Consider the following 72,089-nt stretch of genomic DNA (forward strand, 5'->3'; position numbering starts at 1 on the left):
ATTTGAGGTCAAAATTGACAAAAAATGATCGGAAATGCCTCGTTTTGCGTGTTCACGCAAATCGAGGTTTTTTTAAACACGCAAAACGAGGCATTTCCGATCATTTTTTGTCAATTTTGACCTCAAATTGAACCCATAGGACCAAAGTGCCCCCCAAAACCCCTAAAGAGCATGTGTTTGACACGAAAATCGAAAAATTTAAAAAATTCCGTTAGGTTTTTGACGACAGGTGGTAAAAAACAACTTTTAATTTTTTATTTGGTGGTAAAATAAAAGTTTTAGAAGTTTTGGTGGTAAAAAACATTTTTTTGATTTTTTTTGGTGGTAAAAGTCAAAAAATCCTAAAAAGTATGTAGATTGGTATATGAATAAAGGTATGATTATTAAAAAAAAACATCATTAATCAAACAAATTGTTTTCTTAACCTTCTTCTATATTTATACTCTTTCCAAAACCAAACTTGCTTTAATAATATTCAGGGGTGTTCAAAAATATCTGATCCAAATTATCCGATCCGAAAATTCGATGATCCGATCCGAAATTTCGGATATCAGATCCGGTTTTTAAGGTTTCGGATATTTCGGATCGGATATCCGAAAAAAATTTCGGATTTTCAGATTGGATACGGATCGAAATTTGTCCGAGAATTTTAACTACCCGATCCGAAAACCCGGTGATCCGATCCGAAAACCCGACTATCCGACCCGAAAATCCGGATATCCGATCCAAAAATTCGGATATCCGAAAATTTTGGATCGGATTCAGATCGTAATTTCTTCGATCCGAAAATTTCGGATATCCGACATTGAACAACCCTAATAATATTTAACAATTAAAATTTTACAACCTTTTAAATTAATTATGTAGATACTTAATAAAATACATTTAAATGCGCATGTGTTACAACACTTTCGTAATTAGTAAGTTTTATTCAAGCAAGTTTCTCTTTTTTAAAATGAGTCTAAAAGTAGAAACTTTCTTATTTGGTAAATTTCTTGTTTAAGGCTTATCTATTATTATTATTATTATTATTATTATTATTATTATTATTATTATTATTATTATTATTATTATTATTATTATTATTATCTCTACTATATATTAAAAGGCGTTCCTAATTAAGGATATACACCACGTGTCACTCATCTGTTCCACCAAGAAGTTGTCATGTCATCAAAGAGAATTGGTACATGTCAATTTAAATATGTTTACGTCAAGAATTGAATTTGGGTCCATTAGAAAATAAATAAGAAGTCATACCATCTTTGCTATCTAATCATTTGCTTATTATTCTTCCTAAACAAGGTTTTTTTTTTTTTGTACAAATTATTTTCTTAAACTAATTCTTTAATAAAAGTATTTAAGATCATTATAATACATGAAAACTATAATACAAAGTAAAGAATATTTAATGTATAGATTGACTCGGGGCATTGCTCGGGCTAAACACTAGTTATCATTGTTATTAAGTGATTTTAAAAAAATAAATTTAATAACTTTTGACATGTGATTTAAAAAGAAAGCTTTTGTTTTAAGACAAATATAAATTAAAAAAATTAAAACTTATCTAGAAGATAATAAACAAATATTTTGAGATATAGAAACAAAAATGATATTGACGAGTGAAGCATAAATATTGATTTATATTATTAGATCACTATAATTTGTACTTATACCATATTATGATCAATGACTTAAATTCGTTTAAAATACAATAAACAAGTACATATTACGTATAAATAAAATGAAGACATAACCTATGAATCAACCAATTTTTGATCAAGATCATATGTTATAGATATTAGCCTGAAATTGATTCATCTTATAAGGCTCAAGACTTATCCACGCATTAACTCCTCCCCCTTCTCCATGTTGGCCACCATTTCTTTCGGAAAGTAACAACACAAATTCATCATTTCCACTAACAATTGGGCTTACATGTGTTGGCATCCCAAATCCAAAATCAAGGTCACCAAATGGAAGCTTCCACCAAGCTGATACATAAAAGTTCCCATTAATTGTTGCTGGTATACCTTTATAAATTTCTAACCAGTCGATCACTGATCTAACATATTCTTCATTAACCCTTTCTTTGCCTTCCTTTATTAATTTAACACCAAATGAAATGGGGTTTTTAACTATGTCAGCAACCCTTGAAGTGGCAAAGGCAGTGATGATGGCATTTCCAACAAAACCATCTGGTAGAGGTGGTGAGATTTTAGACCTTATGTCTACTGCAAAAAATACTGTTGAGAACTCATTAGGGTCTTTGAATATTACTTTTGTTCTTTCCTTCCAAATATGTGCCACAATAGCTTCAAAACTTGAGCAATTCACCATGGTCTTTGCTTTAAGGTGACTAATCATTTCATTATTAAATTTGAAAAGCTTTTGACTATACTTCTTTGCAAAGATCAACGGAGATGGTGATGATTCATAAGACGTAGTAAAGGCTGTTGCCATTGAAGAAATCTTCGGTAGTTTTATATATTCTTCATGAGGAAAGTTGATTATAAGAGGATCTCTAGCTTTTATATGTGTTCTATCATGGTGGATAAGTGGGACTTTCAAATTTCCATCTTTACATATTGAAGCAAGATTTAGAAACATATGACTAGCAGCTTTTCCATCAAGTATTGCGTGGTTTGTTAAAAATCCAACTGAAAATCCTCCACATTGAAATCTTGTAACCTAAAACAAAGGAGGAAAAAGTGATTATACAATGCCAAGATACACATCTATGTCAAATCATTATAAACTTACTAAAAATGAAAATGAATTTTTTTTGTATTGTACCTATAGATTGCATGACATTATTTAGATTATGTTACCCAATGTATATTAATGTATATTTACTTTTTAATCTTACTATATGTACAAACATTTTCTTTTACTTTCATATATATAAAATTCAAATTAATGCATTGGTATTGCATTTTTTTTTGTAATTATTAATGTCAATATATTTTTATAAGATTTAATACAAAGGAAAGTAAGTGTCTTAATTACATAATAATTAACAAAAGGTGATGTAAAAGATTACCTGAATGGTCAAGAGTGATAACTCACATAAGTTCTTATACAATCCTTGACGATGAAGAAAATGGCCGAAAGAAGGATTGGGAAGAGAAAGATTTCCAAGATCTGTTAAAGTAAGCCTCGATTTTGCACTAACAAAAGAAATTCCAGCATTATTACAAATAAGCTCTAATCTTTTGGTCTCACAATTAAAACTAAGCCTACCTGCCATATAATAATATGGGACAAGTAGTTCACAAGTTGCCTTCTTAATTCTCTCAGGAATGTCATTTGTTGACATTTTTTTGTCTTTTGGAACTTGAAAGAAGAACAAAGTTTCTACAGGAAAGCTTACAGCTTGATCAATATTTGACAAGAACATGGTTTCTTGAGGGAATGGATGTTTTGGAGAAATTAGTGTTATTACCTTATCTTTTATTATATCTTGATCAGTTACTACTATAGTGGACTCCATAGTGAATTTTTATAAGATGTACAATAAAGAATGATCTAGTTATATACATGTAATAAGTAAGATCATCACATACATATAGCTAAAAGAAAGTCTAACTTATAGGCATGGGGGTTGGTGGAAAAATGCATGAAATTAGCATTATCAGTTAAAATATTACAACATTCATGATTCATGGATCCTACATCATTGGCATGAATTCCTCATTTCTTTCCATTTTGGAAGGGGTGATAGACAATTTAAGAGCACTTGTCTCATGACAGCATAGAAAAATATAATGTAACAATATAAATTATTTAGCTCACCGTCATGTGTTGGAAAGGTGAATGATTCTTACAAGAAGACAAACTTAATTTATTATAGTATGATGGGGAAGCTATGCATAAATGAACGAATCAATAAATGATAATAGACTATATAAGCATTATCCTCATCTTGAATACAAGTATTTTACTTAACATTAGGCGCATTAGAAGGATCTTTTCACCTAATCATTTAATCCATGTCAAGTAAAATAAAATGGGGATATACACTCATACTCTAATGTATAATTTCTTGCAAGCATTAAACATATTCTTACGTTTAAGTGTTAACTTGATATTTAAAAGGCAAAATTACAATATTAACACCAACTTTATGATGTTTTGCAATTATTGCCAACTTATATCACTTGCTGAATTGACACCAACTTGCTACAAAAATTACAAAATTAACATAAATGACACCGAACAACTAGTTTTCATAACTTTCAACCCTCGTACAAGTATATAAATCCTTTTCCAAAAATTATTTGCTTTTAAAAGTTCTTATTGGAAAAATAAGATTATGTAGTTTACAAATGTAGAGTATTATTGAATGTTTAGTGTCTTTAATGTCAATTTTATTCTTTTTTGGGCAAGTTGGTGTCAATTTAACTAGTGAAACAAGTTTATGTCAATATTTGCAACATATTATTAAGTTGGTGTCGATGATTGTAATTTTGCCTTTAAAATAAAAAGTTGTTGTCTTAGGTGATGTCCACGATGTCCACATTTGTTTAACATATATTTGTTTTAACTTGTAGTGTTGCATAATTTAACAAAATAAGAAAAGAAAGTACTGAAAAGAACTATTGGTTCCTAACTGGTTTAAATTTCAGGTACCCGGAAATTTAATTTTAATTATTTTATTTGGTTCAAATTTATTAATTACTCCCTCCGTCCCAAAAAGAACGACCCATTTGGCCAGAACTTTGTCCTAAAAAGAATGACCCATTTGCATTAAAACACCCACCAATTTGCTACAATATTTGTGCAAAATTAGCTTCCCCATATAAAAATTTGATTTTTCATATTATTTTATTACTTTCTCTCTCTATTTTTTTTACAAACCCCATGTAAATTTATCTTTCCAATATACTTTTACTTCTTTTTACTTAACTTCCTAAATACCCGCGTAATCAACCCAAATGGGTCGTTCTTTTTGGGACGGAGGGAGTATATCGTAAATTATTTATATTCCTAAAAATAAAAATTTAAGAAATAATTTTCGGATTTCTAAGTAAAATAAAATCTGATTTTTATAATTCGATTGGTACAAAATACTAAGCACATAAATTAATTGGAAGCTTGGAATTTTCGGCCCTAATGAGCAACTATATAGATTTTGTTTGGATTTTCATAAAATAATTATTTTACCTTGAATTAGTTAAATTCCTAGGCTTTTTAATTTTCATAAAATAAAATCTTAATTACATTTGATCATATATATATTTTAAAATCACTTCTACTATACTTACTTTCCAAGCAAGCCTCTATTTCCCTTTACTCATTTTCATGATCATCTTGCAATCCCATATTTTTCATAACTTAATTTATACTTGCTCACCAAGTTCGCTATGCTCTTTCTATTATTTTACTACTATCTCTCTAGTAATTTCTTATCCTTATAATTTTCATATTTAATTATGCATTTATTTACCGTAATTTTTACACTCTTAGGTTCTGTTCACTTCACCTTATCAAAAAAAAAAAAAAAAAAACTATTTAGTAAATATTAATTTCAGTTCAGTAAAAATAATTTCATTTCATTAAAAATAAGTTCAGTTCAGTAAAACAAAAATTAGTTCTGTAAAAATAATTTCTGTTTAGCAAAAATAAGTTCAGTTCAGCAAAAATAAGTTCAGTTTAGTTTAATAAAGATAATTTCAGTTTAGCAAAAATAAGGTGAAGTGAGGGGCCTTACACATATAATTACCCTCCTTGTAAACACCCAAAACCCACACAAAATTATAGATATGACTTTCATGCCCCCATTATTGCTATGCATGACTTAAGGAGTTATAGCTTTGGGATTTCTCAAACAACAATTCCATCTTTTCATATTGTCTTCCTAACTTTATTCACCTTTTTCATACATAAATCCACCTAATTATATTCTCTCCTACTTTATTTTACACTTACTTACGGTTTTCCAAAATTTTCTTAAATTGCATAACTATATTAAATGACATTTCCTACAAAAAAAAAAAAAACTATACTAAATGATATAATGAGTAAAAAAAGGAGGTACTCTCAAATGCACAAATAATAAAATCAACACCAATTTTTATATGTGGCTGACCACATGATGTGATCGGGGTTATGTGTTTAGAGGTTACTTGGTCGCCCAGGGGTTACTTGATCATAAGTTACTCGATTGCTTAAGAGTTATTCGATCAGCCAAAGATTACCCAGTCGGTGGTTTGGTGTCTCTAGCCACACCAAAAATGCACCATAAAAAAATCAAATTAAAAGCTTCCACTAGGCAAAGGAAAAAAAAACTCCCAAATCGATTAATTACAATAAATAAAACAAAGAATAATAAAAATCATAGATCTGCAGCAGCAGCTTCTTCTTCTGTGAGTACAAGTTCGTCAAACATCACCAAACTCCCCAAAAAAATAAAAAATCCAACTGACATTCAAATGACAATGTATAGAAATCCAATTTCTGAATCCCATGATTTTCATTTTCTCTCTCCTCTGAACTGAAATGCAGCCAGGAATTGGAGCTTCTTCATCATCATCTTCGTTATCATCTTCATCGCCATTTTCGTTGAGTCCTTTACCTTTCATTTACAGTATTAATGGCGAATTAAGCAATACCTCCGTTGAAGGTTTCGACAGTTCTAGGGTTTTTTTCTTGGCTTCTTTGTGGTTGTTTCGAGGCGTTGGTGGTGGTGGTGGCAGTAGTGGTGGTTCAATGGATTTTTCCAAGGTTGGAGAGAAGATTCTGAGCTCGGTTCGCTCTGCTCGGTCTCTTGGTTTTCTACCGCCGGCATCCGATCGTCCCGAGGTTTGTTGTTTTCTTTCTGATTTTGATTTTTCTGGGTTTTCTGTGATAATGTGGTTAGGTTACTGTGATTAGAATTAATGGATGCCAATTTTTGATATGATTTTTGATAATGTTCTGAATTTGAGTTGATGAGATGGTGTAGAATTTTGAATTTTTTTCTGGGTTTTGTTTGGTTGTTAATTTTGTGATGTTTGATGCAAAATAATTGTTTTGGGCAATATAGCCAATATTCGCTTAATTTGGGCCTCAATTGAGGTTTTGCGATTCAAAGATGAGAGTTGAATAAGGGGATAAAGTGGCGAATTTGATGTGATCAAATTCATCTGATACAGTCTACTAGCTGATCAGAGCTGAGCAATCCATTTAGCTTAATTCGGCCTTGCTATACCTCGATTGAGTGTTAGTGATTTAGAGATGAACAAGGGGACAAGGTGGCAAATTTAATGTGATCAAACTCTTCTTATAAGCATTATTAGCTGATCAGAGTTGATTAATCGGATTAGTTGATTAATCTTTTTTTGAGATTGAGATGCATGTTCAAGTCTAATAATGAGTTAATTAGCTTGCTTGAGCATTTGTCAGAGGCAGATGGGGTTTTAGTGATTGGTTTTAGGCAATTGTTGCCTGAATTCCGTTGTACCACTAAGCAACACTAATATTAGAAATAGATCAAGCTTCAAAGTCCAATGCAATTACAACTACTCTTGTTTTTCTTCCCTGTTTGATGAGCTTGGATTTCGGACAATATTATTTTTATAGCACTTATTTGTACCCTAGATTACAATCAGAGATATGTTATGCTAATTTTCTTAAGAATATGGAACAATATAATGGTAAGGCTCCCTAGTATTCATAGGCCTTATGCTTTCTCTTGAACCTTAGCTGCACCTCGTAAGCCTTAAGGACCATTGCCATACTTAAACTTTTTCTGTAGCTAACTAGCTATACATTTTTAAAATTTAGAATTACACTTTCCTATGAACCTGCATGGTGTTACACATGCCATATGGTTATTTGTATTTGGAACTATTCATCTTGCTTAGCCTTCTCTCTTTTGGAGTTGACCTATATCAACCCAAGGCCTGTTAATTATATTTTCCTACATTCAGATAGTTTAGTCAACTTACTCCAAACATGTTGATAGGTTATGGGTTTTTGCATCATCTAGAGAAGAATGGAATAATTATCCTTTCAGATTGAGTAAAAGATAATGCTATAGAGATAAAAATATTGATGATAAACTTTAATTAAATTAGGTTTCTGTGTAAGAGAAGGTGGCATCAAAACACTAAACCTCAATGTTCCATTGACTCTTTTCTACTGTAGTTACATCTTCTGTTGAGGCATTGGACATGTCCAAGGTTTCTACAATGTCCTTTTACTCCTTTAGATACGTTTCTAAAGTTCTGGGAGTTGGAAGAAGTCAAATTATACCCTTGAGCAGGAAAAATGGCTTCTTGTAAAAGATAATGCCCTTTCCCCCCTCTAAAAAGAGAAAAGAGAGAAAAGTGACAAACATTTATAAACTGAGCTTTTCCTATTTTTCATTTCTACCTTCAGAAGCATGAGCAAGAACATAGACAAACTTGTATTCTAGTAGTGCAAGATCATATACTTATGCTACATAATTGTATGCATTATGTTATTGGCTCTAAAGAAGGCAATAGTCATCTACAAATTATATGGGTGGAAAGAGTGGAGGGGTTAGGGGAGGGCTATCATGATCATAAGACTACCTATCCCTTTGTACTTATGTGCCTTTTGATGATCCTAATGGTGTGGCTTATGACATGGTCAAAGAGGATTGTTTGATTAGTAGCAGGAGACAATATTTTTTTTTTTTTTTTTTTTTTTTTTTTTTTTTTTTTTTTTTTTTTTTTGGGAGTTGGGGGGGGGGGGGGTGGGTATTTTCTTTTAAGTTGGAATCCATTTGTAGACTAAAGTAAGAAGGCTTAAGTTATAGAGTTTTGGTGTTTCCAAAAAAAAAAGTTATAGAGATTTGGTGTGGCTTATGACATGGTCAGTGGCTGCAATTATTTTAACTAATTCTTCCATTGGTGTTGGACTTTATGCAGGTTCCTGCCAGGGCAGAAGCAGCAGCAGCTGTTGCTCGAGCTCTTGCAACTCTACCCCCTGATCAGAGGTTAAGTCTCCCATCAAGTTCGGCTGAACTGAGTTCCATGTACGGAAGCAGATCTCATGATCCAGTTGTTGAGGAATTAGAAGAAGAATTTTATGAAGAGGTTTGTTGCTGCCTCTCCATTTTTTTTAGTTTCCATTAATATATTGTTACCTCACGTTTCTTGTTGTGTATGTAATAGAATGCCTGAGTCATTTTAGAATTTTACTGTGCAGTTTTCATTAGTCTTTTGGCAACTTACACTTTGATATTGAGTTTAATTGGCAAAGTGTTTCACTCAAAGATAAACTTACTCAAAGAATTTTGCAAAGTGTAACTTGAGTTTAGCTGGCAAAGTGTAAGTTGCTAAAAGACTTTTGAGTGATCTTATGTGGGATCACTTTCTATGTTCTAAATTTTTACTTATATGTTCTAAATTTTAAATTTAGTGCTCTTAATTTTCCTCACATGTACTAAATCTTAAATGAGTTTAATTAGATGTTCTAAATTAGTACTCACATGTTTAAAATCTTACATTAGTCGTTTTAAATTTTGATTTATATGCTAAATTTTAATTCGTGTTGTTTCTGCAAAAGAATTCCGGGATATGACTTATGGGGGAGCCTGCTCGTCTAGTTAAAACAAAGAAAGTCAAGCAAAACAAAGAAAGTCAACTTGGGGGGTGTTCCCGAGAAAGCCCCTCCGACGGTCAAGTCAGTCAACTGTGTTTAGAGAGAGAAAGTATGTAGAGAGAGAGAGAGAGAGTGGAGAAAAATTAATTAACTCGCTAATCTTTGTAGATTAGTATTTATAGGAGAGAACTAACTAACTTGATTAAGGTTAGGATTAGGGTTTCTGGCCGTTTCGGGCCGCATTAGGCGCTGTTGGGCCATATTAGGGTTTCTCGGGATGCGTGCTATGCATGATCCTTGAATATTCCTATTTAGGGTTTAAATAAGGGCATTTTAGTAATTTTCGTATTTAATGAATGTGGGCCCGCAAGAGTTCCAAACACGTGTGACCGTGTGTTCTAAGATTTTTAATCATATGTTTTAAATTTTAAATCATATATTCTAAATTATTACTCATTTACTCATACATTCCAAATTTCTACTCACATGTTCTAAATTTTAAATTAGGTGTTCTTAATTTTTACTCACAAGTTCTAGATCTCAAATCAAATGTAATAAATTTAATCAGGGTTTTTAAATTTTACTCACACATTTTAAATCTTAATCAAATGTTCTAAATTTTTACTCATTTGTATTAAATATATTTTTACTCGTATGTTCTACGTTTTAACTCGCATGTTCTAAATGTTAGACTAATTCTATGTAACTATGGATTCTCACATATGGTCAGCGGATCTGTCGAGGTTCTATAGAAGAAAAATTGCAAAATCCGTTCTGAAATTCTATTGTTGTTATAGATATAGATTTAGATTTAGATTTAGGGTTAAATGAGAAGTTCTTTAAAGTGAGAAGGATTTTATGTGCATTATTTTTATACTGAATGTGCATAAATTTTGAACTAAATGTGCAAAAAAATTTAACTCAAAATCGATATGCATAAATTTTAAATAAGAAAAGCATAATTTACTTCTAAATGTGCAGAATATTTACTCCACATATTCATTCACCTAAGAGAGCCTACTTCCCTCTCTCCCTCATCCTTTGTATACAGTAAGATGATACATGTGTTTTATTGAAAGAAACCTCATATTAATTGTGCATAAATTTTAAACACTAATTATTTATAAATTTACATCAAATTGTGCATAATCTTTACTTAATTTACTCATCCACCTTTGAGACCCTTCCATTCTCTCCCTCACCCTCTGTTGTTGCAAGTATTAAGCTAAATGTGTATCCTTTTGAACTAGATACATGAGATATAGCAACGAGAGTACTCATTGTGAATTTATCCAGTTACATTTTATCTAGGAAAACAATACAACTACTTAATAAAAACATATTGGAATACTACTTGCTTTTTACTCTGTACTCTCCTTGCTGTGGCACCATTGACGACGTTAGTTGCTTAGTTCGAGAATTTTTTCCATATTAGAATAAGAACCATGAGTAAGAAATCTAGCAATTATAAAATTTAGGATTCTTGATTGATTCAAGTAATTATATACGAGTTAAATCTTTGTAAAGAAATTAGAAATGAGAGATTTGAGGAGTGAGAAATACAAAAGTTAATTATGGAGTTGTGTTCATGGAAAAAGGAAGCAACAAACATAGCTTTCCATGGATGAAGGTAGCAGCAAGTAATATCGGGTTTTTCAGTTTCTTTATGGTCAGATTTGAAAAAAAAATTAGGCTTGTTTCCAGCTTTTGTATGGTCCGTTGGATTAAATGATTTGAACGGTTAGAAATCCTTCTCATTTTAAGATCCTTCTCATTGGATCACAACCCTAGGTCCTTAAAATGAGAAGGATGAGAAGGATTTTATGTGCATAATTTTTGTACTGAATGTGCCTATTTTTTGAACTAAATATGAAGAATGCAAAAGTTAATAGGTAGCAATTAAAGAAAAATAAACAGAGGGAACATCAAATAAAGGTATATACCAAGAAGTCAATTTAATACTCGCATGATCAATTCTACGTCAATTCTCATCCCCTTGTTGTGGGGAATTTCATGTATCTTCACTCTATCTTACTCTGTATTCTACGTCTGTACTGGCTGTCTTCTGTTAGTTCTTCAAAGAAACTTTTTGTATCCGATGATGGCTTCCAATTACATTATGAAACTTATTTGCCTGAATATAATGTAATTTAGTCAATTTTATGTGATACAATTTTGGTCGTTTGTCGGCAGGATTTTGATCCAGTTATGTTTGTTCTGGAGCATATTCCTTCAGAAGAAGATGAATTGGAACATTACGAAACCAAGGTAAAACTTTGGTTGCTTATTATTCTTATTTGTAGCAATGCACATTGTTAAATACTAGGTTTTGTCTGGCATAGTTGCATCTGGCACACTGGGGTAACGAGTTTATTAGAAAGTGGTCTTTTGCTTCTGATTTTTACTTCTGCCATCATCAATTATATAATATATTTGGCATGCATGCGTTTGTTAAAATGAGATCTGAAATACAGAGTAACAATGACCCAGATAACATGTTTAGTTAAGACCAGCCAATTTGATTTTCCATTGGTAGTATACAAATGTAGAAGCTAATACTGTAAAATGGAAAATGATTAAATAATATGAAGTATACTGGAAAAGGCAACTTAGGTTACACAAAATGAACACATCCAAGAGGAAGGTGTTGATTTTACCTAAATCAATAGTGTCTCATTTCCAATGAAGCACCTCATTTTCAGCCCTTTTAAAATTTTTGAACTTTAGCTTGCTTAGTTTCCAACGCTTCCTATAGAGAAGTGTAAAACATGTGTAGATCTTGAATTCACAGAAGATGATCTTTCATCTGAGCTACCTGTAGTAAAGTTGATGAATTCAGTTTTGCTAAGCTTTTCTTCTCTACTTGATTAATGTCTGTTCCTTTCAGGCTACTGTTAGGCTAGCCCAACTGGAGAAAATATCTGCACATTTATCCCGCCATGTCATGGAGCATCATGAAGAAATGGGTATGCTGTTTGTTATTTTTATTATTATTTTTGTTAGCATTTTAAAAGAAGGTTAGCATAGCAAATGCGCATGTTAAGATAGATGTATGGGAACACCTTAAGGAATAGAATTCGGAATAAAGGTTTTTGGAAGAAGGTTAGAGTTGCAGATGTTGAGGATGAGTTAAGAGAGAACCAACACGCTAGTTTGGGCACGTGAGATATGGTAGAACTTAAGCAATAGATGAACTGTTAAGGAAAGTGGAGAGTTGGGATTATGGGATTTTAGATGAAGTCAGGGATGTTAAACATGATTTGGATGGAGGGTGTTAAGAATTATGTGAGAATCTGGTTTGTAGGAGCACATAGCTGCTGATAGAAGTGATTGAAGGCAGAGTATCTCTGTTGGTGATGACCACTAGTGATAAAATCATGATTTATGCAGCCAACTCCATCTTATTGATATTAAGGCTTTAGCATTGTTGTTTAGTTAGTAAATGAGTCATAACTTGTCAATTGTGTTAGGTGAAAGTTATGTATAACATCAGAGGCTGTTAGCTTAATAAATTTCTGCTATTTTGATTAATGATTTGGGTTGAAATTTATAGACTGATAATAGTCTTGAAATGTCTTTGTTTCCAGTAAGGGGTATGCAATTGGTCAGAGAATTGGAGAAGGACTTGAAGATCGCCACCGTGATCTGCATGGTATCCATTCGAATGCAGTGTTGAAAGCTCTTATAATGTCTACTAGCATGTTAATTGCTGGGAGGGTCTGTCCTCAATTCAACTTTAGCATGTGATTAAATGTGTTCTATATTGACTTTCTTGCAATGCAGAATGGGAGGAGGCACCTGACTTCTTCTATGCATGAGGTTTCAAGGGATCTCATTGTTACAGAAAGTTCAAGAAAGAAGCAAGTTCTCTTGGTATTGACCTTTTCCATGCTGTATATATATATTATTAAGTCGTCTCCATAGAGTCCTTATAATAGACCCTGCCGTTTGTGCTTTTGCATAAAACTAGGAGAACCATCAGAGAATAGAATGAATTATAAAATGAGAACTTAGTGTATTTGTTTATCGATTTTATTTATTTATTTATTAGTATGGAGTCTTGTGATTATGGAATTGACACCCTCTAGGTGTCTCTCTAATACTATTTTATCACTTGCTTTCTTTCTCTGGAATAGTCACAAATTATGTTTTACGATGTCTCTGAAAAAGTAGCCAAATCTCCTTAAATAGGTATACTTGTGAGCTGTGTTTGGTTTCCTAAATACCCTTATCGCAGATAAGTTACGAAGAGACGAGAGAGAGTGGGAATATTCCTATATTATAAAGGTTTATTTATTTATTTTTAAATTAGGGCTAGGGGGCAAGGTCACAATTAATTTTTACTGTGTCTTTAGATTAATGTTAAGAACTTTTATCTATACTATGCTTGGGTTTATCGCTGAAATTTTATCAATACTTTTTTTTTTTTTGAAAAAAGGAAGAGGCAAAGCCTTAGTTTTTTTAGCTTACAGTGTCTTTCGCATCTGAACTATTTTGCAGGATGTGCTTCCAGTATTAACAGAAATACTCCATGCTCTGGACATGCAGAAAGAGCTTGAAACACTTGTTGAGGAAGGGAATTTCTGTAAGGTTGGCTTTTGTATAAATTCACTGCCATTTTGTATCTAGATGGCTATTAATTCAGTCATCATCTACCTCATGATTATTGCTTCTGCATTAAGTGCAAGATTGTGTCCACTTATTTCTCACCAAATACTACCTGATCGCAGGCATTTCAAGTACTTTCTGAATATTTGCAGCTTCTAGATACTCTTACAGAGCTTTCAGCTATACAAGAAATGAGTCGCAGTGTTGAGGTAAATATTAATTTAGTGGTAGAATTTTTTACCTATGTGTTTAGTTGGATTTGGTGGTGGGAACAAATGTTTTTACATATAAATGAAGTAGAAACTGCGTAAAATACCATTATGCCGTTAAGTTTCTTCCTTAGCTTTTCTTGTGTTTCTCTGACACACCTCATCACCAATATCGGATACATGTGACTTGTTTGGTAAGGTGTAAAGTCAGTAGTAAGCTTGAGCTTCCTCTGCTTTTTATTTTTTCACTTGTGACATTTATACAATGTACATTATCCTCATACTCTATTATAGTATTAAAATTACATGTCGTAATTTATACTTGAAGATAATATAGTCATATGAGATCTAGTCACACGTCTCGGTGTGTTCTTTATGAAAGTTTAATTCTTATAATTTTTACAAATGCATAGTTAAAGATATAGGGTTGAATTTATGCATTGCCAAACATGAAATATAGAAATTGTGCAAGTATAAAAAGAGAAAGTATTGATTTGTCTAGGGACTTCACTAGATTTGCCATCTTTTACCCCCACTAGTTGCTTAGGTACTGATTGATAAAGTGATATGATTCTTTGTATCGAAAATTAAATTTTGTTACACTTCTTTGACTAAACTGAACTAGTCATATGTGGATAATTGAATAATTCAATGTGATTATTGTATTGTTGTATCTATATATATCCAGATTAAATGACACTTAGTTTCAATATAAATGCACCATATTCCTTTTTTTTTTAAAAAAAAATTATTGGAAATGTCATAATTATTGCACTGTTTCCTTATTTGGTAGGTATATTAGGACAAAAGACTGTATTGTCCTCAAATTATCCTTTTATGTCCCCACTCCCATCTCTCTCCCCATCCTCGGAAGGGTAGTGTTGTCTTATTAACATTTCCTTTCCTCTTTCTTAAATGGAGGAAGTATATGAGAGAATAAATGTGGTAGTTGTAAAAGGTGTTGAAACAGTTCTCTTGATGCTGTGAATAAACTTTGTTAATTCACTTTTGAAAACAACTTGGAGGGTAAATTGATTCTTTAAGTTAAGCATTTTCATTTTTTTGTTATTGATTTTATAAGAATTATGGTTTCTTCTTTTTTAATGATTACTTTGGTAAAGTTTAACTTTATGTATTTTAAAAGGTAAAAAAAAGTGACTGAATAATGCTTATATGTCATAGCATGGTGTTCTTGTTTTTGTAAATTGTAATTAATACTTCCTCCATTTTATAACACAAATGAAAAACTTCTTGTTTCCCGCTTGCCATTGCATGTTTTTAATCATTAATATCCTTAAAAATTATTAAAATTTGATTTTTGGAAAGTATAAGTTTTAAACAAATCTAACATGGCCTCACATGATTATGATTTTCCTTACAGAAAAATCACCAAAATAGAGATTGTGTACAGTGTGAATAGTGTAAATATTGAAGTGTTATATCTATAAAAACGGAGGATAAAGTTCTGAAAATAGTCTAATTGGGACTTAATGCATGAAAATGATGAACCAAACAGCATCAGTTTCTTTGTAAAACTATTTATCGATTTATTTTGTCAAATTAATATTTTCTTGTAATATAATCATGGATTTGTGATGTCGCGGCCTTACTTCAACATTGTCGATGTCCATGTTGTTTCCTTATATTTTGTCGATGAAGGTTTCGTGTTACACTAATAAACTCTTTAGATTTTGCTTTACGGTTTACATGTAGCTTTGATAAAGACTGATATGGTTTTCTTTGTTGTTTTTTTTTTTTTCCACGTATCAACAGGTTTGGTTAGGGAGCACTCTTCAGAAGCTGGATTCTTTATTGTTACAAGTTTGCCAGGATTTCAAAGAGGAGAAATATGTAACTGTACGTATATGTTTATATTCTTTTTATGGATCATTGAAGTAATATGTCAGTGAAGTAATATGTCATGTCATTTTTGTTTCCTGTGTCTAGTTATTAGCTGTTATCTGTATATGGCATGTAGCAGCTTGTGGTTTTTTTCATTAAGCAAGTAAACTACCTCACTAATTCAAGACTAACTCTAGGGGACCTGCTGATCAGTAATAAAAATCCATGGTACTGAAGGCCTATGAAGGAAGGCATCTCATCTCGGCCTTACGGCCCTAGTAAAGTAAAGCCAATGAGGGCTTTCACACGATAAATAATGTGCTATCATATGATTATAGATGTAAAAAGAATGGTTTTGTTTTATAGGCAAATTAAACCATTTTCGTTCCATGATTCCTTGCCTCTTGTTGCTTGATTTCACCTTATCGTTTACTACACCCTCTGTATTTTATTACTTGCTTCACTTTCCTTTTGCGGCCGTGTTTTATTACTTGCTCCATTTCCTTCTTTGGAAAATTTTAACATAATTTACAAATTTTCTCCCTACTAATGGTTTCTTGTGGCTTTGATAAAGAATGGTATGGTTTTACGCTTCATAGGTTTACCCAAAATTATTTTTTTGTAAACTATTACACTCCAAAACCATTGAGTCCTAATTGATGGGGCGCTTGGCTGCTTGAGACCTCTAAACTGAAGTAGCTGTATATTATAGCAAAGTACTTATAAGTGATTTAAATATTTAAATTTTGGCTGAAGATCTCAAATTACACTAAGGTTAACAGTTTTTCTTTTGGTGGATGGGGAAACATTGTGATCAATCAATCAATCAATCAATCAATCAAAGCTTCCATTAGTGGGATGGGGAAACATTGTGATAATGAAAAAAATAATCTGGTGGGATTCCTTTGGCCAGGTCATGAGGCTGACAAACTAATTTGCAAATTTTGTTTTCTTTTGAGGACTTTGCTTCCCTTCCTTTTGTTTCAATCAATTTTCTTTTTAATTTCTTCTACATTGTCTATTTTGTCACTGGTACTATACTCTTGATAATAATATATACTCTCTGACCTAACTGTATCTAGCTTTATCATATATTGTAGGTGGTTGACGCTTATGCATTGATTGGGGATGTTTCTGGTCTTGCTGAAAAGATACAGAGCTTTTTCATGCAGGAAGTACTTTCAGAGACTCATTCTGTACTAAAGACTACAGTTCAAGAGGTAATGACTCTTAGGGTTGAATATTGAAGGACTCTTAGGGTTGAATATTGAATGTGTTTCTCAACATTTCTGATGTGGTCGCTCTCATGTCTCAATGATTTAAAATTAATAACTTGAATAATTACTTCTGTGTTGGTTGGATTCTATCCTCTGGTTCTTTGTAAGACCCCTCGTTTAAAAAGTTTTGTAGCTATTGCTAATATAAACATATATACAATTAAGTTTTTCTTGTAATGAGTGTTCTAAATCATTACTTGTTTATTTATCAAGATAAGTACCATAAGATAGTGGGCCTCTAGTATAAGCTAGGCCTATCACAAAATGCCAAATAAGTCGAGTAGACAAGGACATATAAGGAGAGCTGGAGGGATAAGAGGGTGAGGTATCATCCTCATGCACCCAGTGGATTGTTTCCCTTAATCTTATATGTAGAAACATGAAAGTGCATTTAGTTGTAGGTTTCTGGTTTTCAATTTTTTCTATTCAGGTTTTTATTTTTCATGATTGAAGTGTATGCTTATTTAGATGACTAATTTTGGCAGGATCTGGATACAGAAAGTCTTCAATATAGGTAAGCAGTGTTTATCAAGTCACTTTCTGATTTTGTGTTTTCTGCTTAAAGTTCTGATGCGCTACCTACTTGCTTATTCAGTTCGAGACTTACCTACAGCGACCTATGTCTCCAGATACCAGAATCTAAGTTCCGACAGTGTCTGCTAAGAACACTAGCTGTACTTTTTAGGCTGATGTGTTCTTATCATGCTATTATGAGTTTCCAGACAGAGAACGAGGTAAAACTTCTGCAAATAGTGATGTCTATTTTTGTTGTGAGGAGTAATCTCATGAGCTTAATTTCTGTATCTTAGTTGCTTGTTAGAGTTATCACGAACTACTCTTTAGCTGCATGCATATACTATCTTGCCTCCCTACTTTCTAATCATTGCCTACCCTTTAAGAACTTGCATACATATGCATTTTGAATCAATATAACTTTTGTGATTGAACATACTTTTTAGCTTATGTACATAATTACTTGTACAATGATTGCTTACCTTAATCTTGTGACTAAAATGTATCCTTAAAGTTTTCCCCCCTTTAAAGATATGAGGGTTGTATTGATTGGGGAAAATGAAGACATCCATATCTTTCTCTCCTTTCTCTCTCTCTTTATAAAAAAAATACATAAAAAAATAGAGATTGTAGACAGATTTTCTACAATAGCAGTCTTTAATTTTTCATTTATATAGGAATACATTTCTATTTGTTCTGTTGGGAAAGAATAAGTAGTAGTATTCTGTCCAATTTTCATTCGATGTCACATGTCAATATGTGTTGCATTATTTATAAGCCCTTAAATCCACTATGAAATGTCAAATGTGTGAAGCATCTTTCTTATATATATATATATATATATATATATATAAATGTCAAATGTGTGAAGCATCTTTCTTATATATATATATATATATATATATAGGGTTGAGATCCAATGAGAAGTTTCTTAAAATGAGAAGAATGAGAAGGAAGAAATGTGCAAAAGTTTTTCATTAAATGTGCATATATTTTTCACTAAATGTGCAAAATTGATTTTCGAACTAATAAAAATTTTGAATTTTCTGGAAAAATAGAAAATATGCACATTATGTTCAAAATTTATGCACATTGAATTTCTGTCATTTTTTTTTTTGCACATTTAGTTCGAAAAATATGCATATTCGGTATAAAAATTATGCACATAAAATCCTTCCCATCCTTCTCATTTGACCCTAAATCTATATATATATAAATATACACACTAAATAATTGATTAGGGTGAAAACAAAGGCAAAAAATATGATACTTGCACTAGATACTCAACTGCTTTGCGCAATCAATATTTTCTAAGATATATTACGCCTGATAGTATGAACAACAGGGGTTTATTTATTATCAATTCATTTATGAAATGGGAACTTTAGTTTACTGTAGTTGGCTAGTTGCTATATGCTATGAACATAAAACAATACATCTGCTTTTCTTTCTTCTCTGGTCATTGGATTAGTAAAATGGGTTTTCAATTTATTGTACTTCTTCCATTTTAAAAATTGCACCATTTGCTTTAGGCACAAGATATAAGGAATGGAGTAAAAGGTGGGGATACCAAAAATGCCTATGTGACTACAAACAAAGCAGAGAGAGAGGAAAAAAAAAAAAAAGAGGAAATAGCTGACACAAAATAATTTTGTTCAATGTCTGCTCTTTGACATACACGATTATAATTTGCTGAGAATTTTGTTTCAGTTTCCTATTTCCAGGGTGCAAGATAACTCAAATGAGCAATTTGATAGCTCTCAGAAACCAGTAGAGGTTCAATCAATGAACTTAGGTTCAGGTACTTATGAGGATATAGTAGATAATGGATCTTCAGTTGCCGCTGCTGAGATGTTGGAACGTTCTTCTACTGGTGAATATGCAAGCAGAAGTTCTACTGATGCTTCTGGTACTAATGGCTCCCTTCCTGAAAATTCCAACAACCTGTCTACTTTGCCACTGGATGATGATGCTTTATCCAGTAGTGGATCTCCTTGGTATGAACTGCGAAGGGATGCTACAGCTCTTGTTTCTCAGTCTCTTCAGAGGGGATGTAAAAATTTTTGGCAGCTTATGACAAGTCGTGTATCAGTACTTCTCTCATCAGCTGCATTTTGTTCAACAAGCATTCACCAATTTCTCAAAAATTATGAGGATTTAAATGTATATGTTTTAGCTGGGGAATCATTCTGTGGTGCTGAAGCTTCTGAGTTCAGGAAAAAACTGAAGGCTGCATGTGAAAATTACTTTAGTAACTTTCATAAGCAGAATATCTATGTAAGTTTGCTCTCACATGAATATTTTCTCCTTAAGTCTAAATCACTAATAGTAGAGAAAGTAGACTAGCAGAGTATGCTAGCACTTTAAAAAACAAAGTGTTTCTCTAGGAAAACAGAGGACAGAGGGTGTATAATTCAAATGATTCTTATGCTTACTCCCTCCGTCCCAAAATTAAACTCCACATTACTATGTTTGGATGTCCCAAATGATGAAATACACATCCTCTTTCCCTCTAAGTTGTAGACAATGCTTTAAAGAGTTTAGACCACTTTTAGGACTTGGAACTTTACCCTAAGTTAATTTTTTGGTCTTGAACTTCCAGAGTTGATGTATAATGAGAGAGACAAGGAAATGCAGTATATTTAAATAGGACCAGGAATGGATAGAATATCTTTTGTAATTTTTTTTTTTTTTTGAGAAGACCTTTTGTAATTAATAATTAGTCAAGCATACCTTTTACATTGTCAAATGATGAAATGTGGAAACTTTGAAAATCGGGTTGCATCAAAGAGCAGTTATGTGTTATATTAAAGCTGTTAAAATGGGAATACTTCAGTGCTTTTGTGAAACTTTTGCAAGGGTATGTCTATGGTTCCTTGCTTCGTTTATGTTTTCTCATATCAACTGTATAGACACCTTGTCCTTGGATTGTACTTTTCTTTCACATATACATCGAAAAGTATATGTGAAAGAAAAGTACAATCTGTGGATGTACTTTTCTCTAACATATATTTTAATCCAAGAAATTAGGCTGTTCCCTGCATGTAAATCACATTGTTCAAATGTTTACGTAATTGCTTTCAGGGTAGAACTTTTTCTTTTAATGTCATCTTAATCATATATACTCTAACACTCTGTGTGATTGTGCTCTCTATGCTGCTTTGATTCATTTTGCCATATTTTCAGGCATTAAAGATGGTTTTGGAAAAGGAAAGTTGGCAGAAATTGCCTCGTGATGCTATTCAAGTAGTCAGTTTTGCTGGTCTTGTTGGTGATGGAGCACCTTTAATTTCTTCCTTAGATTTTGGCTCAATGAATGCTGGGCTACATCATTCTAACAAATTAGTGTCTTCTGGTGAATTTGGGTCTAGAAAGAGTGGATTTTCTCACTGGATTAAAACTGGAAACCCTTTCTTAATGAAAGTTTCATCTCCTACAAACTGTCATGCACCATCTCCATTTGTTGACGGAACATCAGGTTCTGTAGAACCTGATAATTCAGCTACCGGATCTGATTCTACTGAGAAGGCTACTCATGTTGAAATTAACTTAAATCATTCCAATGGTGGGGCTTCTATTCTAGATGATGAAAACGAAGATCTTCTTGCTGACTTTATTGATGAAGATAGTCAACTCCCCAGCCGAATATCTAAACCCCACCTTCCACGCAATCACTCTTCACAATGGAGAGATGATGAGGCTGCAGCACAAACAGGATCTTCACTTTGTCTCTTAAGGTAAATTTAAGTTTGTCTTGAGATTTTGAAACATGCAGAGTTGCAGACATAAAAGATGCACTTTGCTAAGCTTGACTTTTACAGGTTCATGGACAAATATGCTAGGCTAATGCAGAAGTTAGGAATTGTTAACGTTGAATTATTCAAGGCAAGTAAATCCATATCTTTAGATTTGCTTCATTGGTATACTATATAATTCTAGGCTTCGAAAATCTTCAGCTTTCCTTTTGTGTTTTGTTTTTCTTTATTAATTTTTCTTTATGTTTTTAAGTTTTAATTAATAATTTTTGTTTCACATGGTTACCTTTTGTAGGGATTATGTCAATTTTTTGAGATCTATTATTACTTTGTCTTTGACACATTTGGCCATCAAGATAGCTATGCAAACGGTAAAGGTGACGCTGAGACCCTTAATCGTAAGTTTCTGCTTTCTATATTGTTTCCTAAATTATAAAATGTCTAATGTCCATCTTTGAAGATTACCATTCCTCATCTTCACCAGTGCCTTTGTTTTATGACTTTTATCATGTGTCAAGTAACTCAGGTCATTCTTATTTGTATGGTTTGCAGATCGTCTGAAGACAGCTGTTAACAGAATAACTCAAGAATGTGAACAATGGTTAAAGCCTAATCTGCTTAGTTCTTCAATGTCGATGCCTGTGTCTCTGAATTCATCATCCAAAAACATGGATCTTACACCTACAGTTCCTCCGGGCACAAATTTCGGCCAATCTCTGGGACTCAAGGTGTTTGCTTAGTAGGGCCACTAATCTTTTATCATTGTTTATGTAAATTCCTGTGGCTGAAATAGAGAAGATGCATAACAAGTTTCTAATTCCTCACATACCTCCTCCACATCCTTAGGGGTAGGGGGCTATGAAGGTTGATAGCTGAAATAATAAGATGTTTTTAATACACTGAATTTGTATAGAACATAGATGAAATATAGCTTCTAGAATTTTTCCATTTTAAGTAAATCATCTCTAGCCTTAAGGTTAGATGTCCCTGGTCTCAATTGTACTGCGAACACTTTATCTTGTTATTTTCCCCCCTTTTTTTCCCCTTTTTTCGACACTATATAGCTTAATAAATGGCCTTCCTGCCAAAAAATGAATTTATTTCTGTCAAAAGACAATCTGCAGTTTGCATTTCTCTGTTAAAAGAGTAGTCCTTTTGATGTGCAGGAAACTTGTGCAGCTGTTGATACAGTATCTCTTGTTGCGTGCATATTGCGTAGATCAAAGGCTCATCTTCAGTCCATGCTTTTGCAAAATAATCCAACTGTAGTTGAAGATTTTTTTGTGTTTCTGGTATGGACTTTTTTGTCCCACAAGCTGCTTGAACTGAGATTGATCTTAATATTGTTGCTACATGATGGCTTTTTTTTTTTTTTATTTTTATTTTATAATGATCTGGATATCTTTTTATCGGCAATTTGAAAGCATGAACCTTACTGCGAAATCCTCACTTTTACATTTGCTGCCTAAAAATGATTATTAAATCTTCTCTAATATTTTCAATATATTGTCGGCATCTAATTTTCTTAGTCACTTCTGTATAATCAATTATGATATGATATTTTTAATCCAGGTTGATTCTGTTCCAGACCTCACAGAGCACATCTATAGATCAACTGCAAGATCGCTTCTTCACATCAATGGGTAAGACATTCAGTAAGATTAAAATTTTTAACTAGTAGATCTTTAAGTGTATTATATAGATAAGTTATTGTGTTTCAGTTGTGTTTTACTCAGTTGGCCTCGATAAATGTATTGCAAGTACTTGTTATCAGTAGTGTCTTTGATTACTTTATATTTTCGGGTGTGTTGGGGGATGAATTGCTAGGGATAATTACTTTGCTAATATTTTATAAGTGACATGGAAATAAAAGCATTGCATAAGTGACTGTTTATCCTTTAAATGTCTCCTTAAAAAGCACTGGGGAGCAAGTATTAGTTCTATAATTACCAGTGGAGGTATGTGTTGTCTAAAAGTCTAAAACTACTGCATGCTTGGACTCCACTTCGAGGCTTCAGTAGGATTTGGGTGCAAACAGCCTTATCCCTGCAGAGATTTGGTTTTTAAAATCTTTAAAGATACACAACTTTAGAATATGTATTGCTAATTACATTGGACTCTTCTAAATGAACTATTGCTGTTAGATCCAAGACTCATGAATTTTGTGAAAGATAAGTATCTGGACCTTAGTTTCAAAAAGCTAGCCTTAGGCATGCCTAGGCGCAACCGCGCAAGGCATGATTAGGCAGTAGAGTTGGCGTTTCAGGTCTGTGAGGTGCAAAGACCTACAAAAGGCACATGCCTATGTGCTTTTTTCTGGGCTGCTTCTTGTGCTCCTTAGGGCCTTATGTCGCCTTATATAGTACGGCATCAATAGCTAATATGTAAGATATTTTTTTAAAATAGAGGAGAGAGAAACCCCATATCCCCCAATTCCATTTGAAGAAAACCCATATTCTATTTTCAGACTTTTTTTTTATAGGAATTAATGTGTGTATTTTATATATTAATACAGTGCCCCTTGCCTACAAAAGCTGTGCGCCTTTGCCTTGCTCCTAGGCTTTGATGAATTATGCGCACAGCGCACTGGTGCCCCTTGCGCCCTTTCAAACTAAGATCTGGAATCATGAATGTAGTGTAATTTGATGGGATATTACTTCCACTAGGTCATACCTGTGCCATGCTTTGTTTTTGAGAATTAAATATTTCCTCCATTTTTATTTACTTGCATCACACTGCTTTGGCATTTACTTTAAGGGAGATATTAGACTAGGAAAACGGACAAATTAATTGACAATTTTACAACCGATAATTTGAAAGTGATAAGTTGCTACAGTATAAATTTTGTAGCTTAATTCGTCTGTTCACTTAGTCGAATCACTTCCTCTCATAGCGTGTCAAAAAGGTGTGTTGCAAGTACTAAAAAACGGAGGAAGTATTTCTATTGTAAATCATGATTAGACACATAGTTATTGTTAATAAGACCCATGCTCAATATTCCATTCCCTTTTTTTTTTTTTTTTTCGTTGGATAGCAAATCCAATGCAAGCTTAGGAGGGATTGTAGGTATATAGATTTCATCATTGTCCTTGATATTGTATGCATGTGCTGTAATGTTTTATTTATATATTTTCAATTTTATCATATTTAAAACAAATATAAATTGTCTAATGACTAAGTGAACCTATGTCTTGTGGAAGCTATAAGATTGAAGAAGAATATTGCTGGAGCCAAATGAAGATACTTCTTTTGCTTGTTTGTATTGATTGTGATTGAAAATGCAGAGATTTGGGTGAATGGGTGTGGGTAATTAAGTGTTTTTGATTGATCAAACCAATTGTGAAGTTAAGGATTTTCTAGCTATTGAGAGGTGCGATACTCTCGCAATTAAACACTCTAAAAGCAAATCAAAACTCTCATAAAATATTACATATCTTACCTCTGCCTGTACTGTTCTACCTATCTTCCATCCTAACTTAATAGCTACATTACTCTTCAAGCCACTACTGACTATAGTATATACTACTACTACCTTAAATGCCCTTCTCTCTTATATTGATGCTTAGCATTTTCTGTCAAAACATTAACTTTATGTCATTTTCATTTGTATTATTTCTGAACCAACATGCTGGAAGCCATGATGAGTTAAATACATGAAAACTAGATAAGTATATGGTGGCATTTGAAAGCAATTGGATCAGTAACTTAGCAATTTTTAAGTTATATTGCAAGAAAGCATCATAATGTGATAATATGTGGACTTCTCCTTGCTATATACTCCAGTATATACCTTTAGCTTTTTTTTTGTGATTTGATTTAATTTTGTAAATAAGTTATGCAAGCACATTATATTGTAAGTTTATTAATTACTAATGATTTTCAAGGTAGTTTTCATGAAATGGCTCAAAAGTTGACTGTAAAACATAATTTTTAGGGTAAAAAAGGTCTTTATGCGTACACATGTCATCTACCGTACACAACTGACTTGATCCCCTCCCCCCGGCATCCCCACCCCCATTTTTTTTTTTTTAGAATAAAAACATATAATCAGAGCATATAAATTTTTTTTCATTAGGCATTGTGGGGGGAACAGGGGGACAACATGATTCTGTCCCAATTCTCCTAAAACATGTGAACCAAGGAATTTTCCATTCAGGAGCCTCAGAGCCATCATTAATTGCCTGAATTTTCTTTGTTATGGCTGTAGTATGTCAATGTATTTTTGCTACTTTAGTGTTGTGTGCACATATATTCTTTCATCATTAGCTTTATTCACGGCAAATGTTTCTAGGTATGTTGAGCGTATCGCCAATGCTAAATGGGAAGTTAAAGAGCTTGGAATGGAGCACAATGGGTAAGTTTATTTATTTATTTAGTTTGATTAGAGTATGTCTCAGTTGATACTTGATTCAGCTTTAATGATATATATCTTTTGGTTCTTTTTATTTTGTTTTTTGTTATATTTTATCACACCCTAAGGCAAACCCCATCTCTAGGCTTTAGCTCCTTCAAAATAAAATGTGTGAGTTTTGGAGGATGCAATTTGGAAGTTAAGCTTCACTTTTTAACCGATTCAAACCTCAGTTGACTTAAATGTCCATAACATAAAGTCTTTCTCTGAAGCTCCATCTTTGCCCCGTTTTCCAAAATCATGGGATGCAGAATTCAACGTACTGATAGTAATATTTATCACGAGGCTGTATTACAGTGTACTAAAACCCTTTAACCTATGGAAATACATATAGTTGATGAACCTGATGCTCAAGCGTTTCAAAATCACTGCAAGCAGTCTGATGGTTTTTCTTACATGAACAGTTATGTTGATTTGCTTTTGGGAGAGTTCAAACACTATAGGACAAGGCTTGCTCATGCAGGAATTCACAAGGAGGTAATTACTTGCAAATAGTTTTATAGTCCATTGAATTTTATTTTGTATAGATAAGGCTGATGAGCATTCTCGTGGGATTAAGGCATTCTGTCATTGCTGGGTTGAATTTAGCATTTACCATTTTGTAATTTGTATTAGTCATACTACTGTCATGTTTTGAATTGTGCTCATTCAGGGATCCTGATCTTTCACGAACATAATCTGTAGCTTTATAGTACAACTTCACTTTATTATGTCAAAATGTGGTTTGGGGATTGAGAGAATGAGAGGAATTAAGTGATCTATGAGCTCACCTAGGAGGAAGAAATAAAAACTAGGAGGAAAATGAAGATGTAATTTCCTTAGGTGTGATTCTACTAGCATAGGAAGCTACTTTCAGCTTGGAATATTTATAACTTATTAAGTAAAAGAAATTATTAAGATGTTGTTTAAGTGCCATAGTGGCTGTAATTTGTTACTGTGAGTGGTTCCTTCAGGGCTATAAATACAATTGTCTAGTATGGCTACATTTGAACCATTTTTTTTTTCCCTACTAGCAGGTTCAAGAACTTCTTTTGGAGTATGGTGTTGAAATTGTAGCAGAAACACTTGTTGAGGGACTGTCACGTGTGAAAAGGTGTACTGATGAAGGCCGAGCTCTAATGTCATTGGATCTACAGGTTTTCTTCACAATTGCTGTGCAATTCAGACGCTGTTTGTTTACAATTTTTATCCTCCCTGCGTTTATTAATCCTATTCGACTTCTGTTTTATCAGGTTTTAATTAATGGACTTCAGCACTTTGTGTCTAAAGATGTAAAACCAAAAATGCACATAGTTGAGACATTCATTAAGGTAAGTATATGTTTGCATGTTGTTACAAATTTATAGGTGAAAATGAGTTTGGGTAGCCTTTATTTGTTATTGGTTTTATTTATTTATTTAATCATTATTTTTTATAGGCCTACTACCTTCCAGAAACTGAGTATGTTTACTGGGCTCGTGCACACCCGGTATGTAAAACTATGGCTCTTTTTCCCTAATTCTGCTTATTTCCGTGTGTCTGTTGCTCATCGTGAATAATGGCTAAATATAAGTGAATGTATGGTTATATTCATTTATCTTACATCAAGTTGTATTCTTCTGATTATTGTCTCCAGGAGTATACTAAAAGTCAAGTTGTAGGGTTAGTTAATCTTGTAGCAACTATGAAAAGCTGGAAGAGAAAAACGAGACTGGAAGTTATTGAGAAGATAGAGTCATCTGCTTGATTGAGTTAGACACAATGTTGAGGTTTTCTGTATTTAATTGTCTTGTTTTTTTGGAATGTAAATTGGATAGTATTTTATCTTTCAACTTTTCTGTAGATAGAAGGTTGTACATCATGTAATTTTCATTTTGTAATATATGGTGGTGGTTTGGAATCACCCCTCATGAGAGCACAAACAGGAACTATGTAATTTTGGATCACATTGAATATAACTAAGCATATAATAGAAAAAATTTCCACATTTTTCACGGATATTCAGTGATGTTTGTGTACATCGGTGTATCATCCATTTTGATAGTTACTTGATATTGTAACATCATGTGATGGCGCATTAGATAGTTTTAGATTCAGATTTAAAAAGGAAGCAAGACCTTGTAAATAGATTTAAATTCCAGTCAAATAAACTAGAAATTCATAGCAAAAGTTTCTGATGCCAATTTGAATGATGATGCAGTAATGTGAAATTACCCAAAAACGAAAGCAATCACCTTACACAGTTTCTACTAATTATGAATTTGAGATTGTCAGTGTGCTAGCCAGGCACAGGCACAGGCACTTGGTGGCTCATCCTTAACACTAGCCACGACATTTGAGTCATTACACGAGCCGGCCCTGCTCACACATATTTTCCTGAAGTGGGAACATATTTAAGTATCAGACACATCAAGGTTGATTGTTTCAGACACGGGGACACAATCTAAAAATTGGATACCCCACACGCCATGATGGAACATTTATCTTTGTTTTTGGAAGGTTGTTTTAATTGAGCTTCAATGTGCAAATACGTACACAAACGTTTTAGGTTGACTACATCGTTAACTTTTGATGAAATACGATCTGGTGCCAAATTGCCAATTTGTGAGCTCATATAGCAAATATTCTTTCACTCCTTTCGCTTGTAAATAATTTTCTACGATTTTATGGTTTAAGATAGTTGAAGTGTCTAGGCGAGCATTGATGCTTCAAGAATTCCATACCCATGTAAGGGTGTCGAATTGTCGATTGTCCGACATAAATACAAAAGACAACATTAAGAATCGAAGTAAAATAGCCTAAAATATTCATATATTGTTCAGTTGAAACAAATTGGTTGCTTCCTTCTTTTTCCCTTTCAATTCCTACATTACCTGTAAGAATGCAGTTTTTTTTGAACAATTAAAAAGTACAATCAATCAGCTTTTTTCACGAAAATAAAACCTCTTTCTCTATAAAATTTTCTTTCACTCATCTGTTGATTATTGTTGACTGATCAACCATCTGTACATTAAATTCCTAACATTTACCCTTTTTCACTTGCACACATTTAATGTTGTGCAGCTATTCATTATCTTCTTTCTATCTGATGCGTCTTCTATGTAGCAGGAGACTTTGTAATGTTACCCACCATTTTTAATGCAATACATGGCTGCTCCAATGGTACCTGATTAATGAATATCATAAAGTAAAACGGATTAATGAAATTGCGACAAAATTTGAAAATACTCGTACTCAACTGTTACTTTACCGAACACTCATACTTTAAATTTTTAACGTAACTTATAACAGTTAGTTGTACAGCTAACATCTACCACAACAACTAACCGTTACCCTCACATTCACAACTACTTTTGTCGAACAGGGCCAAATAAACCTGAGATGATAATACACTGGTTTTGTTCAGCTGTCAGCTGACTTTCTGTTTGGAGAAAACCTCTGCTAGTCAGCCAACAGTCTTTTTCCTGATTTCCACATCAGTTATTTCATGTAATAAATAATTGGGTCAGCTTGTTGTTATGTGTATAGAAATTTTTTTTATTTGAAGGCAAATGGGAACTACCTTACTACCCTACTCGTTTTTGTAAGGTGATTCGGATACGGGTATTTATTAATGTAAATCAAGATTCGCCAAAGTTTGGATGTTTTCGGAAACAGAATTTAGAAAAGCTTAAAAGCTAAAATTAGTATCCCACTATTCAATCAGTTTTGGTAATCTTGGCTGGAAATCACTTATTCCTTTTGATTTTAGTGATTTTTGGAAGTCCTTCCTATTTTTGGATTGGGGTAAGTGCGTAACTGATCACAATTGATCCAACCAATTGTAGACATGATCATGCTATTGATAATGACTAATGAGGGCTATCTATTTTACTAGTGGGATGCTAATATTGTCTTTGATTTTTTAAAAGGAAGACATTATTGGTAACAATTTTTTGGAATCAGGAAAATAGTACATTAAAATCAATTATATTTTAAAAAAAAATTCCATACAACACTATAAAATCAACAAAAACATAAGAAGATGACAAGGGTAAACCACTAGGAAAAAAGGGCTAAATGGATAAATTTTCATCAATATCTTTGTTAAGCAAATTATTAGTTTACTTAAAGCTCAGCTTATTTTCAATATTACGACCTATAAGTTGCATAATTATAAGACAATAAAACTCCATCCAACGTGTTTAACTGTTAGACAATTAGTCGCACTAGCTCATTACCGATTATGTTACTCATGAATTCATGATGGCTTCATGTAACATATCTAAAACAATTGATCAAATAGCTGGGAAGGGGTCCCATGACCATGAGATAAATAATGATGATGGTATGAGACTATTCATTAGCCATAATGATGATGTATGATGATAAGAATGATTTTCAAAAATAAAGTTGTAAAAGAGAAATGATTAATTAAGAAACTTACAAAGTGTCCAGCTCCAAGAATCCAATAGAAATGCAAATTCTTGTATGACCTGTAAAATCCTTTTGTTCCTGCTTCACTGTCACAGTATAGGGGTGTCCTACTCTCACTTAGGAAACTCTTTAGACCTTCCCACCTGAATTAATCACATTTTCATTAATTTTTTTTTAATATTTTTATTAAATATTAAATATTTTAATTATTTTTATTTACTTAATTAGGTGATTTATATAAAATAAATAAAAATCAATTGAGAAATTTATTTGCCAAAAATTAGTGAGTAATTGATGGCCTTACTTGAGCTTCTCCACCCATGCTTGAGTTCCTTTGGTTGCACATATGACATCAAGCTAAACATACAACATGAAAAAAACAATATAAGAAATAAATAAAAATAAATAAAAAAAAAATTTAATCATCATTCAATTATTTTGATGGTTTATGTAAGCAAAGAGTACGTGTTTTATCTTATTATAAATTAATAATAAATATAAAAGAGCATGGTTACAACTTACAATCATCCTAGTTCCCAAAATTATCAAGTAGAGATATGACATATGTCAAGGTAACTCTTCTTTGAAATTCTATTTTGGTTTACTTGTGAATTAAAGTTCATATTAAAATTGAATACGAGTTCAATCATAAAACCCTAGTCTGTAACTAATAAAGTTCATGACCACATTTCACACGATTCAAGTTATATATACTGTATTTTTTTTCAAGATCTTGGGGTAATTTTTAGAAGTATTCGAGATCTAATCAATGAAGGTCCCATGTACTGCCCTCAAGAATTTATTGATCGTGCATAAAATTACAAAAACATGTTGCTATCCAATAGAGAGGTTGTAGCTAGAATTACATGTAATCTGTAGTTGCAAATTAAGTAAGACAATTGAAACCTAATAAACTAAGACAATGTTATTGAAATTAATGCAATAGATATTTATCAAGTGGCACCGTATGGTTTATACGGCGTAAACGTAACGGCATGGCTAGGTAAGGTGGACACTATTTTAGAAGAATGGAATCAAGAATTCAGTTGACGTGGATGACATAATAAAGTATGGTGATATACTGATATTGAGCCAAAGTTGTTACTGAATTAATGGTCAACAAACGTAATCAACAAATTGAGGAAAAACAACATGATAATACAAAAACTTAGGGCCAATATGAAAGCATTTGTTTCAACAATCATTATATAAAGTTGAACCTTCAAATCCCCACCCGTTTGTACTTTGTATTGGACATATATAGCTCATATGCACTAAAAAAATATCATACGAATTGAACTCTCAATCTCAAAATTCGAAGTATTTTTACAGACTTTAAGATAAATGTCAATTAGGGCATGTTCTTTTCAGCTTAATTTCAGTTCAACTCAGTTCAGTTCAACTCAGTTCAGTTTAGTTCCTAATCTCTTTCTCTTTATAAACAATTAAGTTCAGCTCAGTTCAGTACAGCTCAGCAGAGCTCCGCTCAGTAAATGAGAACAAGACCTTAGTTTAGTTGGTTAAAGATTAAATTCTGTCTATATCACTAGCTAAGCCAATCAAACATAAAGATAAAGAGAACCCACCTTCATAGTACGGGGATCGAATTCCTAGCCTCAACGTTGAAAGTTTTTTTCCATTATGCCAACACTTAAATGGTTAATAAACCTAATGTTCATAGGTACTATACTTCATATTACTAGGTTTTTAATATATGTTTCATGATTATACTTTACATATTTTATCATTTGTACAGAGAAATTAACTCTTTGAGTTAAATCTCAAAATACGAAACATCTTAAAATAATTGGATTCATTAGTATACACTACTTACGATCAACTTGAAACAGAACTTGAAACATAGTTTGGGGTAGAAAAACTTACTTGTCCATTGTATATAGTGACATCGACTCCTTTAGAAAGCAACTCGTCAACCTGCATAACAAATACATTACATGAGTTTGCTACAAAAGACCTTGATTTCTAAAAAAGAGAGGAAAATTCTAACAATTGAATTTATCCGCCAATCAACAACAATTATTTATTTTGCTTATTTTTTTTAGTAAGTAATTTGTTTTCTGAGACCACACATTATTTTTGAAACCACGAGACCACACATTATTAAATATGCATCAATAATGACAATGAACTTCTAAGAAAAAAGTAGCTTCTTTGTACAATAATTCTAACAAAAATGAGGGTTTTTTTTTTTTTTTTTTTTTTTTTTTTTTTTTTTTTTTTTTTTTTTTCCTACACAATAGTAAGAATGAGACTTTTAAGATTAAAAATGTCTTTACATATATGTTTATATTCTCCTAATAATAATCAAATAATACGCCAAAAACTCGAGTACAAATTTGTTCATTGATCACTTGTGCATTTAACATTATTTGTTTATGTTAGAGAACCATAAACACAAGCCGACATTAGCTAATGACAACAATTTTATCTTCCCATCATAGACTTCTTTTTTGTTCTTTGTATTGCTAGTTTGCTACAATGTAATATATTATATTTCATCTAATTTATCTCTTAACGTATCACATTTCAATAATATGGCGGATTTTGCCAATCATATAGCTTTGAAAGCCACATGTAATCAATATAGAATCTTCTTTATTATATCATATATATGTAATAAGTACAAAATTAAAATAACTCGATTATGTTATTTAACGACAGATATTATTTTAAATGTATATCGTAAATATATCAATTATGGTTAGGAACTATAGGCCGATATTTCTAATGATTGTAGCATCTCTCTTAATTATTGATACATTCTTTTTTTATGAGGCTATTTTCCGTATCTTCCAAACTGCCAGACTGCCATGGTTTCTAATATAATAGTACACATTTATTTTTAGAACTAACTAATAGATCGAAGATGTGAATAACAACAAAGTACTTTGAATAAAAATGGACAAATTATTTACCTCAGCAATCCTAGGCTTCATGAAATCACTTTCAAGTGCATCAAAAACCAGACCACCTTGGCCTCCCCACCTAACAAATCATTTTATATCAAATATTAGTTATATACTTATATCATCATCATACAAATTATTCAAGATAAACTTTGTATTGTAACATAATGAGACACAAAGATTACAAAAGTGTATTATTAAAGGTGAAAGAAATCACGAAAGTGGATTAATTAAAGGTGAAAGAAACCCCAAAATTCATGTGAAATTGTGAATCACCCACTAAAATACGCGAATAAGAATTTTTAGAAATGTGAGTATGGATATGGGGTAGTGTTGCAATTTACAAACATTCTTTTTTTTTTTTTTCATCCTTCTTTTTAATAAAGAGAAAAAGGTAAGAAAAAGTTTATCTTACGCGACATTATCTGGAATAATTTTAAGCTTCTTTCTAATAGGACCATCCATTAAAGAACCAAGGCCACCTTCATTTCCAGCAGGAAAACTGCTTAAAGAAGAAAGATAGGTTGAGTATCTGCCAAACACTAGCTTTTTTGATAATCCCACATTTGTTGTCGTTGTTGTTGTAGTAGTAGTTGTTGTTGAAAGTGGGTCCAAACCAGAATCCAGTAAAAAGTTGTAAAAGTCCTGCAAACATTTGTACAAAATTACATAGGAAGACAACACACCCCTTTTTCTTACATACAATTTACCTAAGTAGTTATTGCCTCCCCCTTCCTAAGGGTTCGGGTTAACCTACTGGCTCGGTAGAACCTTCTCCTTAGTTAGGTTATATGTATCGGTGTTAGGTAGGTAAATTAGAATAACTATTACAGTATTATGTTAATAGACTTGAAACATAGATTAGCTTGTATTTTTAAATTACTAATAAATGGTGATAGAAAGCTCAATATTGGTGGACTATGGAATTTAAACGAATGATTAATCATATTGATTAGCTACCACTTACCACACTATTACTACGAGAGCTAATAGCACCTTCTAGTGTTGACCATGTATCCGTGGCATTCTCATACTGTCCCTTGCTTAATTGCTGCTTAATTTGCTCTGATAAACTGATACATTAGTACAAAATATCAATTAGAATGAAATCGTATTTTGTCTTTGTTAAGACTCTTCAATAACTTAAATGTGTTAATAATATTACCATAGATTAAGATAAATGCAAAAATTAGGTATGTCTTTCTCAACCTTAGTAAATTAATAACAATACTTTTATAAAGATAGACCCCTTTACCTATTAGCATGTTGAAATCCTTCATCATCAAGCCTTGAAACATCTTTAAGAAGAGGCCCCCACGATGACTACAAATAGACACACAATAATACTTAGAAATCAAAGGGCAAAATAAAGGACAAAGGAAATATGTCTAATAGAAAGTCAAATTTGAATTTTCTCTTTCATTTTCCACATAATAAAACCCAAAGGAAGTATCTTTGTCTGATAGAATGTTAAATTTGAATCTTCTCTTTAATTTTCCACATATTCCCTCTTGCACACGATCAAACATTCATATACTCTTTTATGAAAAAAAAGTTTATCATATTTTAAATCCGAGTTAAAATTAATAATCAATTATGACACATACATGCATATATAAGGTCTTGTTTAGTTCACCTTATTTTTACTTATTTCAGAAAAAATAAGTTAAGATCAAATCATATCAGAAAAAATAAGTTCAGATCAGATCATTGTTTTATGTGCAGTTTTTTATCGCTAAATATCTTTAATTTCGTAATTTAAAAAATTCTGAAAATCACATATTAATAAAATACACATTATTACAAATCTAACAAGACCCCACTTGATATGTTTTTTCCGTATAAATTATCGTATATTTAAAGTCAAAGTTTGGTCAAATTTGACATTCAGATCAGATCAGACCAAACCAGACTAGACCAAATAAGTTCAGATAAGCAAATATAAGGCAAACTAAACAGGGTCTAAGGACTTAATATATATAGACGCTAAATGTATATATGTTGAATGAAATTCGCTTTATACATTTTTTTTTTTGTTTTTTTTGTTTTTGTTTTTGACAAATTATACATTCTTTTCATAAGGGACATAATAAATCTATAGGAAATGGATTAGATTAAGGTAACTTACCGCAAAATCTTCAGGAGAAATCCAACTATCTCCAAGGGCAATACCTAACATATAATAGAAAAATAACATCAATATTCAACCACTAATACAATAACATATATAGAACAATAAATTTTCTCAAAAAAAAAAAAAAAAAAAAAAAAAAAAAAGAAGAACAAAAAATAAGCATTAAAAGGTTATGCACAATATTTCAAAAAAAAAAAAAAAAAAGGTTATGCACAATTTTAAGCTTCTTTGAACCTCTAATGGTTGTTGTTAAAACTGTAAAAATATAATCATTTAAAGATTATGCACAAATACCCTTTGTACGACGAATTTTTTTCTTCTCTTATTCACTTTATTTATTTATTTTTTTATTTTTTTTTTTAATTTTTTTTTTTGTTGGAAAACATTATCCACATTAATTTGAATAGCTTAACTATACTCTTTTAATTATGTTCCAAATAATCCTAGGATCGATTCTCATCACTCACTCTTGTAGCTCTCTTAACACCAAAAAAAATTATCTAAAATTATGTAACCACTCAAACTATTAGATAAACAGAATAAAAACCAAATAATGTGTAATACTTTATAAACTTTCTTTTTACAAGTCAAAAACTATGATTTGATTCATTGATTCCTCTTCTTCACTTTATTAACGGTCTGATCAACTTCACCTACCATAATTTTTCTCTTTTTTTTTTGGTTGGAGTTAAAGAATTATTTCCCTGATAAATAGTTAGACAAGTAAAAATTTAAGAAAAAATTACTTATCTTCACGATATGTTGCTGACCAGTTCACCTACTGTTAAACTGGAATTGGTGATTAATATCATAGCATGAATCATACGAAGTGTAATTGGTTAAAATTTGTTTTACTTGTCTAATAATCTAATACTTAACATGTACCGACTATGAAATACATATGAAAGATAAACCAGCAACAAATGTTATTTTGTGCATGTTATAATAATTCACGATGTACATATACCGTGCAATGTGCATAACCTTAAACGAAAAATTTTATTTTTGGGTATAACATCAATCATTAGGGAATAGACATATTATTGATTTTTTTATCAAATTAGAATGTTACAAGGAAAAAAAAATAATGTGCATTTTACAATTATTGTGTACAGTTTTTAACAGCTATATACATCACAAAAGGTTATTTAAATTGTAAAATCTATAATCAAGAAACAAAAAAAATAATAGTATTTAAAAATAAAAAATAAAAATAAATAAAAAGAAAAAGAAAAAAAAAGAGGTACCTCCAAGCTTGAGGTTCAATTGGGCAGAAATAATGGCTTTATGTGCAGCTAATCCAAGAGTAACCGCAAATTTACCACCATAAGATTCAGCAACAATATACAAAGGACTTTTTTGTAACTTGACATTCTTGTTAAATATCTCTTTTAACAAGCTTGTTAGATCTTCTCCTGCTTCTTCATCACTTTTCACCACTAATTTCTTGTCTTCTACATAACTAAATCCTGTTCCCACTGGATTATCCTGTTATGTACTCGTAACGTTACGTGTATAATTGATAAATTGTATGTTAAGGTCGATAAGGTTTAATTTACTTACGACAAAGAGAAGGTCTGCTTTCTTCAACCATGTCGAATTTCGAGTTTTTAAATTTGTGTCTAATGGTCCGACCTCTTCGAAATTGCCAATTCCTGTTCCTGAAGCTCCCTGCATTATTTCAAATTCTACCAATGAGTGTCAACTAGTATTTTTTGTTATATGTTAGGTTATCGAGATCTAACAGGTTCAGATGTACACAACCTTATTGTAAACTGGAAACGAGAATTACTTACCGGACCGCCTTGTAGCCATAGAATTATTGGCCAGGGCTTATTTGGATCATCAACTCTAAATGGACTTTTATACAACCACCAAAACATATGTGCTTCTGCAAAACAAATAAAATTAATTAACAACCAAATTAATTCCTCTCAAAACAACCAAATTAATCAAATATGATATTAATGTAGCAAATATTGAGAAGAAAAAAAAAAACTTACTTGGTCTAACTTCAACATAACCCCATTCTTCTAACCCATTACCACCATTTCTTTTTGGTTTTCTAGCAAAATTTCCATGAAAAAGAAGAAACAGAGTTGCAAAAAACAGAGCATTTTGGTATAAAACAGAGCTTTTTGCCATAATATTTAAATTATTCTCTAAAAAAAGGGTTTACAGTTGAATAAAAACTGGTGGATTATTGGGTATATATAGAATTGAGAACCCTAAAAGCTTTGATTGTCAGTGTGTACAGTCTAGCATAAAGATATAATTTGAAAAAGTGAAGAGGATTTGATTAAGATTGCACTAAATAATGGAGATTTGTGGTGTTAATAATTATAGTGGTAATAGTAATTAAAAGATTGAGGTAGTGTGGTACGATTGTTTTTCCATAAATGGGTTTTGTGGGGTTTGAGTGTTGGGAAGTTTGGGTGATATTAGCGTGTGAGAATGCAGTCTGTCAATATTTATATTTAAGTAACGTGTGGGAAAGGCCCGGGTCGGGTAGGCCGCCATCAAAAGGGTATTTTAGTAATTTCATGCATACTATATTTAAATTTGTATAATATGTCTTATTTAATTTTAAGCTTCAATATATCACTCACAAATTAAGATGACACTCTCGAATTTCTATTTTAGGGTAAAACACTCAATAATCATATTCATATGTGATTTTGGTGGAATTATTAATTAACAACGTATGAATATGTTGGATTAAAGAGAGAAAAACCATACTTTTTGATTGTTAATCAGTTCACTCCACAAGAAGGTTGTGGCTTACAACGTTTGCCCACGAGTGGGTTGTGGATTAGGTTTTTAATATCTTCTTTATAAGAAAATCAGCCTACTCCACAAGCGGGTTGTGGCCAACAACGATTGACCACAAGTGGGTTGTGAAGTGGTCTTTTTGATGTCTACATTCATTCATCTTTTGGCATTCTTCTTTCATATCTTGGATTCCCTTGTAACCTCCCATTAAAGTGGTTGTTTATGGTGATTTAATCAACTTCTTTATGATTCAATCATCCCTTTGATGTCTAGATTCATCCTCTTGAAGCTCCATCCTTGCCTATAAGATTAGCTTAGTTATTCTTCATTAAAAAATATACATCATACAAAAATTAGCTAAACACTTACTCTATATTGGGTATAAGTTACTTGGCTCCAACCTTCCACCCAAAAGTGCCTTTGTGTGGAAGTGGTGTGTTAACCTTAGGGAACGTGCCGGCGAATACAATTGTGCACCTCGGTTGCGCCGGAATTTCGTTTTCAAGTCAGTGATTTGCATCATGACACACCGTACTCTTCCATGGTCATAAGATCATCTTTTCGATCTTATTGTTTACTTATTATTATAGCCTATGAAAATACCCTTAATTTACAACAATTTGAAAACGAAATTTATATATTTTCATTGGCTACATATTGGGTATTAGTCGAAAGATTGGATGATGTCAAGAAAAACAATTCTTTGGAAAAAATGTTGTTCACGTTTTTATGGGAGCAGTCCCGAAAATGGACCCCGATCGAAGTTCATTCGTTGTCGGATTTGGCTCAAATTTTGGGAGCTTGTTCGGGACTTATGAGGCTTTATTTTCAACGGTTGGATCGTTGATAGGTCACATTTGAGAGTTATGGCTTCAAAGTTGAGCTGCAAGTTTTTGGAGAGGATATTTGGGCATATTACGGAGAATACTCATTTTCGACACTTAAATTAATTCAAGGGAGGTGTTTTCTAAACTAACTTTATTTTGATTATGCTTAGCATGTGATTTTAATTCTAATAATCATCTTGGCAAATATATGAGTTGTGATTTTTGGCATTATAATATTAGATAATTATTTTGTCTATAATGTAGTATTTGTTACATGATTATTAGTTTATAGGCTAATGTATAATCCATGTTATATATGTGTGATATTACATGGTATGATTGATTATTTCTATGTCTTTGTTCTATGCTTGCGGTTTGAACTTAGTATTTAGAAATATGATTTTATTTACCGATTTGTTGGTTTGTGAACATATAGATTATTTTGTTCATTGAGAAAGTATATATATATATTAGGGCTATTGTTTTAGATTAATTTTTATTAGCAATTTGGTAAGTACCTAATATTTACATGTCTATTTTAATAGATAGTTTATGGTTGTTTAAACTTGTTATATTGTAAGTTTTATAAGTTTTACATGAATTTTGTGATTATGTGGAGCATGATATCAAAGGTTATTATTTTGCAAATACGTTGATATGTATATAGCATGTTTGTGTAAACTTTATTCATGCGCATAATGCTTATTTTGCATACTTCTTTTCAAGAACTTGTGTTAATCATATTAATTTATTAATTAAGTATGAGAATTTTTGAATGAGAATTATGTGATTATTTTGTGAAGAGTCATATGTGTATTTTTCTCCTCCAAGAATATCATTATGATTGGTGACTCTTAATTGTACCATAGTTCTTGTTGGGAATGCATGACTACTACTATTAATTTTTAATTCTCTTGAATTTCTTTTGGTGGCTTTTTGATATTTTAGTGAGTTGACTAAGTTTTGTTAACCTTGTGATGAATTTTTAGAAGTATGATAATGTTTGAATTATTATTTAGTTCAATGGTTAGATTATTATACTTCTTTGTTTATCCACCTTAAGAGAGTTTTCAAGAGTTATTAATTCTTATTACGTGTTTTGTTCATATTTGTTCTTACTTGGTTCAATTTGGTTTTGTATTGACATTTGGTTAAAGGATCATTATCGATTTCTTTATGTGTGGAATGTGAATTCGTAAGAATTTTATTTCTTTTGATGCTATGTCTAGTAAATCTCCACATGATGTCTACATGATTCAAGTAAAGAACATGGATCCAAATGTGCTTCAAATAGCTTAAATCACTTAGTAGATGCACAATCAATACAAGTGGTGGTCATTGGGTTGTTCTTCATTGGTCGCTAAGGTAAATTATTAGAGGCACCATGGAGGTATGTTCACATATTCTTTCCTCCATAATCAACTTTGTTTCGGTTTTAGACTTAACTTTGGCATGTGGGGGTTATGATTCTATGAGTGTATAGAATTTTGTAGTAGGAATTTAGTTATTATATGCCCCATGTGAAAGGATTAGAGTTTACCATGTCTAATTTCAATACTTGAGTTGAAGACTTCTATCGTCCAATGTGGGGGAAAAGTATATGAGAATAAGTGTTGGACTCAAAGTCTTGGTTTATTTGATGTCTTGTTTTTGCTTTTTAAGCATTTGATGATAGTATGCTCCATGACTTTATTGGATTATTGGATTTATCTCCATGTACTATAACATTTGGCATCCTTTACTAAATAATTTGTTTTTAGCAATTTTATGCATTATGTCATGTTTAAGTGATTGGCTATGCATATTGGAATTATCATGTCTCTTGATTGCTACATTCCCATATATGAATTCATTTTATTGAGTGAACAAGTTGACCATAAGAGGAATAAGAGGCATTAATATTAGATTTTTCTACTATTAGATGCAAAGCATGAAAGTGACTAGCCATGCTAAAGATTATTATTTGTTTGCCTTGATTTGTTGTTTTGACATCTCTATGTTTGAAGAGTGTTTGTTTCCTTAATCTAGTGAATTGATGACATGAGTGATTATCTACCTTGGAAGGATTATTGAGGATAAGTTAGATCATTTCTAACATGCTTAGAGTTCTCCTATCTTTTTATGGAGTGTGTTTCCTAATATATATTTCTTCTAAAGTTTTTTAAATGTCAATTCACTAAGTGTTGTTGGGAGTGATCAAGGCTAATTTGTGAGTAAAGGTGACTTTATCTTTCTTGTCTTAATGGAACTATGTAGGTCTTACATAGATGACTTAATTATTTTGGATATTTTTCATTGATGATAAGTTTCCCTCTAGTGGTTGAAGTTTGTTAAGCCTTCTAAGTGATGACTTAAGTAAGTAGGTTGGGGAGTTCCATGTTGAAGATAAGAAATGTGAGTTGAAAGTTCAAGTGTGAGTATAAATTTCAAGTATGAGTTGACTTGGTTAGTACCTTGTGAGAATCTAATACTTGTGATTAAGTTTGTTTCTCACTACTTGCTTCAAGTTGATACATATTTTTGTGTTATTTCTACAAATGTGAGTAATGCGGTGGTATTGAAAATCACATGCGTAGTTGTAGTAAATAGCTTTCTTGAACTTCTTCTCTTTCCAATTTGTTGCGCATTTTTCCTCACGAATTTGGATATGACATATGTTTTATTATTTTGAGAATGATAATAATTATTATGAGTTTTTGGTTTTTTCAAAGTGTCATACATGTTTCGTAATTGGAAAGTTTTTGCAATGATATGATGTTTGTACTTCATGTCATCACTTGAGTAGAATATGTGTTGTATTAGCATGAATTATGTGTACTTTAAAAGGTTTTAAAGTATGTTTTGAGTGGAGTATGCTAATACATTTAGCAATGCGGTAGTGACATACCTTGCATTTCATTTTAACATAGCATACGTTTGTGAAATAGTTGTAGTGCAATATTTTACAAATTTAATAGTGAATTACTAACGTTGTTGTTTAAACTTGCTTCATCTTTTACTAAGTATCTTTTTAGGTACGAAGGTCGTAAAATACACTAGCCTCCGGAAAAAGTTTTTCAAAAACTTTCCGGAAGGCAAGTGTTGGTTATTGATGGTTGATGAAGAAAGTTCACTAATGCGGCTATGTTATTTTCAAGGATTGAACTTGATTAAGATTTTGAAATTTCAAAGCTTTGGGTTCGTTGTCTTATTACTTTATTCACCTAATGGTGAAAGCTAAGTGATATATTTTCTAACCATTTGTGCAAATTAAGTTGATGTTGGTAACATGCTAGTTTTCCTTATTGGAAAAGTATTCTAGCAAAATAACTTTGCACTATGGTAAGAAAATTTGGGACATGTAACACAATCCTAAATAATTTGTGGAAATGTCGAGGGGGATAGGCATTAAGCCCATGTGGAAAAGCATTACTTTCCTATCCCTATGGCATGCGTTGTAATGCTTGATTGAGGTTGAACTCTTTTGAGTTCTTAATGGAACAATAAACCATTTTTGGTTGGTTCTATTTGAGACGCACTTGATTGATCCACCGTTTGAGGTTGAGTCCTTTGACTCTTAATGAATCCAATTGTTTGAGTGGACGCACTAAAACTTTGGATCACCATTGTTTATGATTATTGTGAGGCTAAGCGTTAAGCTCTTAATGAATCCGTGGTCTTGTGGGTGTTAATGGCTACAATGTAGCATTTGTTGAGTTCTTACAAACTTATTTTAACCCTATTGACTAAGTAATTTTGAGAAGTACTTGTGATTCACCTATGTGGTTGTGAAGACTAGCCATCTTCTATGGAAAGCTTGGGCGGATTTCCTAGAGCTTCCACTAGACCTAAGGTGAATATGCTTGGCTATAAAAGAGCATATCTCTTCGCGGAGTTCAAGTAAATTTTGGAGAAAGGTATGTGATGTGGGGGTCTTGAATTAAATCTTGGAGTTTCAAGGTTAGTCCACTCCTTGATCAAGAGTCTAAGGGTTTCAAGGTTTGTCCACCCTTATACTTGTAATTCTTTGTCTCATCTCACTAAGCACTAGATTTCAAATTACTTATGTAATATCTAAGTGTTATGTATTGATCTCCTCTTATGCCCATATGTTGCTTCTCATTCTTTTGGCTTTGTTTTCCTCCCTTTAGTGGGGGATTGTTGGATTAAAGAGAGAAAAACCATGCTTTTTGATTGTTAATCAGTTCACTCTACAAGAAGGTTGTGGCTTACAACGTTTGCCCACGAGTGGGTTGTGGAGTAGGTTTTTAATATCTTCTTTATAAGAAAATCAGCCTACTCCACAAGCGGGTTGTGGCCAACAACGATTGACCACAAGTGGGTTGTGAAGTGGTCTTTTTGATGTCTACATTCATTCATCTTTTGGCATTCTTCTTTCATCTCTTGGATTCCCTTGTAACCTCCCATTAAAGTAGTTGTTTATGGTGATTTAATCAACTTCTTTATGATTCAATCATCCCTTTGATGTCTAGATTCATCCTCTTGAAGCTCCATCCTTGCCTATAAGATTAGCTTAGTTATTCTTCATTAAAAAATATACATCATACAAAAATTAGCTAAACACTTACTCTATATTGGGCATAAGTTACTTGGCTCCAACCTTCCACCCAAAAGTGCCTTTGTGTGCAAGTGGTGTGTTAACCTTAGGGAACGTGCCGGCGAATACAATTGTGCACCTCGGTTGCGCCGGAATTTCGTTTTCAAGTCAGTGATTTGCATCACGACACACCGTACTCTTCCATGGTCATAAGATCATCTTTTCGATCTTATTGTTTACTTATTATTATAGCCTATGAAAATACCCTTAATTTACAACCCCATAATATGACCCTGTTGGCTGTCATATTGACTTTTGAAACCATTCAAACATTTTCTTTTAATTATCTTTTGTGATTCATAGGTATTGAAAAATAGTTGTGTTAGATCTATCTTAATGTATATACCTTCAATTGTCAACTTTCTATTAATTTTACATGAAAATTAAGCACATTAACGATTATACTTGAAAAAACATAAAGAAACTGATGTATCAACCAAGGTTTGTTCATGATTTTCAGTTTTTTTGATATTAATAGTCATATGATAAATTTCATTAAAGTAAAAAAAAGTCAAATCTATTACTCCACAGAATAATAATTGTTTTAAACTAACAGCAAAAAATTCCAAACAATTTTTTTGTGGTTTCCTTCTTTCGTTTTTAGTTTTCCAAATATCAACAAACTAAAAACAAAAAACGAAAACGAAAACTAGCAATCACGTATATGATGTCTATTTCATGAATTGTGCCATTGAGGTTGGCTTGAAAGTTGCATGGAGAAGTGGAGTCCCGCAACAAACCTTCGAGAATCGAGATATGTTTTTTTTAAGACTCATTATAGAAAGGATCCCACCAAATTAGGAAGTGGAATTTGTTTTACAATTACAAACTATGCCTTTTTAGTTTTTACCATTTCAAAATGGGATGTTGTACAACTATAATATTGTTAATTTGACCTGGTCTGGCTAGGAAGAGAAACACCACTAGCACACTATGATTATCTACTAGATGATCACTGATTCACTAAGAATGTAATCATCGTTTTTATGTTATAAAATCAATGTATTTGTAATACTGTACTATGACTATGTTCAGTTCATCTGATCTACTATGTTTTGAAATTTTCTAATTTGATCTAATTTCACTACTAGAAATCGATCAAATTACAATAGTTTTTATCTCTTGTTTTTCGGCCTTTTTAGGATTTGGACGAGATTAAGGGAAAATCGTGGAAATAGAGGTGAAAAGGGAAGGGAGTAGTGAGTTAAGGGAAAATAGTGGATCGGAAATAGAGGTGAAAAGGGGAGGAAAATCAAATAAGTGGGCCCCACAATTGAAAATTTTATCAGACTTCGTCAATAGGTATTAAAATTCAAAGATTGTTATATACATTCTGGTGCACAATGCACCCAAGACATATTTGCTTATTTTGATGATTTAATGATTATGGTTATTGCTCATTAAATCATCAAATGAGCAAAAAATAACTTAATTTAACGGGTATCAATTTACAATAATATGAAGAAAATTATAATAGAAGAGTGGTTAAATCTAAAATAGGTGTTTTGACAATTGATAAAAGAGAAAAGGAAAATTCCTAAATAATAATCCCAATTTTCTCCATTTTCTTTTAATAATCCTAACTTTGGATAATTCTAGAATAATCCCTGGGGGTTGTTTGCTTTCTTCATTCCCTAACCGGTCAACAAAGGTCAATGACCTTTTCAGGTTACTTGACACGTGTCAAGTCCTGATTAGTCCAAAAAATTAAAAAAAAACAAAACCAAAAATCACATAACACCAACAACCTCCCCTTCCCCCACCGTCCCACCCTAACCTCCACCCCACTGCCCAGCCTACCACCCTCTCTCGGTCGGCCAACCTTCGCGCTTCCCCTTGACCAAGCCGCCCAGCCTGCCGCTTGTTTCCTTTCCCCTTCCGTTTGCTAATATGTTCAGAGTAAACTTGAAGGATTTCGATGCCTTCTTCAATGGAGGAAGCAATAGTAGAAAAATCAGGGGCAGAAGAAGTGATGGCGTTGCTACCGAAGCAATTGCGGTTGCTAGGTGCGGTTATTAAGGCAAAGGTTGCTACAGTGCCGCGGGATTGCTGTGGTTGATTGTGGGTGGCTGGAGGTTGAGGGAATGCGAGGCAAAGGTCAAGTTTTATTTGATTGTTGCGAGGTGAGGGTGGTGCGGTTGTGGTTGCGTTAATGTACGGAGTGCTGGTGTTTAATTTTGTGATTTTTGGTGGATGAGGTGAGACTGTGAGAGGATGGAGCAGCTAGGCGGTGGTGATTTGGTGGCTGTGCGGGCTGGTCTTTTTTGGTGCGTTGGAGTGAAGGGAGCAGTGGGTTTTCCGGTGCGGGAGGGGATTAGGGTGGATGGGGTTCCGGTGAGCAGTGGAGTGGTGTTGGGTTTCTGAATTTTTTTATTTAATTTTTTGGCTAATTAGCTCTTGACATGTTGGATTTATTATTAAAAAAAAAAGTTAACCTTTTCAACAGGTAACCGGTAAATGGGATTGAAGAAAGCAAACAACCCCCAAAGTTAGAATTATTCTGAAATAATCCAAAGTTGGGATTATTAAAAGAAAATGGAGCAAAGTTGGGATTATTATTTACAAATTTTCCAAGAGAAAATACAAGTTTATCTTCGTGATAAACAAAAAAAGTTTATCTAGTTACATTAATATAAATAAGTCAACAACTTTTATTAATGCAAGTCTCACAAATGTTGATTTATTTACGAAAATGTCATGCTGACTGAGATGTTTTGTGGATTTATTTACGAAAATATCACTAGATTTATGATTTTTTATTATTACGAAGATAATTAAAGCCCCCTCGTGATTAAATACTCCCTCCGTCCCTAAATTACATTCCTCTTTGGAAATTTACACGGGAATTAAGGAGGGAAAAATAAGACAAATAGCAATAATTAGACAATGCAATGGGAAGTAAAAAGATAGGTTAGTTATTACTCATGATATGTCATCAATCCTTTGCAAAAAAAAGGACCAATCACATGCTCCTAATTGAAAATTTTTAACCAATCATATTCATAGTAATTTGGCACAAGGATTATGAGTGAGATTAGGTAAGGATGAGTGAGAAAACATTAAATATAAAACAGAAAAAGAGAGTTGAATTACTAAAAAAAAACTTACCAAAAATAGAAAGGAGGAATGTAATTTTGGAATACCAAAAATAGAAAGGAGGAATGTAATTTAGGGATGGAGGGAGTACGAAATTTTACAATTTTATCAATAGAAAATAAAATCATTTAATTAAATTGTGACACTTAAATAAAAATGGTGGAAGGTATCTCAATAGTTGATAGGACCTTTTTGCTAACGAAACGCGTACATAGTCAAATCAATAGTCACAATGCACACTTCATAGTCAAGTCGATATTACACACAGTGTCACAATAACTTTATAACTTGAGATATTATTCGAACCAATAGCTAATGTTCCCCGCTACATTATTTTGAATATTGAAAAAAAATCCACAAGTCTAATTCGCAAATACGAGTACATTTGAACAAACAATTAAAATAAAAAAGAATTACTACTCACAAAACCTTATCCTTATCTCCTACCATAGTCAATTGTTTTTTCTTGTTATAATTCTTAGAATGAAAATCAATAAACAAGTACAAAAGAGAAGCATTAAACGCAGCGTTGAAGCACCAACCCAAAATCCCAGAACAAGGATATCTCGTAAAATGAACAAACAACATTACCCCAGAAACCAAAAAACTAAACACAAACTGTACAATCTGACAATTGGTGACCAATCTCTTCCATGACGGACGAATCCCAACCGTACACATCAGATAATACCCATACATCACAGTATGCACACTCGCATTCGTCACCAACGCAACCGGAAACAACGACTGAGATGTTTCAAGCCAAATGTAGCACATAATCAGGACCGTTGAATGGTGGTACACGTGGAGGAACGACAACCGTCCAATACTCCCACTAAGAATAATCAAAAGGGTGTCAATAAACTCAACGATTTTAGAGAGGTAGAAGATGTAACCCCAGAAGAAGACAGGTCCACGTGGCGGGGTTTGATTGGCGGGGAAGCAAAAGATCCAGTGTGTCGAGGGCATTTGAGAAAAGGTGGAGAGCGAACATCCAACGGCCATGATTAGAGATAGGAGGAGGATGATGAGGTTGTGGACGGCGGAGATGAAGCGAATGAAAGGAGGTGGGAGAGGAGAGAGAGAGGAGTGAGAAAGGAGGAAAGTGAGAGAAAGGTAAGTGAGGATTGTGAGAATGAGGAATTGAAGTGAGGAGAAATGTGTAATTTCAGGGTTCCATTCGAAATTGGTTATGATTGGATGATGAACTAGATAGTATTTGATAGATGAAATCAACATTTTTGTGAAATTGTTGGGGGAGAATGTTTATGATTGTGAAAGATTGAAATGAAATGAGTTGGGGTTTGATGAATTGGTGTTTTTATGAGAATGGAGTGAGGATGATGATAGTGGTTGATGTGGACCATTGACGACCATGTTTCTTATTTTATTTTATTTTATTTTTTTATTTTTTTTAATTTTTTATTTAGTACTCCCTAGTCCCTACGTTTTTAAAGCTCCACTTTCCATTTGCGGCCCTTTAAAAAATGCTTCATTTTCTTATTTAGAAATCGTTTACAATATTTAATTAATTTCTCTCACTTAGACCATTTCCAATGGTGAGAATTGAGTGAGTTTTTTTAGGAGACAGAGAGTATTTTTTTTTTTTGGAAAGGATACCAATAAGTTGTATCTAAACTTAGCAACTCCAAAAGAAAGTTGTTAAGTTTGATTACTCAACTTTGAGTCTCTTTTGACAAAAAGTGTGGGCCCTTATCAATATTATTGTTTCAGGTGTGGATTCAGGGGTTCTGCTTGCACAAGCTGGAACCGTTGACAACCTGCGCAAGGCAACACACGTGAACTGCCTCGGGGGTGGCTCGAGGAACCCCTCTCCAATGCCTAAGTTGGAATGTGTTTAAAGAGAAAAAGTGTACTTAGAGAGATATAGAGAGTGTTATAACTTGTGTGTCTCCTCCTTTCCCTTGTACTTTGCCCTCTATTTATAGGTGTACGATCTCCTTTGTGGAGAGTCTTACTTGGTCAGCCTGCGAGCTGAATCTATCGGGCTGGTGAGCCCCCTTCTAGTTGTTTTTCGAGCGATGAGTACGCACCTCGGGAGCCAGGAGATAGTCCAACGGGAGCTACCCTATACAATTATAATATGTTTTTGTAATTTATTTAACTTTTAATTTTTTTTTTTTTTGAAAAAAAACTTAAATTATAATTGATGGACCACAAATTGAAAGTGACATTAATATACTTTAAAAAGTCTCACCATTAGGAAATTAGACTTCACATGAGTTGCTAAATTGAGAAATGGGTTGGGTATCACCATTGGAGGTAAAAAACAACTCATTTTGTATTTCAATACTTAAAGTTGAGTCTCACCATTAGGGATGGTCTTAGTGAACCCAACATATATTCTCTCTCCTCCAATTCTCTCCACTACTTTTGTTTTTTACATTTTTTTATTTCTTATAAGGAAAATATTTAATACTTAATTATAATTAAAAAGCAAATATGGTCTTATAGATTTTGAGTAATTTTGAAGAGATTTGTTAAGGAAAAAAAAACTCGTCAAATGTTAGGATAACATGCATATGCTGTTTTTTTTTTTTTTTTTTTTTTTTTTTTTTTTTTTTTTTTGCTATATGGTAATTGTCAATTTTGTTGATGCATTAAAGATAACTGCTTTTTAACGTGGAAGAATTATGATGAAGGCATAGAGTATTTTTTTTTATTAAAATAAAAGAATTGCTTTTTTTTTTTTAGAAAAAAATAAAATGGTTTTTATTATTATTTTTAATTAAAATAAAATCTAACTTTTAATTTCTAATAGGAGTGGTAATTTTTAATATTGAGAAGGGAATTTTGGGAAAATACAAATTTATCATCCAAGATGCCCTTTCTCTTTATATATTACAATAGATTTGTTTTATTTAGGCCCTGTTTAGCAATTAGCTGGCCTGGTAACTAATTGACATAACTAATTGTATTAGCTGATTTGACTAGCTGGTTATATTAGCAGGTTTGACTAGCTGATTGTGTAAACGTGTTTGGTAATACTTCCTCTGTTCTTTTTTACTTGATCCCTTTGACTTTTACACTATTCACTACTTCTCCTTTCACTGTCTTTTGTGAATTACAGATAAGGAAAAATATGTTCATGTAGGATCTAGTTAGAATCGTCTAAATAAATACTATCACAATATAACTTTTATAATTTTTACTTATAGAGAGTAAAGTTATTGATGGCTAAAGTTGTGTATCGACAAGCGTGATAAAAGATAGAGGTGTAGGGATTTATAGGTACTACGCAGCGGAAATAATATGAATCATATTCATAAAGCACCTAAACCAAGGATCATTGCATAACACATAAAGAACACATAATTGTACCTTTGAAGCGTGATTCCACGTGCGATCGAGCAAGAACAAAGGGAGATAAAGAACCCCAAGCGTGATTCCTCTACTTGGTCCACGGGCACAAGTTAAACCTCCACTAATGCTAGTTAGTCGTGACTGAACGCTTCAATCAACCTTCAACGGAGAAGAGAGGAGACAAACGAGCCACGAACCACCACCACCACGAGCAACCACCTTGCTAGGGTGGTCCGTACAGCTGTACGGATGAGGGGAAGGAGAGAGGCGTGTGAGAGAGGGTTCTAAAGTGTTTGGTTGCTTGTTTCATAATTCACTGTATGAGTGAGTTGTGTCTTTATGCAACCCTAGGCATGGCCTCTATTTATATATCACATATATAATTAGAGTCCATGTGAAGCCCAAACACTTAGCCCACTTCTAACTACACTAGCTCAATTCCTTACATGGCTTGTTATATCCTCATGAGGCCCATTAATGGGTCTCTTACTTGTTTAACCCAATACCCTTGTTGTGTGACCTCATAATCCATTCTATAAGGCTTTGGGCTATTTAACTAACCCAAAGATCAATTATCATATCTAGCAACATATATTGACAACCCTATAGAATGAACTTATTATCTCCATAATAGTGATCCTTGATATATCTAGTACTTGCACTTATCGAAGACATAATTCCTTCAAGAGGTTAGTCAAAAAAATCTTGCGTGAACCTGGTCCACAATAATATTATTGTGGACCTAAGGTTTATACACACGTAACTGACATTATATTTAATATAGTGACCCCTAATTTTATTATAGTAACCTTATTTTTAACATAGTAACCTTTTTAAAAACTTGTGTAACCCTTAATGTTATTATGAACTTTAAGTACAACATTATGTTAAAAAGTGACCTAATTTTAACATAGTGATCTTTATTATTTACATTGAACATTATATTAAAAATTTCATTAAAAATATTAACCTCTTATAACTTTTATAATGTTACACTAACTTTTATTTCAACATAATAATTTTTATTTCAACATAGTGACCTTTTTTTTTTATTAATAAAACAATCATATAGTCTTTAATGTTAGTGGTTCACAATAAGTTAGTGTGAACCAGGTTCATTTGAGAATTTGTAAGAGGTTAGTTGGATCATATCATTTCTAACACCTTTAATCCAGGATTAGACACCCATAATTTTAAATGCATAATTTAGATTGGCTTTTTTTGTTTTTTCCATAGCCATATGCCCATCAGTGATCAGCCCATATCAGGCCAAGAGTAGCAACGTTAGGGTCATATCAATTCAACGAACCTTTTTTTTTTTTTTTTTTTTTTTTTTTTTTTTTTTTTTTGGATGGGAACGAACTGTTTTAAGGATGTGTCTATTGTATAAGAGTTTGCCTCCGTTTATTTATTTATTTATTTTTTTATTTGCCTAATTCGACCATTGTATTGTTCATACATTCTCAATTGATTATCTATTCATATGCGATCTTGTTTGAATTGTCTCATTAAGGGCCTGTTTACATTTACTGAACTGATTGGAGCTGAACTGAACTGAACTGAACTGATTGGAGCTTGATAACACGATAAAATACACCTTTTATAGGCCATATATATGATATTTGTCGTGAATTCTTTCTACATTTAATTATTTAAGCGTTAATTTATATATATTTCGTTATTGCTCTCCTCGGGATCTTTTTCTTTGTTTTGTAGGAATAAGCTATTGTGTGAGTTGAGCTATGTATTGGAGATGTTTTAATATGACAAAGAAAAGGAAATTACACAAGGATAAACTACTCCACAACCGAGGTGTGGCATATGCCTTTCTCCACAGCCTACCCGCGGAAGCACATTATAAAAAAGAAGAAGAAGAGTGGTGTGGCAGCCCATTCCACAGCCCGCCTGTGGCCAGAAGAGGTGCGCCACAACCAGGTTGTGGCCTGCTTGTGATTGGTACTTTGTACACGAAATTGGGCTTGTATGGGCTTGATTTCTCGGGAGTTTTAATTGTATTCAACTACTCTAATATTATCTTTGGCTCATTGCTTATATATAGCTTGTTATTAGGGATAATAAGGGAGTAGCCGCATGATGCAAAACTAGGAGCAGCAACTAGTAAGTTGTTCTTTAATGATTTTCTTCTTTGCTTATTTTCACTTTTCTTTTATTATGTATTTCTAGTCTTATTTTCTAGGGTTAGGTTGAACCCTAGCCATGATTGATACTTGATTTGTTCTTTTAAATTCTCAATTAATTGTTTACATTGTTCATGCTTAATTGATTGTGCTTATGCCAATACTAGATTATGTATAATTGGTATTGTTATTATTCCATTGTCTTGATTGCAACGGGAGTTGGGTTTTGACGGATTTGAATAAATCAATTAAGGGTATGAAATTCTCCACGGAAGTAGGTAGAACGGATTATTAGGAAGTTAGGGTGCCGAATTTAATGTCTTTAATTTACATGATTCCACGGAAGTAGGTTTGATTGTTAATTAGGGAAGCCATTGACAACTCGGGAGAGATCTTTGGTATTTTATAGGGCGTACCTTTCCTTGTGAACGTATAATTAATTGATTGGGGTAAGAATTTGTCTTGTATTGATTATGCTAGTGGTGATACTTAATTCTAGATGTTTTTATTATTTGATTTTCTTGCTTTAGTAGTATAATATTTTTAACCCTATTTTGATTGACTCGACTAGTTTTAATTCATAGGAACCAATATTGATACTACCTTCTCTGTGGGATCGACCCTGACTTACCCTACTACATAATTAGGAGGTTTAGTTAGGTATTATTTTTGATAGGTGTACGACCGCCTATCAGAGCTGAATTGAACTGAACTGAATTAAGCTGAAATTAATATTTTATGAGAATTAAAGCTGAACTGAACTGAACTGAAATTAAGTAAATGTGAACAGACCCTAAATTCAATCAAAAAATGTGTTATAAATTTTACTTATTAGGAGTTAAATACCTTTGGCTAGATTTACGTATTTCCAAAATGATAAATAAAACAAGTCATGTAAAAAAGAGCGCCGAAAGTAGAGCGTTTTTTTTTTTTTTTTTAAAATTTTTTTTTTTAAGAAAATAACATTTATATGGGCCTTCTTAGAGGTGTTAGAAACTTAGACAACTTGATCCAAAAGTTGCCCGTTACAAATTTTGGCATGTATGACCACAATAATTTACAATGACTTAAACTTGCATTAGACTCAACTCTATCTAACTAAGGGTGTGTTTATTTCATCTTATTGGATTTAAATTTATTTGAATTCTGAACTGAATTTAACTGAACTTATTAGTTTTTATTGAATTTATTAAACCTTATTGAATTTATTAAACTAATTGAACTTATTAAACTTTATTGGACTTTATTGAAACTTATTGGACCTTAGTAGACCTTATTATTAGATTTGATTATAACTTATTATAACTTATTAAACCTTATTTAACTTATTGGAACTTATTAGACCTTATTAGAACTTATTGTAACTTATCTGAAATTATTAAACCTGAAATTTATTTTTATAAATTGAATAGAACAAGCCCTCAATAGAAATCATGCCAACCCAGTCACATAAATTAAGGTCATGTTCTGTTCACCTTATTTTCACTTATATCAGAAAAAATAAGTTTAGTTAAGTGTTAATAAGTTCAGAGTTTAGATAAGATAAGTTCAGAAAAAATTAGTTCAGATATGTTGTGATAAGGGTTAATCAGAGCTACCCAAGTTTAATATATAAGTTCTAATGAGGGATAATAAGTTCAGATAAATTAAGATAATTTAATCTGATTAGATTGATCGAGGGTCGAAGCTATATACTCAACAAAGTTTGAAAGAAATTGAACTCCATGACTCAATTATAAGAGATGATGAAAATTACCATTGCACTACACAAGAATCTCTTATTCACATTTTAATCAACAAACTAATAATATTTTACTAACTAATTCAGTCCTAATACTAAAACAACCTACATTTATTCATAAATCTAATTAAAGATGGTATTAACTAAACTAATTCAATCACTAACTAACTCAATTTCAACACTAACTGACTCAATTGCAACACTAACTGACTCAACTGCCATCCTAACTAACTCAACTGAAATGTTGATCAAAGTTCTACCAAGAAAAACAGAACCCCTTCAAGAAAAAAGATCTTGTTAATGCTCCTCCAACTCTTCCTCAACGTCGTCTTCTCGACCGCCTTCACCTTCTCCATCATCGCCGATTTCTTAACCCTCTTCACCATTGTTGTCGTTGTTGTTGTTGATCGAGTTGCGTCGACGACGTCTCTGCTCCTCCATCCACATAACTTTGCAGAACATCGAACAGTACAATTTAGGGTGGTTCTTGACTTCAATTTTACAATATAAACATACCTCATCTTGTATACTCTTTTGATTATCATATATCACAGATTCTGGCCTTGGAATTATTAATGGTTTAATGATATACCCATATTCAATGCCATCAATAGTATCAGCATTGGCTCGAATGGGAATACGTTGTATCCCATGAATGTCAAAACCTTGTTCCCCTAATTCCTCAATATCTTTCTCTTTGTAACAATAATGAACGTTTGTTCTGTCCTTCACTGCTCGAATTACATTATGTGGTACATGACGATCCCCGTCATCTTCCGTCAGCGAATCCCCGCCACAATCAGTGCAGAAATAAGCTTTAGCGTGTTTGCCTAATGACCTTGATGTGTCGAATTTGGCATTAATCAAGGGATGTAACGACGCTAGAACATTCATTCTAACTTGTACTCGTACTTTCCTGACCAATCTAATTCTGACCATTTTTGAGTATTTTTGTGTCTTGGTTTTCTAAGGAAAATGATGGAGGTTTTAGTTTTTGGTGATGCAAATGAAGCGGTGAATTGTGTTCTTGAGTTCAAGTTATATATAGAGCATTTCTTACAAATGTGTAAGCTAAATACCCTGAAAAAACTCTGTTTAAAGATGCTCGAAGCTGGTGTAATGATATCAATTTCAACATCAATTTCTTAATTTTTTAATATAAATGATGTGGAGTATTAATATCAATTGATAATTTTTTAAAAATATTTCATAATTTGTAGTAACAAACATTGAGCGTAATAAAAAAATCAATAAATTAATTCAATAATCAATACCTCTATTGCACGAGTACATATTATAAAATGACCGTGTACGAATCTTTCATAATACGAGTACAAAATTGCGGGAAGTCTAGAACTATATGCACGCGAAGGGTGCGTGGAATTTGAGTGTGGTGGCCAATCATTTTGAGATATGCCAATTGAATCAGACCCTGGCCTGCTAGTGTATACCCTTTATATACCCTTTATTAGGATGCACCATGGCCCATGGGTGTGTGGCTGACCGGCTGTATTGTTCTTAGAGTTGTCAAATCCCAACGTAACACCACAATTTGACTTAATTTTGTAACTCACTCGTAACTTACTTAAATTCGAGAACATGTAAGTCGAGTATAAGTCATAATTCTACTCATACGTGAAAAGATGGTCGTGATTAATTAGTCGATTATCTCATAGTTTTGATCCCTTTTGCCCATACAAAAGATGTAAACAAGATAGAACCAAGTCTATAAATTAATAAGCTACACTCAAATGTCATATAAAACTAGATTGCACCTTAATAAAAATTCATAAACGTACGTGACATATTGCTATGCGATGTAGATTGTTTGATCAATCATATGAATGATTTCTTGATGTTAGTGTAGCATATTAATATCTCATTATAATTTTATGCTTTATTTTTGCTATTACTTGTTACAATAGGCCAAATCTAGCTTTGTTTCGAAAATGTAGTGACTTCGAAAATGTAGTGACTTCTTACTTGTTTGAGTCTCCATTCAATTTTAATAGTTACATTAAAATATGGAGATTGTAATAGACACTTAAACATACATGCTACTTGTTGCCGAAATTGAAAACAGGGTGTTGAAATCAAATGACCAAACCCAGATTTACCAATTGATGAATTACCCAAATTACTCAAGAAAGTTAAATAATCTTTTTGGCAAAATTATCAAGATTGTTACTCATAAACCTAAATTATAATTCAACACTAATACGACTTTTACAATGAAATAAATCAATTTGGACAATTACACAGATTACTCAAGAAATTGAAAGAAATAAACCTGACTTTGATTGATGCAATATTGCAACAACAACACCATATCGTGCATGATTAATAATTGAACATCACGAAATCTACAAAACATCATTTCATTGTTTTTATCAATGGTAAATCCAACGTTTAACTACTAAATCAGTCTTAATACTGACATAAACTACCCATCATTTATTCATCGTAAACCTAATTAAAGATGATACTGTCTAAAGTTGCAACAAAGATGATCAAATATACTAATTCTACTGTATCAAGATTCAACCATCACACTAATTAACTCAATTGTAAGATTCAACTGTCATACTAACTAACTCAACTGTAAAATTCAACTGTCATACTAACTAATAACTCAGCTGCATATGCTGATCTGATGACTCAAACCCAGAAAACAGAACTCCTCAACAAGACAGAGCTAGTTCAAGCTTGTCGTCTTCTTGACCGCCTTCTCATCCGTCTTCTTGGCCTTCTTTATCACTGAATGTTCAGAACCTACATCAAGTTGTATCGCCTTGATCTTGTTCATCGTCTCGAGTCCACGACTTCCCTTCTTCTTCATCCAATGTAGTTTGCAGGTTTCTCAATGTAAAATCCACAATTTAAGCATTCCCCATTAATTCTTGCTTTTTGACATGCTTTTGGCTCAATGAAACAGACATCAAAACCATAATCATAATGATAAACTTGTATTCCTGAATTGTCGAAAACCTCTAATTTCTGCATATCGTTTTCTTTGTAACAAAAACCGCCGCCTTTTTTAATCTCATGTGCTCGAATTACTTTGTGATCATTGCTTATATGATCTTTACTCGCAACAGCTTTCGTCAACGACTCGCCGCCACACGTGAAGCAGAAATAAGCTCTGTCGCGGCAGCTTCGCTCAACGTAGAGATTTTTTGAGTAATTTCTTTGGTTTCTTGATTTTGTTAGGAAATGATGGAGGTTTTAATTTTTGGTTATGCAAATGAAGAGGCTAATTGTTTTCTAGGAATTAAAGCTATATATAGAGAGCATTTCTAACATGTGATCGCTTAAAAAGTGTAAGATAAATTCCCAAGAGCATTTCTCCTTTTTGCCACTTTTATTTAGACATTGATGGTAATTTTTTGATATTAATTTAGTAAAAATGACTATTATTAAACTATTATTCTTGATTGTCTATGATATTTAATAAGTCATAATTATGCACACAAATTAATTATGCTCCTAGCTAAATTATACGGAATACATTTTATGATGTGAAAATAATTGTAATCCATTAAAGCTTCTCATTTTCCTTGATTTGTTTGTCCATAGACCATAGAAATCCATTTAACATTATCGTGTATAATAATTTTTTACTCCGTATTATTTGGAAATATTGATAGGAATAATCCCATATATGTTACCTCTTTAGTTTTCTCATATTGGTCCATCTTTCCATTAATTCAATATAATCCGACCTTTAACACTTACTTATCTTGTCATCATTTTGATCCATGACCTATTATTAGACCTAATGGTTACCCTAGGCCTGTTTTGATTGACTGAACTAAAATAAAATGAACTGAATATTTTATGAGAAAAGGAAATTAAGAATTGAACTGAACTGAACTGAACTGACAAATTAATCAGACACATGTCTCCAATACTATTACTACTCTTGACCACCACTATCACTAACCACCACCATTACCCCTGACCACAAAACCTCAAGAACAGAGAAGGACAATTGATCGATTTCTTTGGTTCACTTTATATAATGATATGCAATTAATAATTACAAGATTATTTGAACATATGGAGATTTTAATAATTACTTGAACAATGAAGATCTTAAAAACTATGTTTCCGTACTTCTAGTCTTAGTATTGTCCATAATTTTCGTAATTAAAATTTCTTTATTTGCATATCCCTACCTATACCTACCTACCTTATAAAAAGTAGAAAATAACTCTTAGGAATAGTGTGCTACCAAATATACCCTCAAAAATATGTACAAAATTGTGTACAAAAATATATATTTACTTTTTTACTCTCATTAATATATTTAACTAGGTTTTTTTTTATTAAACATACCATCAATTAATACAAAGTTTTTTTTAACAAAAACTTGTAATGCCTTTTTTTAAATAAAAAAATTATAATGTTTTGTACTTCATATGTTATTATTATTATTTAAAAGGGAAAAAAAAACTGTATGTATGAAGACTTTGTTTATTACCACGAGATGATTTATTTTTACTCCTTCGTGGTTGCTCTTCTTATTTACAATTTTGTTGTCCTTTAATTATTACAAATATTGTTATTGTTTATTAGCTTTTTAATTGTACATTATTTGATGGTACGCACATAAACAACGTGGAATTTAAATGACATTCATATTAAATAATGATATTTGAGCAGATGTTATCAAGAGGTATAAATAACTTTAAAATCCTAAAATCGAAGGAAATCGATGATAGGAAAAAAAATGTATTAAACATGGAGAGAATTTAAGAGGAAAAATATAACTAAGTGGTTATTGCTTTATTATTAGATATAGATATAGATATTAGATGCTCGTAGAACATTGAACTTACATTATTAAGTTTTTAGCTACAACGAACATTTCACATATTATTACTCTGTATGACCAAGCTCACAAAAAATTCGTTTGAAGAAAAATACGTTAAGTATTATTGAATCATGCAAATCAATTAAAAGTTCTAAACTAGATTAAGATATGAAGGGATGCAAATCAATAAAATATTATTTAATAATAATTTTGAAATAACAATGTCAAACTTTTGAGGGTTTTAAAAAATAATTATCATTTAAGATTTTGGTGGCTTTTTTATATTTCTACAAAACCACTATATAGGCACATAACCAAATAGTACGTATTAAAACTACCAGATCTACCACCCAAACCAAAGGTGTAACTACTCGCTAATACAACTTCTATGCAAGAGCTAACTTTTTCGCGCGCATCGCTCGCATAGGATACCCTAGTAACTTAAAAATCCGAGCAATTGTTGGGGATTATTTAGTTTTTATTATTTTGTTTTCCTCTCACATCCCTTATTTTTCAATAAAATATAACTACGCTATTTTTCTTATAATTTTCTAATTGTCCAACTACTTCACGTTCATCTTTTTGTATAAAGTCAATGTCTCTAAATTATTTGTGTCGGTCAAAGTATAATCCTTAAAAAACGAAAGATTAGACATTAGAGGAAATTCTTTTTATATTCTTTGGACTGGCTCCCCGTACTCATTAAAAAAACTTATTAAACGATATTGCAATAGCTGAGCACCGAACATGCACCATATGTCCATATCTAATTACTTCGTACTTGTATATGTATATGTAATAACTTGTTTGAGTCTCTCAAAGTTTCAATCAAAAAAGTACATCATTGACAATTAAGTAGTATCTTCTCCATTACATGTTCGTAGTAATTACTTGAACATTATGAGATTTTAAGAGTTAAGTGCAGTCATGAGTACTAAACTTTCATGATTGTTGCAGTTTAGGTACCCTAGTTGCAAAAGTTGCAGTTAGGGTACTCTAAACACATTCTATTAAGTATGTTGTTAACTAAAAAAAAACCAAATTAGCTGCCATAGTTGCAAAACCAACTTTTCATCACTTCCCAACTGTCAAAAAAATTAATCACTATCAACACCAACAGCTCTAGGTAGCATTTTTCACACAAAAATGATAAAAAAAAAAAAAATACACAGTTTTGTCCAAAGTCTAAAAATTAAAAAAAAATTAAAATCAAAAGGTCTTCATACTTTAAACAAAAACACCATCTATCAGGGATGTCCTCAAATACATCAACTTTCCCACCATTATACACTAGTCCACTGTCAAGTGTAAACTGACCAAAATCCACCATAGTGCACTATCAAACAAGGATTAAATTGAAAATATGTAACAACATACAAAAAAAACTAATAAGAGTGATAATTAGAAGAAAAAAAAAATCATTTCATTTATTAAAATTTATTCATAACATCAACTTCAAATTTAAAAAGATTGAAATTTTATCAATATTCAAGCACATATACTGTTGAATTATATTGTTCAATTAGAATTGTTAATTCATACTTTAAACAAAAATTCGTACCAAAAAAATTGAAATGCGAAGAAAATTAAAACAGAACAAAACCCTAAACCCCAAAATAAAAAATTACTAGCCACATAATCACAATCCTAATTAAACAAAATTATAACTATATTTTATCAACAACAAATATTAAACAAATGAAATTACACAAATTACAAAAAAGAAGTAAAAAAGTGAAAATTACATAATGCATATCTTTGGCGGGAGACAAGTGTGGTCCAAGCCATGGATTATTATCTTCAACCATGATAATGGAGTGAAAAATTAAATAAAAAAATAAAAAAATAAAAAAAAAACAGTGAAAATGGTGTAAATGTGTGATTGAAGAAAAATGACTGAAGGAAAAAGATTAACTTGGGAGTTCGTTGAAAGGAAAAATGAAAAGGCGGCAACAAAGTATATCACTGTATCCTTCATGACTTAACTTTTTTTTTTTTTTTGTCGGCCTTCATGACTTAACTTGGGAGTTGTATATATTGGGCCAAACGAAGAAAAGTGACGGAACTTTAACGGTGTTACTTTTTAGTACCCTCTTTGCAACTTATGCAACTAGGGTACTCTAACTGCAACTTTTACTAAAGTTGAGTACCCTAGTGTGCACTTAACTCGAGATTTTAATAATAGTTTCTTGATTTCTTGAACATATATATGTTCCTTAGCTTGTAAGTTGTAAACTAATAGAAACTAACGGGGTATTGTAATAAAATGATCAAACCACTTTTTCCAATTGAAATCCTACCAAAATTAATCAAGAAATTATCCTAAATTCCTAATAATAATCTTTTGGGCAAAATTACCAAGATCGCTCAAGAAATTTAAAACTCTAATGTAACCCTACCACGACTCTTTCAAGAAATACTTAATCAAGCAATATGATTTAATAATATAGAGGAAAGAAACAGAACAAAATAGAATATCAATGTAAAAATAATTTTTATTGTCCACGCTTTATATGAATCTGATTTACGTACATTCGAATATTTAAAAGACGACGTTCAAGAAGAGGGCGAGGAGTCCGAACATGATATTCTTGTCGAGGGGTTTCAGTTTTTCTTTGTAGAAATCATTTGATGAGCATATACATTTTAGTAAGTAGTGCAGTTGAGTTAGTTAGTGCGGCAGTTAAGTTACTAACTGTCAGACTAACTAACTCAACTGCATACCAACTAAGCTGTATATGCAAATCAGTTGATTTCTACCCAGAAAAATGAATCCCCTCCACAAGAATGATCATGTATGTCCAGGCTCCCCGACCTCTTCCCGATTGTCGTCTTAGTTCTTCACCGCCTTCGCCTTCTCCTCCGCAGCTGCTTTCTTGGCCTTCTTCATCTTGCTCTTCGCCTCGAGTCCAAGACTTTGTAGGAAACCACATCACAATATCTGTCTTTTTGTAGCACAAACAACCGCCATGTGTATGCGTATGAACTCGAATTACTTTAAGACCATTGCTTTCATGTATTTGCAACAGTTTTTGTCAGAAAAGATTTTTCTTCAGAGAATTCTACTTTGATGAAGGAGGGGTTTTAAAAGGCAAGAAGATTAATCATGCCAACTTATTCTGTTTTCTGCATTTTTCTTCACTTTTTTGATTAATTTTTTTGGGGGTGTTCTGGGATTCCTAAGGAAATTGTGGAGATTTTATTAATTTTTTGTAGGACATATTGTTTTCATGGAATTGAAGTTGTATATATAGAGCAACAAATGTGTCGGTTAAGAAGAATAAGATAATTTCCCCTGAAACTTCTCTGTTTTGAGATGTTATGTTGGAAGTTGGACTCATATCTACTCCTCTTTTTTCAAATTTCAATATATATAATTATCAATTGGTAATTTTTAACATATTAGAACGAGTAACATGCGCAATGCGCGTGACATAGTAAGTTAAGTCCGGAGAACTTTTTTTTAGTTTGACGTTATGATAAAATTTTTGTTGTTGACATCATTAATTAGAAAAAACATTTTTCGGGGTATATATGTTTGCACAATAGTGTTAAGAGTTACAAAAAAAAAATGGCAAGTAATATTAATGATGACAAATAAATAATAATATATTTAAATGGGCATAAATGTCCAACGTATTCACAAGAGCAATCTCAAAATTTTTAACATGGGAAAGCTTTTTTTTTTTTTTGCAAAATAGAGGGTATTTTAGAAAGGTCACCTCATAAAGACAAGAAACAATGTGAATACAAACGTAATATATGCTACCCATAAATGATAAAAACAATAAAGTAAATAAAAAAATACTATATAAAAAAAATTGCATACATTATTTTGGTCCGTATTGAGACGGATCGGAGGGACTACTATATATTAAGTACTTGAACGTATTGAGATTCTAATATGTAGTAGTTTCTTGAACATACATATTCTTCCTTAGCTAGTAAACTAAAAACAAGGTATTGAAATATGAAATCAAATGTTCAAATCACTTTCTCCAATTCAAATAACAAGAAAATTCATTGATCATTTAGGCAAACTTACCAAGATTGCTCAAGTAACTTAAAATTGTAAATGTAATTTCTAACGCGATTCAATCTTAATGGAGCAATACGGATGAAATTACACAGACTTCTCAAGAAAATTGAAAATTTTGAAATTTATGAAATAGGAGGGAAGTACATTTCGTTACACTACATTGAACTTTAAAATTTTGTAACACATAACCACATAAAAACTTTAAGATTGATAATTGGCAAATCAGTACTACGAAATTATGAAAAGTGAAAACTACAAAATTTATTGTTATTGCATCGTTTTTATAACTACATAAAATTCTCTGATTGACATACATTTGAATCTAAAAAAGAACATACATCTATTTTTCTACTAACTCAGTCCAATTACTGGCAGAAACCACCCACATTTATTCATAAACCTAATCAAAGATGATACTAAAACTAACAACACGCCTAAACTTGTAGCAAAGATGATCAAATTTACTAATTCAACTGTAACATTTAATCTTCATACTAACCCAACTGACTTCCTAACAGACTAACTAACTCAACTGACTTCCAAACAGACTAACTAACTCAACTGACTATTATTAACAGACTAACATCTTCATGCTGATCAGTTCATTGTGCAGGTTCTTGGAGCTCTTCCTGAACGTCGTCTTCTCGACCGCCTTCTCCTTTCTCATCTACCGCAACATTCTTGGCCTTCTCCATCTCCTCTGACCCCCCACTTTCTTGGCTATCTCCTCCTCTTCCGGCGCCACTTTCTTGGCCTCCTGCAGCAGTTTTCTTGGCCTTGTTCATCACTGATTGATCAGAACCTCCACCGAGTTCTATCTCCTTCCTCTTGTTCTTCGCCTCGAGCATGAGACTTCCCTCCTTCTCCTTCTCCTGTGCCATCCAGAGTACTTTGCAGGTTACCGAACAGTACAATGCAGGTTTTTTGATCTCAAGTCTACAAACTTTGCAATACGTATAATCTGCTAAATTATTACATTGATAATCAGTTGGTTCAATTAAACACACATCAAAATTATTATAGCGATGAACTTGTATATCAGAATCATCAAAAACCTCCTTCCCTAAAACCTCCAAATCTATCTTTTTGTAACACAAACCGCCCTTATATGTATGCTTCAATACTCGAATACATTTATGATTCTTATGGTATATATTTTTATGACCTCTCTTCAATGAATCGCCGCCACACGTGAAGCAGAAATAAGGTTTATTTTTCAGGGAGAATTTTGCATTGATGAAAGCAACAAGGTTATTCATACTAGCTTTGTTCTGTTTTCTGCTTTTTTCTTCACTTTTTTTTATTTTGGTTTCTTGGTTTTTTAAGGAAATGATCAAGGTTTTAATTTTTGGTTATGCAAATGAAGAGGCTAATTGATTTCTAGGACTTAAAGCTGTTTATTTAGAGAGCATTTCTAAGATTTGATCGCTTAAAATGTGTAAGATTAATTCCCTAAAAAAGTTCTGTTTTTATAATTGCTGAAAAAATTGTATTCTCTCCTTCCGTTTTGTTTTCGCCTTTTTAAATGGTGTTAACTAGTGAGTAGCCCGGGCGTTGCCGCGAGTTGATACTGTTGTAGACGTGCAATCGATAAATTTTTTAAAAGACTTTTAAAATCGTAATTATCATTGTCAATCTAAAATTGAGTTTTTTTTTAATTATATTTTTTTAATAGAAACTTGTGGTTTGCACTTATATGATTTTTTTTTTACATATTAATAACACACTTGATAATTGGCTTAGATGGTGAAATAATTACTCTTGTTATAAAAGGTTGAGGGTTCGATTCTCCTTATCCACGTCATCAAAAAGGGAATAGTATAGATTTCTTTGTTCACCAATCAATAAACATATGCTCCGTAAAATATTTTATAATTGAAAGTGTTTCGATTATTATGATCGAAAGGAGTATCAAATTTGCGAAAAAATGATTTTTTTATTTATTTTTTTTCCAACAAGTAGAATAGCAACTTTTGTCTGTGGCAAGGCCTAAGAACTATTTGCTATTTTATTTTTCTTTTACTGTTCTCTTCTCTGTTTTATTTTTTTTTAATTTATTTATTTATTTTTTATTTTTTTTTATCTATGTTCTTTAAAGTAGTTCATCATTAAAAAAATCTACTACCGAACTCTGTATTTTTTTAGTAGTTGCTGAGCTCCTAGCATGCTCCATTTGTCCATAATCACATATCTAGTGTTGTAATGAGTCTATATTGTAGGATTATGTTCCCTGCCTCGAGCGAGGTTACGTAATCATATGATCAAATCACTTTCTCCAATTGAATTACCAACAATATTATTTAATCATTTGGGCAAAATTACCAAGATTAATCAAAGAAACTTAAACTCGATTGTACTCTTCGATGAAATGCTAAATGAAGCAATACAAATGAAAATAAACAGAGTACGTTCTCAAGATAGTTGAACAAATTTAACTTTATCAAATCACTAAAAGATGATAAAAATAGAAAACTTACGAAATATGTTATTATTGCATTGTCTTGATTACTACAAGTACATATTAGTCTCTGATTCACAAACATTTGACTCTAGAAAAAACTACTAAATCAGTCCTATTACTAAGCATAAACCACCCACATTTTTATTTATAAACCTAATCAAAGATGGTACTAAAACAATAAAGATAGATGATCAAATATATTAATTCAACGTATGTAACAATCAATCTTCTTACTAACTCACTCAACTGACTTCCTAACAGAATAACCGACTCAACTGACTTACTACCAGACTAACTAACTCAACTGAATTATTAACAGAGTAACAGTCAATCTTGATTCTGATCAGATAATTTCTCAAAGATCTTGTTCAGGCATCTCGACCTCTTCCTGATTGTCGTCGACCAGCTCGACCGCCTTCTCCTTTCTCCTCTGGCGCCACATTCTTGGCCTTCTTCATCACTGATTGTTCAGAAATTTCACCGAGTTCTATCTCCTTCCTCTTGTTCTTGGCCTTGTTCATCAGTGATTGTTTAGAACCTCCACCGAGTTCTATCTCCTTCCTCTTCTTCTTCGCCTTCATCTCCTTCTTCCTCTTCTTGTTCATCTCCTTCTTCTTCTCCTTCCTCTTATTCTTCGCCTCGAGCCTACAACTTTCCTCATTCTCCTTCTCCAAAGAGTGTACTTTGCAGGAAATCGAACATTACAATGCAGGTTTGATGTGAAATCCACAAGATGCACAATCAACACTTTCTAAGTTTCTTTCCTCCAACATTCTTTACCCTTACCAGAAGAAGATGATTTAATTTGATTTCTTGGTTTGATGTAATACAAATAATCATAAAAACCCTCAATATCAGTGTCATCAAAAACCTGTTTATCTAAATCTTGAATATCCTTCTTCACGTAAATATAATCGCCAAATGGATCCGTGAATGCTTCAATTACTTTATGGCCATTATGACCTTTCACCTCTACTATCGACATCGAATCGCCGCCACAGTCTGCAGAAATAAGCTTTAACGTCTTCGCCTAGTGACTTTGTTGTGTCGAATTTGGCATTGATGAAAGGTTTTAACGATGCTAGATTATCCATTCTAACTTCCATTTTTCTCAACTTTTTTGAGTATTTTTGTGTTTTTGATTTTCTAAGGAAAATGATGGAGGTTTTAGTTTTTGGTTAGGCAAATAAAGCGGCTATTTGATGTCTTGGACTTAAAGTTGTTTATATAGAGTATTTCTAGAAAAATCATCAATTAAAATGTGTAAGATAATTTCCCCTGAAGTATCTCTGTTTTAATATGTTGGAAGTACAAGTGGACAACTGAGGTAGAGTAATCAATAATTTGTTTGTAAATTTTAAATTTTAATATTTAATCTTTGTATTGACAATGAAATTAATTCAAAAAATTTCAATTAAATAACATTATAATCTACTCTGTACTCTGGATATATAGCTTGTAATTTGGATAATCGTGATAAAATGAAGGAAAAACAACATTACTATTACGGTGTAGATAAATTATTTCATAATTTAATCTTCTAAACGTGGTGGGGGGTACCATACAATTAATGTTGTACAAACTACAAAGGTTAAATTACCTTAAAATAATGAAGTACATAAAGATATGCTGATGGTGAATCTATGGAGTAGACTTTTTTTGCATTATAACTTTTGGATCAAGATTCAGAAGAATTAATATATACGAAGTGTGTGTGTGTATATATACACTCATAGTATTTGATAAATATATAGACTGCATTGAAGATTGTTCAACAAGTTCCAGCAACTTGCAGCTAGCCTAAAGGTTGTTATAACAGAATTGACATGTCAGCACAGTTTGTTATAACAAACTCTCAAGTCAGCAAAAGTTCCAGAAGCTTCTTCGAATATGTTCTCAGCTCCTTCTCTTGTAATAGAATCCAATATATTATATATATAGATTCTATCAGCTTCTTTTGTAAGCATTCATTTTTCATAATAATCAAACACACTTTTGTCATGATGTATTTTTCTCCCAAAATTCTCTGTATTCAACTTCTTCATTAGATAATCACAAAAGCAGAATTTCTCTCAAATTCTTGAATTCTCACTTTGTAACAGTATTAGTTAAACTATTACAACTAATAGGCAAATAGAGGAAATATAAGGCTAATTTGGACCGATGTCATCTTCATGGGTAACACTTGAAGTGGGTATCGATGAGAGACCGTTGCTTCCCTCAAACAATGTTTATGGGGGTATGTTCCACAGCTTGTAAACTAAAACTAGGGTATTAGGGTCTGTTCACATTTACTTAATTTCAGTTCAGTTCAACTCCAATCAGTTCAATTTAGTTCAGTTCAATTCAGTTCAGTTCAACTCCAATCAGTTCAGTTAAGTTCAGCTTCGAATTTCCTTCTCTCACATATAATTTTCATTCTAGTTCAGTTCAGTTCAGTTCAACTCCAATTAGTTCAATTCACTTCAGTTCAGTTCAATAAATGTGAACAAGCTCTTAGTATTATTGTAATCAAATTATCAAGCACTTTCTCCAATTGAATTACAGTACTAGTTTATGTTGGGCTCGGGTCAACCCATCTTATCAGACCGCAAGCACATAAGTATCATAATACACATATTTGTTTTTTTAGACACTTTTCCTAAAAGCCTTATACTAAAAGGTAAAAATTAAAAGAGAAGGTCATCTTTCCTTATTTCTAACATATGGAATTTGGGATGAATAACACCAACAGTTACTATAATTTTAGGGAAAATAACCAAGATTGCTAAAAAAAACTTACAAATATAATGTAATTCCAACACAACTCATTCAAAAAAATTCTCAAACAAGCAATAAAATATGGACGAAATTAAACATATTACTCAAGAAAGTTAAAAGAAATTGGACTCTATTGAATCTCATTTTTTTTTTTTTAAAGGACTCTATTGAATCACTTAGATTAAAGCTGACGAAATCTAAGAAATATATCATAATTGCAGTGTTTTATAACCTACATAAAAATCTCTGATTTACATACATTTGATTCTAATAGAAATAACCTACATTTATTTAAGTACTAAATCAGTCCTAATTAAAGATGATCAAATATTCGTCATACTAACTCAACTGACTTGCTAACAGACTAACTAAACTCAACTGCCACTGCTAACTAACTCAAGATACTAAAACAGATTATTTCTACCAAGAAAAACAGAACCCCCTCAAGAAGAAAGAACATGTTCAGGCTCCTCGAGCTCTTCCTGATTGTCGTCTTCTTGACCGCCTTCTCCGAGAATAACTAACTCAACTGACTTACTAACAGAATAACTAACCCAACTGACTTCCTAACAGAATAACTAACTCACTCAACTGACTTCCTAACAAACTAACTCAATTGACAGTAAGCAGAAGAAGGATGTTGTGCAGGCTTCAATTCTCGAGCGCTTTCTTTACTCAATTGTAATTCCACATACGTAGGTCAAGGTTAACGTCTTCTTGACCGCCTTCTCCTTTCTCCTCCGGCGCCACATTCTTGGCCTTCTCTTTCTCATCCGATCCGCTGCCACTTTCTTGGCCTTCTGCACCAATTTTCTTGGGCTTCTTCATCACTGACTGTTCAGAACCTCCGCCGAGTTCTATCTCCTTCCTCTTGTTCTTCGCCTCGAGCCCGGTACTTTTCTCCAACGAGTGTACTTTGCAGGAAATCGAACAGTACAATGCAGGTTCCCTGATGTAATGACCACAAGATGAACAAACACCATTTTTTATCCTCAATTTCTTAGCCTTACCAGAACATAAAGATGATTTTATTTGATTTCTTGGTTTGATATAATACACAAGATCATCACTTCTCTTGGCATAAAACTCTATATTAGCGTCATCAAAAACTTGTTTCCCTAACCCTTGAATTTCCGTCTGTCCATAACAAAAATCGCCTAAAGGATCCTTGAATGCTCGAACTACTTTATGGTTTTTATGACGAACATCCTCTGCCTCAGCTTTCGACATCGAATCGCCACCACATTCAGTGCAGAAAAAAGCTTTAATTCGTTTGCCTAATGACTTTGATGTGTCGAATTCGACATTGATGAAAGATTTTAACGATGCTAGATTATCCATTCTAACTTCCATAATTTTTCTCAACTTTTTTGAGTAATTTTGTGTCTTGGTTTTCTAAGGAAAAATGATGGTGGTTTTAATTTTTGGTGATGCAAATGAAGCGGTGAATTGCGTTCTTAGAGTTGAAATTATATATAGAGCATTTCTAACAAATGTGTAAGCTAATTACCCTGAAAAAACCCTTTTTTTTTTTTTTTTTTTTTTTTTTTTTTTTTTTTTTGACAGGACGAACTAAAAAAGAACAATAGAAAAGAACTAAAACAACTAAAAGGACCAGAACAAAAAATGACGATGGCGAGCCTGAATAGCTAACCAATGAGCCGGAGCCACCCACTGACGAGGAACCTTCCGAAGTTCCCAAGCTGAGAACCTAAGGAGGATATCCCTAATGTCCTGAATCAACCAGATGCAAGAAATATCTCGACCTCTTTTATCTTAAAGATGCTCGAAGCTGGTATAATGATATCAATATCAATTTCTTAATTTTTTAATATAAATGTTGTGGATTATTAATATCAATTGATAAATTTTTTAAAATATTTCATAATTTGTAGTAATAAGTTAACATTGAGATTTGAGCGTTATAAAAAAATTAAAAAAAAAAAAAAAAAACTTTTAAATTCAATACCACTGTTATGCACTCGTGCAAATGTATGAGGTATACTAGTGTGAATTTTTTCTACATGTACAAATCTTTCTTAATACTCCCTCCGTTTTTAAATATTTGCTTCACTTTCCTTTTCCAGTCGTTTTTAAATACTTGTTCCATTTCCCAATTTGGAAAGCTTTGACAATATTTAATTAATTCCTCTCACCTAGTGGACCCAACAATATTTATTTCATATTATCTCTTCTTCAATTCTCTACACTACTTTTGGTTTTTTACAATTTTTTATTCTTCCACCATCCCCACTACCTCCATATTCTATTATTTTCTCCAATTTCTCCTAAAACTCCGCGCATGGAGAAATGGAGCAAGTATTTAAAAACGGAGGGAGTACAAAATTACGGGAAGTCTAGAACTATATACACACGAAGGGTGTGTGGAATAAGAGTGTGGCGGCCAATTTAGCTATCAACTTTAAGCTGAATCCCAATTATTAGTTGGTATATTAAGAGATATGGCAATTGAATCAGACCCTAGTGTATACCCCTTATTAGGATGCACCATGGGTGTGTGGCTGTGTTGCTCTTGGAGTTGTCAAACCCCTTGTAACATACTAAAATTCAAGAACGTGTAAGTCGAGTGATTTATAAGTCATAATTCTACTCCAACGTGAAAGGGTGCTCTTAATTAGTCGGTTTTCTAATAGGTTCAATTCCTTCTGCCCATTCAGAAGATGTTAACAAAAGAAAACCAAGTCTAAAATAAGCTTAAATAAAACTAGATTGCACCTTGATGAAAGTTCATGTACGAGTACGTTGACAAATTGTTATGTGATGGAGATTTCTTATTCAATGATATGAATGATTTCTTGATAACATATTAATGTCGTACACTATTATAATTATTATAATTGTTACTAACACACTTGAGCTGCATGTATTTATAGGTATAGATTAGCGCTTGACTGATTGTTACAATAGGCCAAATCTAGTTACTTTTATTTAGCTTCGTTTTGGAAAATGTAGTGACTTCTTGTTTTTAATAGTTACATTAACATATGAAGATTTTGATAGTCACTTCAACATATAATCAAATGACCAAACCACTCAAGAAAGTTCAATAATCTTTTGGGCAAACTTGTAAGATTCAACTGTCATACTAACTAATAACTCAGCTGCATATGCTGATCTGATGACTCAAACCCAAAAAACAGAACCCCTCAAAAAGACAGAGCTAGCTCAAGCTTGTCATCTTCTTAACCGCCTTCTCCTTCGTCTTCTTGGCCACTTTATCACCAAATGTTCAGAACCTCCAGCAAGTTGTATCATCTCGAGTCCACGACTTCCCTTCTTCTTCATCTAATGTAGTTTGCAGGACATCGAACAGTACAAAAATGCAGGCTTCCAACGCGACTCAACAATTAATCAAGCAAGATGGATGAAATTACAGAGCTCTCAAGAAAGTTAAACAGATTGAAATTTATGTAATCACTAAAAGATGAAGATTACTACAGAATATACTATTATTATTGCATTGTCTCTGATTGACATACATTTGAATCTAGAAAAGAAAATACATCTATTTTCCTACTAAATCAGTCCAATTACTGACAGAACCACCCCACATTTATTCATAAACCTAATCAAAGATGATACTAAAACTAACAACACGCCTAAACTTGTAGTAAAGATGATCAAATTTATTAATTCAGTCTTCATACTAACTCAACTGACTTACTAACAGAATAACTAACTCAACTGACTTCCTAACAGACTAAAAACTCAACTGACTGACTTACAAACTAACTAGCTCAGATCAACTAAATCATTAACAGACTAATATTCAATCTTGATGCTGATCAGATAATTTCTAGCCAGGAAAACTTAAACCCCTCAAGAGGAAAGATCTTGTTCAGGCTTCTCGACCTCTTCCGGATTGTCGTCT

General features: G+C 32.3%; 4 protein-coding genes across 5 annotated transcripts; 1 reads left to right on the top strand and 3 right to left on the bottom strand.

The window, feature by feature from the left end:
- Positions 1 to 1,785: 1,785 nt before the first annotated feature.
- LOC145619800 (acyltransferase GLAUCE-like) lies at positions 1,786 to 3,493 on the bottom strand. Its single transcript, XM_081674493.1, has 2 exons — positions 3,044 to 3,493; positions 1,786 to 2,691 (listed from the first exon to the last, which is right to left on the bottom strand). The coding sequence occupies exons 1-2, from the start codon at positions 3,491 to 3,493 to the stop codon at positions 1,786 to 1,788; spliced, it is 1,356 nt and encodes a 451-aa protein (XP_081530619.1).
- A 2,852-nt stretch (positions 3,494 to 6,345) lies between these two features.
- On the top strand, positions 6,346 to 28,149 carry LOC145619182 (uncharacterized). Of its 2 annotated transcripts, XM_081673813.1 has the most exons (25): positions 6,346 to 6,804; positions 8,880 to 9,047; positions 11,749 to 11,823; positions 12,443 to 12,521; positions 13,143 to 13,207; positions 13,339 to 13,428; positions 14,056 to 14,145; positions 14,286 to 14,372; positions 16,146 to 16,229; positions 17,315 to 17,434; positions 17,977 to 18,005; positions 18,087 to 18,225; positions 19,715 to 20,281; positions 21,191 to 21,741; positions 21,826 to 21,889; positions 22,055 to 22,157; positions 22,312 to 22,487; positions 22,926 to 23,051; positions 23,332 to 23,402; positions 26,051 to 26,113; positions 26,575 to 26,647; positions 27,187 to 27,306; positions 27,403 to 27,480; positions 27,588 to 27,638; positions 27,786 to 28,149. In XM_081673813.1, exons 1-25 carry the CDS (start codon positions 6,502 to 6,504, stop codon positions 27,894 to 27,896), a joined length of 3,483 nt encoding a protein of 1,160 aa, XP_081529939.1. In that variant the 5' UTR covers positions 6,346 to 6,501; the 3' UTR covers positions 27,897 to 28,149. The 2 variants fall into 2 exon arrangements, with proteins under 2 accessions (XP_081529939.1, XP_081529940.1); XM_081673814.1 differs by lacking the exons at positions 23,332 to 23,402; positions 26,051 to 26,113; positions 26,575 to 26,647; ... (2 more) ...; positions 27,588 to 27,638; positions 27,786 to 28,149 and having other exon boundaries at positions 22,312 to 22,498; positions 22,926 to 23,053.
- A 762-nt stretch (positions 28,150 to 28,911) lies between these two features.
- On the bottom strand, positions 28,912 to 38,055 carry LOC145619199 (serine carboxypeptidase-like 51). The gene is made up of 13 exons (XM_081673840.1): positions 37,630 to 38,055; positions 37,423 to 37,517; positions 37,190 to 37,297; positions 36,874 to 37,114; positions 35,621 to 35,664; positions 34,748 to 34,815; positions 34,460 to 34,565; positions 33,908 to 34,137; positions 33,502 to 33,571; positions 32,450 to 32,500; positions 30,870 to 30,922; positions 30,576 to 30,708; positions 28,912 to 29,315 (listed from the first exon to the last, which is right to left on the bottom strand). Exons 1-13 carry the CDS (start codon positions 37,769 to 37,771, stop codon positions 29,247 to 29,249), a joined length of 1,410 nt encoding a protein of 469 aa, XP_081529966.1. The 5' UTR covers positions 37,772 to 38,055; the 3' UTR covers positions 28,912 to 29,246.
- Positions 38,056 to 47,241: 9,186 nt separating this feature from the next.
- On the bottom strand, positions 47,242 to 48,170 carry LOC145621103 (fatty acid elongase 3-like). The gene has a single exon (XM_081675836.1). The coding sequence runs from the start codon at positions 48,155 to 48,157 to the stop codon at positions 47,339 to 47,341; it is 819 nt and encodes a 272-aa protein (XP_081531962.1). The 5' UTR covers positions 48,158 to 48,170; the 3' UTR covers positions 47,242 to 47,338.
- Positions 48,171 to 72,089: the final 23,919 nt, after the last annotated feature.

The sequence above is a fragment of the Chenopodium album genome, chromosome 27 (assembly GCF_948465745.1).
Source record: "Chenopodium album chromosome 27, dcCheAlbu1.1, whole genome shotgun sequence".
Lineage (NCBI taxonomy): Eukaryota > Viridiplantae > Streptophyta > Magnoliopsida > Caryophyllales > Amaranthaceae > Chenopodium > Chenopodium album.

Excerpts from the sequence above, each read along its gene's own strand:
- LOC145619800 (XM_081674493.1), bottom strand. The coding sequence starts at position 3,493 with ATGGAGTCCACTATAGTAGTAACTGATCAAGATATAATAAAAGATAAG. Across the intron at positions 2,692-3,043 it reads TATCACTCTTGACCATTCAG|GTTACAAGATTTCAATGTGG; the intron begins GTAATCTTTTAC and ends CCTTTGTTTTAG.
- LOC145619182 (XM_081673813.1), top strand. The coding sequence starts at position 6,502 with ATGCAGCCAGGAATTGGAGCTTCTTCATCATCATCTTCGTTATCATCT. Across the intron at positions 6,805-8,879 it reads CGGCATCCGATCGTCCCGAG|GTTCCTGCCAGGGCAGAAGC; the intron begins GTTTGTTGTTTT and ends GACTTTATGCAG. Across the intron at positions 14,373-16,145 it reads AAATGAGTCGCAGTGTTGAG|GTTTGGTTAGGGAGCACTCT; the intron begins GTAAATATTAAT and ends ACGTATCAACAG.
- LOC145619199 (XM_081673840.1), bottom strand. The coding sequence starts at position 37,771 with ATGGCAAAAAGCTCTGTTTTATACCAAAATGCTCTGTTTTTTGCAACT. Across the intron at positions 32,501-33,501 it reads TGAAGCCTAGGATTGCTGAG|GTTGACGAGTTGCTTTCTAA; the intron begins GTAAATAATTTG and ends TTTGTTATGCAG. Across the intron at positions 30,709-30,869 it reads GCATGGGTGGAGAAGCTCAA|GTGGGAAGGTCTAAAGAGTT; the intron begins GTAAGGCCATCA and ends TGATTAATTCAG.
- LOC145621103 (XM_081675836.1), bottom strand. The coding sequence starts at position 48,157 with ATGTTGATTTCATCTATCAAATACTATCTAGTTCATCATCCAATCATA.